Source organism: Mixophyes fleayi, chromosome 8 (assembly GCF_038048845.1).
Source record: "Mixophyes fleayi isolate aMixFle1 chromosome 8, aMixFle1.hap1, whole genome shotgun sequence".
Lineage (NCBI taxonomy): Eukaryota > Metazoa > Chordata > Amphibia > Anura > Limnodynastidae > Mixophyes > Mixophyes fleayi.
Genome location: NC_134409.1, coordinates 41,943,775 through 42,015,863, shown reverse-complemented (window position 1 = coordinate 42,015,863; position 72,089 = coordinate 41,943,775). Strand labels below are relative to the sequence as shown.

Here is a 72,089-nt window from a genome sequence, read left to right as displayed (position 1 = left end):
GATGTCAAACTGTTGTGGTCTGCCCCCTGCGTCATCCCTGCTTGTGTTTGGAAAGTGCATATTGGTGCCAGAACCTCACATGCCAGAACTGCTCCCACTGGTGCCACACTGCTGCAGGACTTACACAATCAACCGCATCCTCATCGTCGGATACCCAAATCTCCCCCACATCCTCTTCTAAAGACAAAGTGTCATCCTCACTTGGTGTATCACCGGCTACACTCGGGCTGTTCAGGCACACATCAGCAGAACTGCTGAAAGGGCCCTTCTTTATGGGTAGACTAACAGAATGGTCACGATTAGACATCCCACTGTTGGATGGACTCTCCACAGGGATTGTTGTCATTTGTGAATCAGAGCAAATATTCTCCTGTAATGCCTCACTGTTATCTTGCAGCTCGGCTTTGACGCGTAACAGTAGTTGTGCACCAATTGTAGGCTGGGTAACTTTTTGGGATCTGCCACTAATAGCCAAAGGTGAAGGCCTCATTCTCTCTTTGCCACTGCGTGTGTAGAATGGCATGCTTGCAATTTTTTTTTTATCGTCACTTAACTTTTGCTCAGTTACACTTCTTTTTCGCTTCAATACAGTAAAAATTTTTTGGGTTTTTGTTTTTTGCACTAATTTGAAAACACTCTGTTGTTTGACATCGCCTTGGCCAGATGACGTACTGGGAACACTAACATCAGGACTGGTGACAGAACCTGGTTGCTCATTTAGATCATATGTGGACTGCTTTGAATCCATTCTGAGCGCAAACCACTGAGGAGTGCTAAAAATTATTGAGTAGATACTGCTGACAGATATGACTTTTGACAGCCAGAAATATTAATGCACAATTAGGGAGGACACCCCAAAAACACTGAGGAGTGCTAAAAATTATTGAGTAGATACTGCTGACAGATATGACTTTTGACAGCCAGAAATATTAATGCACAATTAGGGAGGACACCCCAAAAACACTGAGGAGTGCTACAAATTATTGAGTAGATACTGCTGACAGATATGACTTTTGACAGCCAGAAATATTAATGCACAATTAGGGAGGACACCCCAAAAACACTGAGGAGTGCTAAAAATTATTGAGTAGATACTGCTGACAGATATGACTTTTGACAGCCAGAAATATTAATGCACAATTAGGGAGGACACCCCAAAAACACTGAGGAGTGCTAAAAATTATTGAGTAGATACTGCTGACAGATATGACTTTTGACAGCCAGAAATATTAATGCACAATTAGGGAGGACACCCCAAAAACACTGAGGAGTGCTAAAAATTATTGAGTAGATACTGCTGACAGATATGACTTTTGACAGCCAGAAATATTAATGCACAATTAGGGAGGACACCCCAAAAACACTGAGGAGTGCTAAAAATTATTGAGTAGATACTGCTGACAGATATGACTTTTGACAGCCAGAAATATTAATGCACAATTAGGGAGGACACCCCAAAAACACTGAGGTGTGCTACAAATTATTGAGTAGATACTGCTGACAGATATGACTTTTGACAGCCAGAAATATTAATGCACAATTAGGGAGGACACCCCAAAAACACTGAGGAGTGCTAAAAATTATTGAGTAGATACTGCTGACAGATATGACTTTTGACAGCCAGAAATATTAATGCACAATTAGGGAGGACACCCCAAAAACACTGAGGAGTGCTAAAAATTATTGAGTAGATACTGCTGACAGATATGACTTTTGACAGCCAGAAATATTAATGCACAATTAGGGAGGACACCCCAAAAACACTGAGGAGTGCTAAAAATTATTGAGTAGATACTGCTGACAGATATGACTTTTGACAGCCAGAAATATTAATGCACAATTAGGGAGGACACCCCAAAAACACTGAGGAGTGCTAAAAATTATTGAGTAGATACTGCTGACAGATATGACTTTTGACAGCCAGAAATATTAATGCACAATTAGGGAGGACACCCCAAAAACACTGAGGAGTGCTAAAAATTATTGAGTAGATACTGCTGACAGATATGACTTTTGACAGCCAGAAATATTAATGCACAATTAGGGAGGACACCCCAAAAACACTGAGGTGTGCTACAAATTATTGAGTAGATACTGCTGACAGATATGACTTTTGACAGCCAGAAATATTAATGCACAATTAGGGAGGACACCCCAAAAACACTGAGGAGTGCTAAAAATTATTGAGTAGATACTGCTGACAGATATGACTTTTGACAGCCAGAAATATTAATGCACAATTAGGGAGGACACCCCAAAAACACTGAGGAGTGCTAAAAATTATTGAGTAGATACTGCTGACAGATATGACTTTTGACAGCCAGAAATATTAATGCACAATTAGGGAGGACACCCCAAAAACACTGAGGAGTGCTAAAAATTATTGAGTAGATACTGCTGACAGATATGACTTTTGACAGCCAGAAATATTAATGCACAATTAGGGAGGACACCCCAAAAACACTGAGGTGTGCTACAAATTATTGAGTAGATACTGCTGACAGATATGACTTTTGACAGCCAGAAATATTAATGCACAATTAGGGAGGACACCCCAAAAACACTGAGGAGTGCTAAAAATTATTGAGTAGATACTGCTGACAGATATGACTTTTGACAGCCAGAAATATTAATGCACAATTAGGGAGGACACCCCAAAAACACTGAGGAGTGCTAAAAATTATTGAGTAGATACTGCTGACAGATATGACTTTTGACAGCCAGAAATATTAATGCACAATTAGGGAGGACACCCCAAAAACACTGAGGAGTGCTACAAATTATTGAGTAGATACTGCTGACAGATATGACTTTTGACAGCCAGAAATATTAATGCACAATTAGGGAGGACACCCCAAAAACACTGAGGAGTGCTAAAAATTATTGAGTAGATACTGCTGACAGATATGACTTTTGACAGCCAGAAATATTAATGCACAATTAGGGAGGACACCCCAAAAACACTGAGGTGTGCTACAAATTATTTAGTAGATACTGCTGACAGATATGACTTTTGACAGCCAGAAATATTAATGCACAATTATGGGGGACACCCCAAAAGCGCTGGGGAGTGCCAAATATGAAGAAAAAATAATAAACCTCTATCCTCCTCTCTGCACTAGCGATTTTGGTTAGAGCAATTGCAAGAACAATATGGTATTCTCTGTCCCTGCTCTAATTAGCCTATGACTACACCCTGCTCTCTCCCTCTGTCAAATGGCGATGGATTGCTGTGGAGGCGTGTATTTATAAAGTTGAAGTATCGCGAGAACCGAGTCCCGAGATCCGACGACGTCACAATGACGTTCGGCCTCGATTTGGATTCGGAATGGGCGGGAGAGTACCGAGCTGCTCAGCTCGGTACTCGGATACCCAAAGTTCGGGTGGGTTCGGTTCTCGGAGAACCGGACCCGCCCATCTCTAGTTAAGCTACAATATATGGACAAAGGTATTTGGCCACTCCTGTTAATTATTGAACTTAGGCGTTTCAATCAGACCCGTTGTCAGAGATATATAAAATCAAGCACCTAGTTATTCAGTCTCCATTTGCAAACATTTGTGATTCAAAATGGGTCATTCTGAAGAGGTCAGTGACTTCAAATGTAGTACTGTAATAGGATGCCACCTTTGCAATAAGACAGTTTGTGAAATTTCATCCCTGCTGGATTTTCCACAGTCAACTGTAAGTGATATTATTAGAAAGCAACTCAGCCACAAAGCGGAAGAACACGTAAAATCACAGAGCGGGGTCAACAACTGCTAAGGCGCAAGGTGCGTAAAAGTCTCCAACGTTCTGCTGAATCCATAGCTTAAGAGTTCCGAACTTCCACTTGAATTAATGTAAGCTCAAAAACTGTGCAGCAGCAGCTTAATGGAATGGGTTTCCATGGCCTCACATCACCAAAACCAAAGCCAAGCTTTGGATGGAGTGGTGTAAATCACACTGACGCTGGACTGTGGAGCAGAGAAAATGTGTTCTGCGGAGTGATGAGTCACGTTTCTCTGTTTGCCAGTCAGATTGGCGAATCTGGTTCTGGCGGATGCCGGGACAACGTTACCTGCATGACTGCATTATGCCAACTGTGAAGTTTGGTGGAGGAGGGATAATGGTATGGCGCTGTTTTTCATGGTTTGGGTTAGGCCCCTTATCTCCAGAGAAGGGCAATCTTAATCCTTCGGCATACTAAGTCATTTTGGACAATGCTATGCTTCCAACTTTGTGGCAACAGTTTGGGGAAGGCCCTTTTCTATTCCAACATGACTGTGCCCCAGTGCACAAAGCAAGGAATACAAAGACATGGTTTGATAAGTTCGGAATGGAAGACCTTGACTGGCCCGCACAGAGCCCTGACCTCAACCCCATCGAACACCTATGGGATGAACTGGAATGAAGAATGTGAGCCAGGCCTTCTCGTCCAACATCGGTGCCTGACCTCATAAATGCTCTACAGAATGAATGGGTACAAATTCCTATAGAAACATTCCAACATCTTGGGGAAAGCCTTCCAAGAAGAGTGGAAGTTATTATCGCTGCATAAGCGGAATCTACTCCATAGTAAAGTATATGAATTTGATACAATGTTATTACAGTACCTGTTGGTGTAATTGTCAAGCGATACTGTTGTCCATGTAGTGTAGGTAGAGTTTTAAAAAAGAAGGGGATTGGGTGCATGAAAAGAGGAATCAACTCCATGCATTTTATTACTCTCATCTGTTATTCCAACACAGAGTTATCCATTTAACACTGACAAAGTTTTACTCCTCCTAAATCTTCATGTATGCAGCAAGCACACTATTTAAGCATTACTTCATAGCAGGATTTGTCACTCACATCCACGTGGTTCTCTGCTTCCCACTGCTGCTGTGCACAAATAACCGACATTTCAGTTTCTGTTATACACATAACATGAACAGACCATTAAATGGAAGTCTTTCTCCACTGTGTCTGTCACTTTAAATTTTTCATGTACATGCAGATCTGCCTCCTGCAGGTTTCTCAAGGCTGCTGCTGCTGCTCTCAATGGGCCCGAGTCATTAAAGCACACATACTAGGTGTATCATGTGTCCAGGTGACTCCGCGCATAAATGTCTGCTGCGTACTCCTGAAGTCAACAAGACACGGATCGTTACATATGCTGCTAAATGACTTTGGTAGCAACAGCATTTACGATTAACATTACATGGGCAATGGCGTACCGTGCCACTCCGCCTGTATTAGTAAATAATTTGTCCGCTAGGTACTTCTTAGATCTATGTATGACAGTGAATTTGAATGGAAATAGGGAAAAGGAACATTGCTCTTAGCAGTTGTTTTTTTTACTGACTACCCTTGTTTGTTATTTACCACACAATACAGAGATATTATGTAAATGAGGGTTGTGTAGTGGTGTAATTTACATTAAAATATGTTTCCATGTTATTTTTTTTTTATGCTACTTTGGTGGCACGGGTAGTACAAGAAGCACCTGTATACTCATGGATGCCAGGGCATGCTGACACTTTGGGATTTACAAGTGCCAGCATGCTCTGATAGCCATAGGCCACTGGTGCCACTATCACAGACACTTACTAGCATCCTGGCCAACTGTGGACCTGGGTCAGAAATGTATTTATATACATGTAATTAAATCCCTGTTACTCCCCACACCCACCACTCAGGAGGGTGTGGGAAGAGTCCCATTGCTATCATCACAGAGCTGGGTACAGCTGGCTGAGGGTTAAGGGGTTAAGGCCCCAGAATTTTTCACCTCAAATACCTTAATATCTATTTTTTAAACATGAATCAAACACACAAACACACTTTTGGAACTAAATAAACTATTTTATTAACGTAATAAAACTTAATAACATTTTTGCAACAACTTTAATAAATAATGTAATTTTTTTCTTTTTTGCCATTTATGTTTTTTGTATATTTTTTCTTTTCTTTTAATTTGATCTAAAATCACTTGGATTTGAGGCCGTCTATAACTGCGGCTCTGGTGTGGTGACATCAATTCTTCGTCAATAGCAAAAGAGGAAAGAAAAAATGTTGAAAAAGCACTCTTACTAAGTCTTACTATATGGTGAAATGCTAACTATGGGTGTACTTCATGCATACATTTTGCAAGCCCGGTAGAGTTCACAAATGGTATGTTAAGTGAAAAATGGGCCAAAGATTTATGTTACGCTGAACACAGTAGTATTCAGAAGTACCGTATTTTTCGCTCCATAAGACGCACCTGACCATAAGACGCACCTAGATTTTAGAGGAGGAGAACAAGAACCGAAGATGGGCTCCTTCAAACGGCGGTGCACTGCCAGCTTCAGTGTGGAAACGATGGATGCATAAGGTTACAAGCTAGAATGAATACATCGCTCAGTGCAATGTGTCGTTATCACTGACACCACCAGTAGTGGTCCTCTTTTGTAAATTATATTCAGTTTTGGATACGCAGGAATACTGTCTAATACCACAGTACATTCAGACTTGTATAACTTGTATAACAGATCACTGAATTGCTGCTGTAATATCTATTAGAACACAGCTATGGGTCACTTATTTGTAACAATGTTATCTTCTCTTCTGCTGTATCAGCTAACAGCGACTGTCACCTCGGACGCCTTATGTCTTTTGTAGTTGGTGAGGTTCCAAAATCCACAATATTTGATCTTACCGTCTCTCCTGGAAGGCAGCACTCTGGGCTGAGCAATAGCGGGGCTGTTGTAGGATGAGGAGAACTCCCGGATCAGCTCCTTCAGGAAGCAGAAAGCCGTCGCGGAGGAATAACCGCTGGCACATACCGTCAGCGAGGAAATGTCACCTGACAAGCGGAAATGTATGTTGAGGTCTGAGGTCGCGGGCTCGGACGGTGCCTTTTGACAGCCGCTGGAACAGGTTCAGGGATAACCTCTTCACCCATCTCTTGCACTCCAGCAGCTTTTTGTTCAGGTGGAAATCTGTGGAGGCTGAGAGCGGGAGGCCGTCCTGTAGCCTCAGGTGATGTGCAATGTAGTATTCGCTCCATAAGACGCACACACTTTTTCCCCCACTTTTTTGGGGGGGAAAAGTGTGTCTTATGGAGCAAAAAATACGGTATATAGTTTATTTGAGGCATATGTAAAATTACATATGTGTATATATATGTATATAAACACATATATACACATATATACATATAAACACCCACATCAGGGGCGGGCTGGGCTGGAGGGCAGGGCATATGCCCCCCAGGCCGGTTGGTCTGGTACCTCCTTTGGGCCGCCTCTTAGTGAATGCGGTACAACTTGTACTACAAGTTGTAGTACAATATTTTATTAATGAATGACGTGGCCACATCGCATAACATGTGCAGTGGATAGTATTCTCTATATGTGGACGGCACCGCTCCGTGGACAGTGCTACAGCGCTCCTCCCATAGCCTAAGGGAGCCCTGTAGCAGCAAATTACTGAGGGCCAGGGTTTCAGATTAACACCCTGAGCCCTGCCACTGCTCCTTCCCCCCAGCACCAGACCTCTAGATATGATTGGGCAGCCCCAATCATAATCATATACATGGGAGCCTCAATCTCACTAGGAGGCTCCCATGAAGTAGGGAAATATTAATAAATATATAAATAAATATATACATATACATTTTTATACTGGTGGCTTGCCCACCAATACAGTGGGAGCTTCCAATACAGTAGGAGGCTCCTATTTAGGCAGTGCAGGACAAACACCCACCCCTGCAGCCAATACTGAAGACAAGAGTAAGGAAAGCACAGCAAGAAGGAAAAAAAGAAATTACAATCTCTTTTATTCAGGTAAGTGTATGTTAAGTTTTTTAATATAAACTTGTTCACTTTTATTGTTAAAAAATAGCTAATTTTTTTGTGTATGTGTGTGAATAGATAATCATACAAATAGTGTAGAGCTATTTGTATGATGATCTATTAATAGTGCTTGATAAATAGGTTATTATATAATCTATTGCTACACCTCCCTCCCACCTCCATGAACGAAAAGGCAAAACCTGGTAAAAATGCTAAACCCATTGAACAGCACCGCGCAGCAGCTGTATAGCCTATCACTGGTACTATATTAACTGAAAGTTAGCTAGGTGGCATTGAATTGTTTTTATCAGTTGAAGCAGCAAAAATGTTATTGAATCCGCTATTTTATATATTATATTAATCATTACTTAAGTACTGAAGCCTGCCTCTAAGCTATAATTAGATTTGACACACAACATAAATATATATTATATATATATATATATATAATTGGAGCTTTAATATAAGAGGCAGGCTTCAGTAATTATTTTCATTACTGATTAATAAAATAGAGGATCCTATAGCATATTTGCTGCATTCTATATACTGCATATATGTATGTAAGTATGTAATATAGTCAAACACTGGTATATAGTATCAATGTTTTTTGTTGTTTATTTTTTTTATTGATCATATTTTAAATGTGCATTATCATTTCTAGTTTTAATGTGCGGCATCAATGGTATTTTGCAAAACAATTTGACTAGACTAAAAAGTGTATGTTGAAGGCTTATTGTGGAACTTTTTTATTTTTGGCTTTGTTCTGAAGCCGTACCAATGACCTATACAGTGGTATTATTACTTCTTTCTTTCTGCTACGGATTCCTCTCTCTATGTAGCCAAGCATCTGACTTGCCTTCCTCATTGCTTTGTTACATTGCTTACCTGCCTTTAAGTCACGTGAAATAGTGACTCCTAGATCCCTTTCTCCCTAGTTTCCATTATAGTGCCATTAATACTATATTTATCCTTTGGGTTTTTGAGTCCCAAAACATTTACATTTTTTGCCATTAAACCGTAGTTGGCACTCTCTTGACCATTCCTCTAGTATACCTAGATCATCAATCATTTTACCCCTCCTGGTCTACCTTGTTGTATATCTGCAAAAAGGCATACTTTCCCTTCAATACCATTTGCAATGTCTCCAATAAAGATATTAAAAAGCACTGGTCCAAGTACAGATACTTGGGGTACTTCTCTGGTAACCTTTCCCTCCTGTGAATGTAGTGCATGTACTATTACTCTGTTTTATATCCTGCAACCAAGGTCTTATCTATTCCACCATCTTTGCATCCAATCCCAAGCTTTCAAGTTTATTTAACAGTCTGTGATGTGGGACAGTGTCAAAAGCCTTACTAAAATCTAGATAAGCTATATCTACAGCCCCTCCTTGATCTATTACTTTAGTCACCCAGTCAATAAAGTCAATAAGATTTGTTTTACATGATCTCCTCCCAGTAAAACCATGCTGTTTGTTATTGGATTTGAGATATTCTACAACTCTTTCTTTTAAGAGTGTTTCCATAAATTTTCCTACTACTGATGTAAGACTCACTGGTCTGTAGTTGCTCGCCTCTTCCTTGCTTCCACTTTGTGTAGTGGGACTACATTCGCTCTTTTCCAGTCCTCTGGAACTACTCCTGTAGCTAGTGACTGATTGAATAACTCTATTAATGGTGTTGCCAACACCCCTTTAAGCTCTTTTAGTATCCTTGGATGTATTCCCAGTTTTGAGAGCTCTGTTAGGACCTTCTCCTCTGTAAATGTACTTGTATCTACCTAATTTTTCTGAGTATACTTGCAACTCAGAGTGGGGAAGGGACCATTGTTTTCTGTAGTGAACACTGAGCAAAAATAATTATTAAGATGATCTGCTATTACCTTGTCTCCCTCAACAAGACTCTCACTCTCTGTCTTTAGTCTTATTATTCCTCCTTTTATATATATACATATGTAATATATATATATATATTTGAAATTTTCCCAATAGGATGCTAAGCTGAGTCTCACTCTCCAGGCTACAATTTTCCAGCCAGCAACTGCTGTACCAGCCAGCTCCACACAAGACAAGAAGTGGGGGGGGGGGGGACCAGGTTCCCCTTTGAGTGTACTTAGGATGCCCTCTGGAACCTGCAATTGTACACTGTGGAAAACTGTTACAGATGCCCACATCTTTCTGCTGTCAAAATCAATTTGTAAAAGTCTACTACATTAAAACAACCCTATACTTACGTTCTTCAACCAGCACCTGTGGATCCTCTGCCTCTTGCTGTTGATTGCTAAGTTGGACTGGTGATTTTGATAAACTTTGGCCCTCATCCTGGTAGTGGGGGGGGGGGGGGGGGGGAATTGGCGATCTGTTGGACATACACAGAAACATCCACATCATGTTAGCTTCTAATTTGAATTATCCTATACCACACATGGTCCATCATTGGCCAAATAAACACACCTGTACACCACCTTCATATGACTTGACCTGGCAGGTAACATAGTTAATGACATACATGACTAAGACCTAGCAATAGTGATCTTTGGAGCAATGAAGATTATTAGAAGCCATCTTGATTTTTGAATGGAACATATGGCCCTATGTGTGACACTTTACATAGCATTTAAGGAGAATGACTAATTTGATTTTCTTATATCTCCTTTAGATTTGTATTTTCAAAGTATATTTTTAAAACATCTTTCTATGCAAAGAATCAAATTGATTTTGTGGTATGAATAAGGAAACTGTGTGTTACACAGTACTTGGTTGTCCCCAGGTCTTATACTACTTGCAGTAGTTTATGAAATACAATACTGCCGATGGTGTGGACAGAGGTAGTTAAAAACGCGAGGATATCAGGACAGTCCAAAATACAAACTGAGGTCAGGGCTGGGAGAGGTTAATGCACAATCCATATAACAGGCCAAGGTCAAAGTTGGCAGAGGTTAATGCAACTCTAGGAATAAGTAGTGGTCAGGGGAAGGAAAAGACAGTGAAATCAAATAACAATACAAAAACACAAACCAGGTCAGGATCCAAACGCATACTAGCTCAAACAGAAACTACCACCAGCCCATGTGATCAACATGAAGGGTTTTTTAAGCACAGAGAGGCCAAAAAGAGGAGACCAGCATAATTAGCTGCACAAGTCCTGTCCTAAAGCAACACGACCTCTCCCTCCCGTTTTTTCTTGAAGTTGATGCATCTACGATGGGAGTTGGAGCCGTTCTTTCACAGAAGTCCATTCAAGGGAAACTCCATCTTTGTGTTTTCTTTTCCCGTAAATTTCTACCAGCAGAAAGGAACTATTCCATAGGCGATAAAGAGTTACTGGCCATTAAATTAGCATTGAGCGAATGGTGCTATTTGTTGGAAGGAGCCCGACATATTGTTACAGTATTTACAGACCACAATAATCTCCTTTATCTCCAATCTGCCCAATGCCTAAATCCTCTTCAAGCCCCTTGGTCGCTTTTCATCTCACGTTTTAACTTACATGTTACATTTAAACCTGGACTAAAGAATAAGAAAGCTGATGCATTGTCTCAAGCTTTTGACAATATTGAACCCAAGGATTTTCTGGATTGTTCCATTTTGGATCCAAAATGTATTAGTGCCATCAATCTTTCCAAAAATGGCAATGTTGGCCCCAACCCCGCAACAAAATGACGTTTTTGTCGAGGGGGTGGGGCCAAAATGACACGATTCACCACAAATCGCGTAATTTTGTGTGATGTGGGATGCTTGCCTGCTCTCCTGGGAGTCCGGGAGACCTACCCTAATTTCGGGAGTGGCAAGTATGGTTTAAATCAATGTGTTTTGTTTATGTTAAACTACCCAGAGGGGGCTGGTAGGTAATGGTAGCACCTTGTATCATTTATGGCAGGTCGCAAACGTGAAAGCCTTTGAAAATATCTCTTTCAAGACAATGAAATCTAACACATGTTTGGGAGGCCCCAGACATGTCGACTGCAGAGAGACAGGGTTATATGTTAATGACAAATTCAAGCTGAATAGGGTCACAGGAAAATATCATATAATTTTCTCCAATATCATAATTACCAGAGGAAGCTAGAGTGTGGCATAGACCAAGTGGTTGTTTTTTGGTTTACCCTGTGCCACACACGCGTCACGCAGGCTCAGGTGAGTGCTGTTCGTGACAAATTGGTGGCAAGCTTGTGGGATAATTTTTTTAGAACTTAAGTGAGTTAGGGTTGTGCGCTTCCTGAGAGAGGAAATACAGACTAATTCACCAGAGACTGAACTTAATGCTTAAAATATTATAAGACATACAGCAATTTTTTTCTTTCCCCTCCTTTCTTGTTTTTCTTATCTTTTTTTTATTTGGGTTTGGCATTATACTGTAAGGAGATGGCTACTGCATATAAACGTATGGCCAAGGATGCGCTCATTCCCCAATGTGAGGAAAATGGAATTCCCAGCCATGGCAAAAGCAAGGAGCAATTGATTGAAGCTCTCGTGCAGAGAGATCAGGAGCAAGTCATAGCTGTGTCCAGGAAGCGCACAGCCCGGTTTCAGAAGCGGACCTGACTGTGGATATTGCTTCAAACAGTGGACTGTTAATTTCGGATGATTCTAATAGTTCATGTGTGGACACTGCTATGGACGTTTATTTGCAAATTGCCCTAAAATATTTGGGCGCAGCGGACATTACAACTAAAATGCAACTTATACAGCAGTTCCAAGAGAAGGAAGCTGCTGACTGTCAGGCAGCAAAGAGGCATGCTGCTATTGAGGCAACAGAGAGGCGCGCTGCTATAGAGGCAGCGGAGCGCCAGGCAGAAAGAGAAGCTGCCGAGCGAGAGGCAGAGAGGAGATACGAGCTGGAGCTTGCCAAGCTCCAACGCCAGCCAGCAGCCAGAGAGGCTGGTATCAGCAAACCCCGTCCAGAGAATTTCCCTGTATTGGAAAAAGACGGGGATTTGGATGCTTTTTTTGCGAGGATTTGAAAAGACATGCCGACAGTATGGACTGCACAAAGATCAGTGGACGCAGTATTTAAACCCTGGTTTGCGAGGGATAGCATTAGAGGCCTTTGCAGATCTTCCACCTGAGATGGACGGAGATTATGAGGCAATCAAAAGTGCTCTGTTGCAGCGTTTTAATATCACGCCAGAGGCGCATAGGCAGAAATTCCGAGATTTAAAACCAGTGCCTCTGACACCTATTCAAGACTTGTGGCCCAACTCTCGACTTCTTTCAAACAGTGGATTGGAGGATTAAAGATCACCACGTTTGATGCTATGAAAGATTTAATGATCCTGGAGCAGTTTTTAAATTTGTGCCCAGCTGATGTGAAGGAATGGGTAGTGGATTGTAAACCTGAATCATCTGTGGAAGCAGCTAGACTGGCTGACACGTACACTGTCACCCGGGCACCTTCAGCTAAAAGAGGGACTTTTGTGCCAGAGAAGTCTGCCTGGAAAGGGGGACGACCAGGATGATCAACACCACCCCCCATAACACCATCACCCACTGTTTCTTCATCTTTTGGGAGGGTTGGGGCAAAGCCTGTTTTGGGAGACACCCGCTGGTGTTTTGTGTGCAACCAGGAGGGGCACATTAGTACCGCCTGTCCAGAAAAGAAGACCACTTCACCCTCCTTTGGGAGGGTACTTTCCCTGCAATCTTCACCAGCTGTCCTGTGTGTGGCTGGACCATAAGGGGGCTGGAAGGGCAACCTGAAAACAGTCACTGTTGGAGGTCGGCATGTCTGGAGGCCCCAGACATGCTGACTGCAGAGACAGGGTTATATGTTAATGACAAATTCAAGCTGAATAGGGTCACAGGAAAATATCATATCATTTTCTCCAATATCATACTTACCAGAGGCATGTGTGGTTGCAGATGAAGGGGAACTTATGACATATTTTGTGGAGGTAAAATCATGTTTGTAAGTCATACTGGTGAAAAGTTAGGACAGGGTAACAAAAACCTGATTCAAAGGTGTTTCTACAGCAGAGTCATAAAACCCTAATTTGCATTCACACAGACCATGTTGTTCTAACATCACAGTAAGGGGGCTGTGGGCCCTGCAGCGTGGAGTTAAACCTGCACTGTGACTGTTAGAACGTGTTCACTTTTAGGGAGTCAATCTGATTGAAGAGTGTCCCATTTTACCTGCTTCTCACAGCACCATAAACTTGATTATAAGTGAGTTATCAATTCTGTGTTTTATCCTTTTTATTTTATAAGAAACAATTGCATTATATTTGTATGCCTTTTATTACCTGTTTATCTTAAGCATTGTGGATGTATTTTCCATATTAAATTACACTTAATAAGTTCAAGTCTCTGTGTTCTAACGAATACACGCAACAGTTTGGTCAAGACGCTACATAACTGAAACGAGGAGAACATTTGTGGTTTATGTTAACTCTGATCAAAAAGTAAATTGTGCTAGATTAATTTTAGGGAGAACTGAAGTGTCAGCTCCTAATAAAAACAACCTTGATGGTGGCATAGTTAGTACCGCAAAGTGAGTGTGTGGCATAGATAGCGAAGGATTTAATCATTTTAGACAGACCAGGTGGTTGGTTTTTGGTTAACTCTGTGTCACAGGCGTCACGCAGGCTCAAGTGAGTGCTCTTCGTGACAGTAATGGTGACAAGTTTACCTCACCTGTGACAAGCACACTTGCCTCCATTGCATCTGTTACATTATCTGACACTATGATAGTAGCATGCATGGTACACTACAAGAAAAGTGCAGCCTAAGGGTGTATTCCCATCTTTCTGTTTTCACCGGGTGAAAAAGGCATGTAACAAATATTTTCCTATTGTGCTGTTCCACCTCCTGTGTATAGATGTGCACATGTTGCAGTTTTTGTAGAGATGTGGAGTTTCAACTATTTAATCTAAAAGCAATGCAAGGTACATCATTTAAAGCATACTAAATAAATGAAAACTGTTAAAAGATACATGGGGAAAAAAACCATTTTCTAACAGTTTATTTTAGATACATAATTTTATTACTATTATTGCAAATATCTTTTTCCATATTAAACTGCTATAATATTGTTTCATATATAATAATATCTCGCTCTCAATCTGTTCTTAACGCTGCTGCTAGACTTATTTTCCTTTTTCGCCGCTCCTCTTCTGTCTCCCCCCTCTACCTAGCCCTCCACTGGCTCCCATTCCCCTTCAGAATCCTCTTTAAACTCCTCACATATGTCTGTCTACCTAGTATGCCCTCGCCAACTCCACTGCGCCCTACATCTCCACCCTCCTCTCTACTCACACTCCATCCCGCCCTCTCCGTTCTGCCTCTGACCGTCGCCTCTCTTCCCCCCTTATTACCTCCTCCCACGCGCGTATCCAAGACTTTGCCCGCGCTGCCCTCCTCCACTGGAACAAGCTCCCTCCCTCCATCAGAACTTCCCCCAATCTGTCCAGTTTCAAACGGGCTTTAAAAACTCACCTTTTTCTTAAAGCCTTTCAGTCTCTCACTTAACTTCCTACCTTATCTTCTGCCTCCGTCCCCCTACTCTCCCTCTCTCCCCTGTGTCTCTCTGTCTGTCCACCCCTCCCCTTAGATTGTACGCTCCTCTGAGAAGGGCCATCTCTCCTCCTGTTTCCACCACTCCTAACTCTGCTCTCCAGCTACTTAGCCCTCCTCCTCGAGGACCCTTCACCGCCCCGTCCCCTCTGGGGGGTCTCCCTGTCTTCCTCGCCCTCCTTCTTGGGCCAGGGCCGTAACTAGGGCTGTGCGACAGGGGCGACCGCCCAGGGCGCAATGCTAAAGGGGGGTGCAATTTAGGAACATTTTAGGTTAATTTGGTTAAAATTGAGGGCTAGGGGGGCGGCATTTGTCTTTCTCGCCCCGGGCGCTAGAATTCTAAGTTACGGCTCTGTCTTGGGCTCCGTTGTTTGCGGATCCTCCCTCCCCCTTCCCCCGCCCTCTCTAGCTGTGCATTGAGCTTACTGAGTTACTGTGCTTACTGTTTACTGTACTGTGCTCTCTCACCTTGTACTGTAACTCGTTTGTCCCTGTACGGCGCTACGGACACCTTGTGGCGCCCTATAAATAAAAATTAATAATAATAAAAATAATAATAATAATATATATTTATAATATATATTTATATATCTTTATATAATTGTTTTTAACATTAAGTAGAAGTTTATCTTCATGCTCCTAACCCAAGATTTTGTTCAAATAAAGAAATGTCTATTAGCGCCCACTAAATCAGTGGTCCACAGATTAAACAACATTTCTCATAACAGTCTGCGACTGTCTTTCCTTAAAAAAATCCTTTAAAAGTCGTTTGCTGGATGTTCAAGCACAATTAATGTGTGTTCGTGATTACACAGGATTGGAATTTCCCAGCACTGAGTCATGTGCTAGTTTTCCTTTCAGTTTCCCTGAGAGCATGTCCATGTATTTAAAGTCTAGTTTTTTCCTGAACCATGTTGCCACATATACCTTGCATAATTATTTTGTTCTTAAGGTTTACTGGAAATGAAACACTTCTATAAAAAATTGTATCTTACTGAGATGTAATTGGATCATAACAGTAAATCTGTATTTGTGAAATATATTCAAGAATACCTAATAATTAGGCGAAGAAGAAAACAACATAATCATACATGGCAAAGTACACCACTTATTCTTCCATCACTGCAGCCTGTTTGCTTGTGCCCAATCAGTAACTACAAAGGTGTATCACAAACATGAGTTAAGTGGCCTTTTCTTTGGACTGTGTTAACGACTGTGCACTCCCTTCTCAATAAATCTCAGAATGATATTGCCCACACCCTTTGAATAAAGTGCAGTTATATTGAGCATGACTGCGGAACACTCCCGATTTCCTGTGGGCAACATGACTGTGGCTTACTGAACAGATGGCACGTCCATAGCTAATTGTGGGCATCACATATATAATTCGACAAATCCGGAGCATAGCCTATTTTGTCACAAATTTTAATAAAGGGCTCACGTGTATGTTTCGTAAACCTTACATCAACCTTATAATTCTAAAAACCCTCTGCATGCAAATAAAGACACGGAGACTTGAATAAGTTATAAAAAATTGCCAGAACTTTTATTATGATTTTAATTTAAACTAGACCTATGGTGGCGGAGAAAGGGCACTGCGAAACAACTCTCAAGCTGACAAACACTATCACGAGTGGACTGGCGCAAACCGCCGTACGTCCACCACCACAGGGAACAAATCCCAACATAAATTTTGCGCTGAGTTGGCGTCAGAGTGACTGCCCCTTTGAAAACTCACTCTGCCCTCCCTCACCGAGTCGAACAGGGACCCTCCTCACCGAAGGGCCAAAAAGGGAGTTACTGGTTCCTCAACGGGGGGCAGTGACCTACGACAACTACCAATGCGCCCACAAATCAGCCGCTGAACACAGTGCCTTCCTACCGCAACATCATCGAACATACCCTACCAAAGGAGTGGGTGGGTGGGATCTCGTGCTGTGGAATGAACCAGACAGGAAGTGCAGCCTCCTATAACAATCAAGGTCCCTCCCACTGGATTACACATTGGTCGGGCCAACCCATGTTAACACCTTCAGGTCAGTGTTCAGCTTACTACAAACCCTGTCGCCCTTTAAGTGCATTCGTCCTATTCAGCCTCATTTGTCATTGTGGAATTTTGGGAGGTATATATCTATCATTATATCGATGATCTAGATTGCAAGCTTTCACGGGCAGGGTCCTCTCTACCCTATGTCTCATGTCTGTCTACCTAGTATGACCTTGATGTCATGTCTTATGTTGAAACTTCTGTGTTTATGCAATCACGCACATGGAATTAGTAGTTGTATTCATTCTTGTTGTTGTTGCTAGCTCATTGCTATTCATGCAAGTGTTAATATGCTTAATTGTATTCATGCATTTGTTATCATGTTTTTTGTATTCATGATATCACATCTGTAAGATTACGGAATCTGAGTCATGTATAAATAAACAATGATGATGATAACATGTACTTTGTTTAACACAGGCTAAGAGACACTTTAGGTCACATACCAGTGATATCTGTTCTTAGGAAAGACTATGTGTATGCTTCGGTCACATGGCACTGCCTGAATGCAATTTTACACAGCCCCATGACTACACAGGGTACTATCCAGCCATCGGAGACAGAAAAACCTCTACCTTAAAAACACATACAAGTGTATTTGTACTTTTTGCCTTTGGGTTTCCTTCTCAGCATTTAAGCTAAGCTCTGAATACCCATTGACTTAAACAGCTGCTATATAAATGGTATTTCCCAGAAGTGATTTGTGAAGTCTAGGAACTTATTTGCATATTGTCCATATGGAGTAACCTAAAACTTTCCCTTTCTCTTTGCTTCTATGAGGCTGTCACTAAAGCACTTTACACACTGAGAAGAAACTTACCATCCTACACACACATGAGCTTAAATGAGGACAAACACTCTGTCATAAAGTGGGATTCTGCCTCAGCACTGCCAAACATCATGCTCTAAACATTTCAATGGGCATTGACTCAAAGGGCTGTCATGTACAAAGTGTTCACAGAAGCAATTTCGCCTATGGCTTGTTTGCAGAGGTAAATAAAATGTTACCCATGAATCTCAAAAACCCACCAGTGTCTCCAACATTTTACAGCTAAAAAAAGATACACACATACCATACTTGATAGCATGCACAGTTTGGAGCTCTTAGTGGCACTGATCCTATTTATAGCATGGGGATAGCCCACAGCTTGAACTCAGCACTTGAGTTCAAGCCGTGGGAAATCCTCCACTTTCAGGAGCTAGTTTTGCGGCCGTCTAGAAGGGTTTTTCATTTTGCAAGGAATCCATGGATGTATTACAGATGAAGACCATAGATGTATTTGTTTTTTTATTTTGCAAGCAAGGATCGTTGGATCTATTACAGATGAAGACCGTGAATGTAAATGAACACTAAACAGGGTGACTGAGGGATGTTTGGGGTGTTTTATTTTAATGAAAGTAATGTTTACAATGGTGTCTGTATTTTCTTTACATTTTTCTTTGGTGCACGACAGGTCCCAACGGGTCCTGGTGTCAGGACATGCTGGCACTTGTGGTTCCCCAACTGTTAGCATGCCCTGGCAGCCATCGGCATGCTGGTGTGCGTCTTACTACAAGTGCCAGCATGCCCAGAAACTAAATGGCAGCCTGGCCCAGCTGGTACCTGTAGTGCACTATGGACAATTTCTTTTTTTCCTTTAAATTCTTTCTTACTACCCTACACCTACAGCCCAGGGTGTGAGAAGAGCCCTAGTGCTTTCAGCACATGGCTGGGTACACCTGGGGGGGGGGGGGGGGGAAGTTTGATCACAAAGCTTAGTGCTGATAACAGCAAAACAAAAATGTAACATTTATTTCCTTTGCTTTTTGTTGTTTTTTTTACTATCTAATGCTTTATGTCGACATTGTAACTGTTGACTTTAAAATCTGCCAACATTCACAATGTTGACATTTTGACCCTGTCGGGCTACTGGAACTGTCTACATTCTGAATTTCGATCTTTTAACTGTGTCGATGTGTTCATTGACGACATTCCGTCTGCACCCTAATTATTACTCCCACAGTCTCCTTCCAACAAAGATATTTCTCTGCCTTACCTCTGTTTTCCTGCCGTTGCACTCGGCAGGATGCTTGGGCTGCACGTGTGAGGCAGTTGCAGAGCTCCAGCAATCACGTCAGGACTGTGCAGAGCGCAAGTATCCTAAGATTGCCTCTGACGTGAGTCAAAATAAAGGAGACAGAACCCATCAATCGTGCAACCAGCCAATACTTACAAAGGGTGTGTATTAGCAAAGTAAGTTGTGTAGGGATGGCTGGGTGTGAGTGTGGTCCGGTGAAGCTCCTGTAAAACAGTACAAGATGGCACATGAGGTCTTGGCAATGAAAACTGTACTGTACTGGTCAAAACAGTACAATTGGAGGGTATGTTACACCTATATTGGTTTAATCTTTAAATGAAGCATCTGTCATCAATAACAGTACTCTAGTTTTATTTGACAACAAAAGCCCCAACTTACTGAAGTTGTGATTTATTTGCAACGTTTCCACCATAAAAGCAAAAAAAAAATTATAGCTCACAATTGTATATGACACTTTCATATGCTGGTAAATATAATCTGTAAGGGAAAATATATATTTCTTATAACTAGGATTTGCATGGTATTATATTTTTGTAGAAATGTTCTGTAAAATAAATTAAGTCATAGGAGGATTTATATATATATATATATATATATATATATATATATATATATATATGGGTATATATTGACTATAACCTTTGTGGCACAATGGTTAGCTTTGCACTGCAGCACTAGGGACATGGGTTATATTCTGAAATGGTCTGTGTGGAGTTTGCATTTCCTCTGCATGTTTGAGTGGGTTTCCTCCCACATTCCGAATACATACTGGTAGTTTAAATTAGAATTTGTGTGTTGAATAATTCAGACTTTAAGCTCCACTGGGCAGGGAGAGATGTGAATGATTAAGTTCACTGCAAAATGCAGTATGATATGTTGGTGTTATTTAAATAAAGGTTAATACTAATACACACTTTATAAACAAAATCCTTGAAGTGGCTTCATGTCACATAAAATCCAAAACTGAGAAAATAGTTGTGTGAAATGTGAATTTTTGGCTCATTTCTGCAAACTACTACTCTCAAATGACAAAACTTTTTTTTTTCATAAGGGGGGGCAACAATATTTTTTGTCACATTTTTACACACCAATATTTTGTTGCCCTATAATAGATTCATTCAATAAAACAAAAATAATTTTAGGATTTTTTTTTATTTTTTGCTTCTATCTGGAAACGGGGCTGTAACAGGGTCTAACTGATCATTAATTCACTCCAACATGAGATAAACTTTTAACTAGATGCTATTTTTACAGGGGAGTTGCCCTCACCCCACTGACAGGATGAAGATACAGAAAGGGGGAGTGTACTTCAGGAATGCAGGCTGCTAGTTGTAACTTGTAGGCAGATATATAACCCTGTTAAGGACTGAGAGCTAGTCTGTGCTCTATACTGCAGCTTCAGAAGGAGCCTTGTTGAGGTAAGCGTCTTAAAGAATGAAGTGTTTCACCATAGTGCAAGATCACTGTGCTATTAATATTATTCGTTATCTGATCTCCTTAAAACTATTTTACTTTTAATGTGTACATTGTTTAATGACTATAATTACAGTTTTAACTCCTACAGACTTTTTGCCACAGTCTTTAGTAGCACATAGCAGCTACCTCCATATATTATATAGATGGCATATATATATTTTTAAAAATTCTGCATTATCATTATCATCCCCATGGAGTTTATAATTATTTTCTGCAGTTCTTTTCAATAGTTTTCTCTTATAAACAGTGATTTATTTGTGGATAAAAAACATAAGTGGAACTCAGATAAACAAGAAGTGCCACTGCAAAGTTTATGCCATATGCTGAGAGGACATTAAAAATATTCTTCATATATTACTTGGCTAGAAGAAGTGCTGAAAGTGTGTCCCTGTGTGTTTCAGCACAACTTAAGCCTGGTAGTTAATTATAGCTAACTGTAATAATTGTAATAATAATATTAATATAATTACACAAATAATTATCTTGCACATGGGCAGGTACAGTGGTGATTGAAATACTGAACAGGCTGTTTACAATAAAAAAAAATACTTACTCTGGCTCATTTTTAGCAATGTAAGGCTGGTGTTAAAGAGCTCATTCGCTCTAGTGCTAACATAGGAGAAGTGAAAAAGGAACACTCATCTCATCACAGAGGAACAATTACATTCCAAGAAGGTTCCATGTAACGGGATGATTCTTCCACCTTCACTTCAGTGTTTAAGCATGGGACCAATTGAGCCCAATGAACGCCAGTACTTTTCTAGCTGGAATAGCCCTGGGTTGAACTCACCTTTCCAAGGCAGGATTTGTAGTATGTACTCCATAATGTCTGTCTACAAGCTTTACATATATACATTGAAATTATAATATATTCACATACAGGTGACATAAACATATGCTGAAATGTAATGGTGACAGGTCCACCACCCATATGAAACCTGCACACTTACCCTTGTGGCATCTTTAGTTGTTATATTATTATATAAAAAGTATGACAGTATGATAGTTTGATGCATAGTACATTTCAATAAAAATTCAGGCTTTGGGTATATATATATATATATATATATATATATATATACACACACACACCGATCAGCCGCAGCATTAAAACCACCTGCCTATTATTGTGTAGGTTACCTTGTGCTGCCAAAACAGCTCTGACCCGTAGAGGCATGGACTCCACAAGGCCTCTGAAGGTGTCCTGTGGTATCTGGCACCAAGATAATAGCAGCAGATCCTGTAATTTGCGAGGTGGGGCCTCCATGGCTTGGACTTGTTTTTCCAGCACATTCCACATCTGCTCGATCAAATTGAGATCTGGGGAATTTGGAGGCCAAGTCAACACTTTGAACCATTTGTCATGTTCCACGAACCATTCCTGAACAATTTTTGGAGTGTGGCAGGGTGCATTATCATGTTGAAAAAGGCTCCTGCCATGAGGGAATACTGTTGCCATGAAGGGGTGTAATTGGTTTGCAACAATGTTTAGGTAGGTGCTACTTGTCAAAGTAACATCCACAAAAATGGCAGGACCCAAGGTTTCCCAGCAGAACGTTGCCCAGAAAATCACACTTCCTCCGCAGACTTGCCTTCTACCCATAGTGCATCCTGGTGCCATCTGTTCCCAAGTTAAATGATGCACATGTACCCAGCTGTCCACATGATGTAAAAAAAAATGCGATTCATGAGACCAGGCCACCTTTCCATTGCTCCATGGTTCATTTCTGGTGCTCATGTGCCCATTTTAGGTGCTTTCGGGGGTGGGCAGGGGTCACTCTGACCAGTCTGCAGCTATGCAGCCCAATATGCAGCACGCTGCGATGCACTGTGTGTTCTGACACCTTTCTAGCATTATCTGTTCCAGCAATTTGTGCTACAGTAGCTATTTTGTGGGATTGGACCAGAAGGGCTAGCCTTCGCTCCCCACTCACATCAATGAGCCGTAGGCACCCATGATCCTGTCGCCATTTCACCGGTTGTCCTTCGTTTTGGTAGGTACTAATCACTGCATACCTGGAACACCCCACAAGACCTGCAGTTTTGGAGATGCTGTGACCCAGTTGTCTAGCATCACAATTTGGCCCTTGTCAAAGTCGCTCAGATCCTTGCCCATTTTAACTGCTTCCAACACATCACCTTCATGACCTGACTATTCACTTGCTGCCTAATATATCCCACCCCTTGACATGTTCCATTGTTATAATATAATCAGTGTTATTTATTTCACTTGCCAGTGGTTTTAATGTTGTGGCTGATCGATGTATATACTTGTCTATTTTTCTCCTGATTTTCTGAAAAATGAATGTAACAAATGTTTTCATATGGTGCTGTTCCCCGTTTTGCGTGTAAATGTGCACGTTTTATTTCTGTAATATAGCATTAATTTCTAACATTCGTTTAATCTACCCAAGTTAGAAAATGCCATTAAAATGTTTGTTTTTACATGTTTTTTTGTGCAGTTTGTTTATTTAAAATGTTTTAAATTGCCTTACCTTTCGTACCATGTTTATGTTTTAGACACATATTTCATTTTACAAATGTTCCTAGCAAACAGTTGTTTTTTATTTTTTAAACAAGTGTGTTTTCAGTAATGTGAAACAAAAAGTACATCGTCTTCTAGATCCGCCCGCGATTTCAGGGAGGGATTGAGGCGGGGAAGGGGCATTTGACCGTAGTCAATGTACAGTAAGGGCGTGCCAAATTCAAGCGCACGATTTAAACTCTGGCCATCTCTGAGCTACTTGTTTTTCAAATGTATCCAGGGGTGCCGAGAGGGGGGTGGGGCAGGTACAAATTACTGGGGCCCGACCTGCCTCGAGGCCCCTGGCACCATAAAGTCTTGTAACCAATTTTTTTCAAAGTGATTTAAAAACAAAAAAATTTCACCAGCGATTTCTTTTTTTTTGGGGGGGGGGAGTGTTAAAAGGGGTGTTAAATATCTGAATTTACATCAAGACATATCCTCCAGGGGGTAAATGTATGAATCTCCGGATTCTTCATCTCCGGCGTGTTCAGCCTCTTCAGCACTTAAATTTAAAGCGGCGCTGCATTGTAAAGGGAAACTTCCCTTTACAATGCAGCGCCGCTTTAAATTTAAGCGCTGAAGAGGCTGAACACGCCAGAGATGAAGAATCCGGAGATTCGTACATTTACCCCCAGATCTATTATGCCTATAGCTATTTCTCAATATGTATTGCCTTAACACAGTGAGTAAGCAACATGAAATTATAACATGTAGTTATTTTGTCAATTTATCATGGCACAATATCTTTAACTGTATAATGAAGCAATCATGTTAAAAGATGTATTGTAAAAGCATGGTTAACAATTTCTGCAACATTTATGAAATCAATTTAGACTCTCACAATTCAAGACAGGAAACTACTTAAAATATTTAAAACAACCAAAGAACAACACCTACAGACAATGTCCACTCGGAAAGTTTCCAATTTTAAAAATTGTATTTGCCAATTGCAAATAAGATCATTTGCAAACTTTATTATTCATGTTTTTGCTTTCTTATGGTTTAGAAATTATATTTACACTTATCAGACTCTCTCAAGCAGTAAGAGGTCTATTTATATGCTAAACCCCTGTCTATAACTATATATATCTGTCTTTCTTTTATTTTAAACATCAGGTAACAGTTTACTTAAATAGTTTTAATATCAACAATAACTGATTCATAGTTATTGTTTGGTTGTGCAACCACATGCAATGTGTGTGGAGAAATTTGTACATAAAGCAATTGTGAAACTGTTGACCAATCACAGGCTAAGGGCAAAGAAAACTACTAAAGATAACATTGTATGTGCACTTCAACAGGGGTTGACTGTACAGAAACTTGTATAAAGAAGAACAGCCACAAAAGCTGACGGACCTGGAGAGACTACAATGAAGATTGTTGGGATATTTGTTCTCATTTCTATATTTCAAGTTACACATTCAGCTAGAGACTCCTTGGTGAAGCTGAAAGATAATGGATATGAAGACATTGTTATTTCAATAAGCCCAAAGATTCCTGAAAATGCAAAGTTAATTGGAAACATAAAAGTAAGTACATTATTGTCATTATAACATATATCATATGAATAGACATCTTATATATGTTGCCATAGGAATGTTAAAAAATAACATAATTTTTAAATGTAAGTATATAAGTATATAATTGTTTATATATTTAAATGGTGAATTTTGTTTGAAATGGTGTTATGAGTATGCATACAGGTATGCATATGTGTTTTAAATATGTATGTGTTTATCTGTTAAATACATATTTGTTTACATGTTGAGGGTATTACTTCTTAATATATTATTGTTTATATTTTATAAGTGCTAATTAGTGTATGTGTCTGTGGTCAGAGGCTACAATATTTTATTATATCTGACTGATCTGTCAGTCCATATATACTCACTGATTAAATTCCTTCCATTTGTGTTACATCATTTATCCTGTAATATTTTCAATAACAGGGTATAGAATCAGCTATAACAATACTATTTTGTTTTCTAAATGTATTTACAGAAAATGGTGATTGATGCTTCTGTCTACATGTTGCAAGCTACAGAAAACAGACTTTTTATTAGAAGTGCAAAAATTCTAATTCCCAACACCTGGTCAAGTAACAGCACATTCGGTAGGCCAAAAAAAGAATCATATGACAAGGTAAGTTATATATACTTAATTATATAGCACAGCACAAGTAACACTGAAAGAAGAGATTCACAAACTAAGTCCATAAAATTAAAGTAATCAGTTTCTTGGTAAGAATCCATTTGGTCCAAATGGACAGTAAATAATAGGTACTAAATAAAATTTTTACATAATTGATATACCGTTCTTGATGGTGGATTGCCACTGTGACAGAACTGGGAGACAACCTCACAGCCTGGACAAGAATGGGAGACAGACTAATACTACTCACCCTCTTTCTCCTTTGGACAAACAGCTACATATCCCCTCCTTTCTTATACCCCATTCATACTGCACCAAAAACCTAGGTTTTTGCAGAGGCACGCTGAAAAACCCGGGTCTTGGTGCAGTATGAATAGTCCAACCACAAAATCCCGGGTCTAAAATCCCGGGACTTAGACCTGGGATTTTGCGAGGGGTAATTCCTGGGTTGGACCCCGCTCGCCTGCATTATGAATGGTGCAACCCGTGTAATTCCCGGGTCTCACCATTCATACTGTAAAAAAAAAAAATGGGGAAGTAAAAAAAAAAGATTTTAATTAATAAAAAATACATAACAAATGTTTACTTAACTTATTTTCAGCCAGCGGTGTCTCCGGTGCGTTGCCGGCTGTCAGGGGGACCTCTGGGTTCTACAATGACGTCATTGTAGAACCCAGAGGTCCCCCTGACAGCCGGCAACGCACCGGAGACACCGCTGGCTGAAAATAAGTAAAGTAAACATTTGTTATATATTTTTTTTTAATTAAAATCTTTTTTTACACTTTTTTTTTTTTTTAAAACCCGGGTCGGGCAGGTGCAGTATGAACCCGCCCGACCCGGGAATCTTCTTATCTATACTGCCCTGTGCCCCGGCAATATCCCGGGTTAACAACCGGGATATTGCCGGGGCGGCAGTATGAAAGTGGTATTAGCTGTATGCTGGACATCTCCTGATCACATAGGAGAGACTTGATAATCTCTCCCTTTCTACACACAGGAAAATGCAGTGCCCAGGGAAATTTCTTTCATATAGCATATAGCACCTCTCTCTTCACTCTTCACTTGCAGTACCCCTTTGTGTACAAGTTTGAGGCGGCTCCTTGGCAACTAAAACCCACTTAGTGCGCACCTGAAAACCAACTGTTCTCCTACATGTAGCCTACAGAAGCAGAGCAAAAAGGCAGATTATGTAATATCTGCCATGCCTCTCTCTTTTCTTATGGTCAACACAGCCCTATCTGCGATAGCTCCTCACATGAATATGAAACTGCACTTCATATACATGGATGTCCATTGCTTATTACCTACATCACTTTTGCTCCTATTTGTGTAACTAATTTTTTGTGGACAGGTGAGACTGTTATAGCAATGCAACATTCAAGTGCACTGCAAGGCAAATGCATTGTTGTATACATGGCCCACCTCTACTTTGGCCGCCTGTTTATGAAGACACACACCAGTCAGTCACAACATTAAAACCACCAGCCTAATATTGTCTAGGTCCCCCTTGTGCCACCAAAACAGCTCTGACCCATCAAGGTATGGACTCCACAAGACCTTGAGGTGTTCTGTGGTATCTGGCATCAAGATGTTAGCAGCAGATCCTTTAAATCCTGTAAATTGAGAGGTGGGGCCTCCATGGCTCGGACTTGTTTTTTCAGCAAATCCCACAGATGCATGATTGATGTTGAGATCTGGGGAATTTGAAGGCCAAGTCATCCTCTTGAACTCTTTGAGATGTTCCTCAAACCATTCCTGAACAATTTTTGCAGTGTGTCAGGCAGGGTGCATTATCCTGCTGACTGAAGCCCTTGCCATCAAGGAATACCATTGTAATGAACAGATGTACTTGGTCTGCAATAATGTTTAGGTAGGTGGTCAGTGTCAAAGTAACAACCACATGAATGGCAGGACCCAAGGTTTCCCAGCAGAACAGTGCCAGAACATTACTCTGCCTCCGCCGGCTTGCCTTCTCCCCATAATGTATCCTGGTGCCATCTCTTCCCCAGGTATATGATGCACATGCACTCGGCAGGCCACATGATGTAAAAGAAAACATGATCCATCAGACCTGGCCACCTTCTCCATTGCTCCATGATCCAGTTCTGGCACTCACCGATTGTAGGCACTTTCAGTGGTGGGCATGGGTCAGCATGAGCACTTTGACCAGTCCGCAGCTACGCAGCCCCATGCGCAGCAAGCTGCGACGCTCTGTGTGTTCCGACACCTTTCTATCATAGCCAGCATTAACTTTTTCAGGTATTAGTGCTACAGTAGCTCTTCTGTGGAATTGGACCAGTCGGGCTAGACTTCACTCCCCATGCCCATCATTGAGCCTTGGGCGCCAAAGCTACTGTCGGTTGTCCTCCCTTGGACCTCTTTTGGTAGGTACTAACCACTGCATATCAGGAACACCCCACAAGACCTGGGGGTATATTTACTAAACACTAAACTGTGGGTTTGAAAAAGTGGAGATGTTGCTTTGATTTTGTTTTGTTAGTAGCCAATCAAATTCTAGCTGTCATTTTGTAGAATGTAAATAAATGATAGCTAGAATCTGATTGGTTGCTGTAGGCAACATCTCCACTTTTTCAAACCCGCAGTTTTAGTAAATATACCCCCTGCTTATTTGGAGATGCCATCACAATTTGTCCCTTTTCAAAGTCTCTCAGATCCTTACTCTTGCCCATTTTTCCTGACTGTTCACTTGCTGCCTAATCAATGTTATTCACTTGTCAGTAATTTTAATGTTATGGCTGATCGGTGTAAGATTCACAGTTATACTAAGTCATTCTTGCCTACTCTCCCGAAATGTCAGGGAGACTCCCTAATTTCAAGCAGTTCTCCTGGACTCCCGGAAGAGTAGGCCAAACTCCCAGATCCCACCCAATTCTTGTAGTCTTGCAAAGTTGGCGCACTTGTTCCTTGGAACTCCCCTTCGGTGTCTCCCAGAGGAAAGGTATAAAATGGTGGCAAATATGTACTAATTCTATGTCCAGAATACAAGTTCTCTGTCCATAATAATCTATGTTTTTATTTACAATGATTTGTTGTTCAATATGTGTTTTTAATAATGGCTTGACATTTCATAAATTATTTAGAAGTATTGTATTCATGGATAAAAAAAATACCATAAGTAGTTTAAATGTAATATATGTAATGGATAACATGTAAAAATTACTTTGCTAGCTGTCAAAACACTTAGGCCCCTTCAGGCTCCTGCTGAAATGTACACTGGAATTTGCAGTCTAGGAAAAATAACATGCTGGTTTGCTTATACTTCTTATTTTTTTTCCTTAGGCTGATGTTATCATAGCTGATCCTTTAATTGACAGAGATTTCCCATACACTTTGCAATATGGCGGCTGTGGGGAACAAGGAAAATATATACATCTCACACCAAATTTCATATTAAATGATAAAGTACTGCGGATATTTGGACCCAGAGGTAAAGTAATTTATATATATGCATATTTCAACAATGTAACTAAACATTCTTGACATTTAAAGGTACATGTTTGTGTTTAACTGTATTTAATCACCCGGCACATAAAGCAACATCTGAAACTCAATAACTGACAAACAAATATACTCTCAACTCATACTGGACACTGCATAATGTAATTCTGCAGCTATACAAATAAGTTGGCCACAGAGCTAGTGATTGTGTTGGCCAATTTGGATGACTTAGACCAAACTGGCTCAAAATTGTCTGTTATGGAGCCACCATAATCATACACATGTGGCAAAGTTGGACACACTGTCTTCACATGGCGATCAATCTGAATGTCTACAACAGGTCTGTCCAACCTGCGACCCTCCAGATGTTGTGAAACTACAAGTTCCAGCATGCCCTTCCAGCTATCAACAGGTTGTTTACTGGCAAAGCATGCTGGGGCTTGTAGTTTCACAACATCTGGAGGGCCGCAGGTTGGACAGGCCTGGTCTACAACATAAATGGGAGCTCCACCTTCAGTTACATAAATTGTCTAGGCAGATCTGTATATTTTCATTGCCCTTAGATACGATCAGATCTGTGCTATAATTAAATTCAATGCACAGACTTCAACTCAATAATAACTGAAACTGCCTTGGCAACACAATTCTCTGAAGGTTGAGATCCCTTTTAACTTGTGTTGCTATCTTTACAGCCACTTTCCCTTTGTCTTTTCTCCGACCTACTGTCTGTCTTCAGCAGACAGAGTGGAGAACCACTTATCTGTTTATCCTACTCATCTGTATATCTATCCTTCTGCCAGCACCCCCATAAAAGAAAAGAACAATAAATAAACATTAACAAAATGGAATAGCAGGCATTTGCCTGGCCTGTATTAGTTTTAATCAGGATGTAAATAAAATACAAGTGACCTTTTCACCCGCACTCTATTTGTGATGAGCAGAAAGACATTTGCAGTGCATGCGTGTTGTAGGATCATTACACTTTATTTGTACTTTTATAATATAAACAGATTCAATCTGATCCTTTTGGATGACAATTTCCAGCTAACCTAATTGGATTATCAACTACTATCTATATTTTATTGTATTTAATCCGTAACCTCCCAGGTGTCGATTCTTTAACAATTCAAATACAAAAATGTATATGCAAACCAAATAGATCTACTTGGTGCACCGTATTTACTGTCTAAAATGAAAATAGCTGATATTTAAAGAAGTAATACTGTTATTGGTATACCTAAATACTACATTAAATAACCAGTTCCTTGATCAGTAACGCCGCTGTCCAGGGCTGTGTAACCCTACTTTGCAACAGCAAACAAGTATGAGAAGTGAATGTATTCCATTGAATAGGATGTTATTAAAAGATTATGTATACTAGTGTTTACATCTAAATATAATTATAATGGGGGAGGATATAGTGTTACGAGCCGCCGCTGTAGTTGCACTGATAGCCAGGATGTCACTTCCGTCCTCCTCGTCCCAGCCGTCACCAGGGCAACAGCTGTTGTCCCGAACTTGTGATACTCAAATTTTGTCTATATTCTGACTGATATCTGTTGTGACCCTTGGCTTGTTGTTTGACCCTGCTTGAAATCTGATTGCCCCTGACTTTTGGCTTAGTTATTCAGTTTCTTCTTGTTTGCTTCCAGCCCTAACCTTTGGCCTGTCCCTGATCAACCTGCTTGCTACGGACCCCTGACCCTTGGACTGTTGCAGGCCTCATTCCCGGTTTCCGGCTACTGCCTCCTATCTCTGCACTTCGGTACTGCATATAAACTTCTACGAGTTAAGACCTGGGGGCATCCAAGTACCTGTGAGCACAACTAGCTCTACGGGAAAGGCGGCTGCTATAAGCGAAGACCACTTATCATCTGTTCTTGAAGTTTATGTCAGTAACCGTTAGCAGTAACATATAGCAGTTATCGTCTCTCTAGAAATTAATGTGTTCTAATTTACTTTAGCGTAGTGTTGTCTGTATCCTTAGCAACCTGAGCAAGATTTAATCTGGTCACACAAGGACATGTCTGGTCATGGAGGCCCCATGCAGTGCACACTTTGATTGCAGGATACTATCTTAAATTGCAGTTTATGTAATAGGGTCCCTTTGAGAATAAAAGTAAAACTAATGGGCTTATTTAGTAACACGATCCAATGTGCACAAATGGATGTAACCCACAGCATCCAATCAGATAGTAGCTTTTATTTTGTAAACTGTGCTAAAAAAATATAGTGAATTTCTGATTGACAACTATGGAATATGCACATTTCTGTACATTTCACCATTTTATTAAATAAACCTGCATTTTAACATCATAATATAACATCTTAAAAAATAAAACTATCAAGGTTTGTCCAATAGTTAAAAATTAATAGTATGTTTAGGCAAACCTCCCGAATGTGTTGCTTTTTCCTGTAGGGTATAGCCTGTCATTCACTTGATATTGTGCTGAATGACAGGATACGTTGGCAGTTTTCTAGCCACTGTTTGAAGTTATATGACTTTCTATATTCTTATTATCTGTCTTTTGTTCTATTTTGAGTCTCATAACAGTTATAGCAATATAACCCTTTCTTGGATTCCAAAGGTGTTTTCCTGTCTCTTAAATTTCTATCTGTAACTGAGGGGTCTTTTTATCATGAGCACCCTGATCACAACAGTAAGTAGGTTTTTCAACATGCATACACAGATTTGGGCTTTCAGTTCCACTTAGTAAAAAAAAAAAAAGAATGTTTTAGAATAGGTAAAATGTATTTCAAAATATAAAAATATTTAAAACATTTATTCATTAAAAAATGCTTTATTTAATAAATAGGCTTCCCCTATGTAAAAACAATGCTATTGCCGGCTATAAACTCTTTCCTGTATTGTATTATAAAACAAAGCAATGCCATACAGACTGATAAAGGGGACACAATTGTAGATATTCTCATTTGACAATACCTTGATATGCATCCTACAGTCTGATGCAGTCACAGAATGTTCTCCTGCCATTACACAGAATTTTCATTCGTTCATTAACACATATAAATATATTTATACTTGCCCAAAAGCAGTTTAGCTTCATGCAAGGATGAAAGCATGCAAGACTGGATGTAGAATAAACTATTTACCTGTAATACACAGTAAATGTTACATGCTGCCTACATGTTGGTGACAGCTATGCTAAGAATTGTATACAGATTGTGTGCTGTTCTGTATAACCTAATATTACCATGAGCCATAAGTGCGGTGAATGGCAAAATTCCGAATACATTCAGAATTAAATTTATGGAAACACTCATAAAATGCATACGTGGGACATGAAATAACTGGTGGCCTAGTGGTTAGCACCTCTGCCTCACAGCACTGGGGTCATGAGTTCAATTCCCAACCATGGCCTTATCTGTGTGGAGTTTGTATGTTCTCCCTGTGTTTGCGTGGGTTTCCTCCAGGTGCTCTGGTTTCCTCCCACACTCCAAAAACATACTGGTAGGTTAATTGGCTGCTATTAAAATTAACTGCCTGCTATCAAAAATTTACCCTAGTCTCTGTCTGTCTGTCCCCCTCTCTGTCTGTGTGAGTGTGTGTCTATATTAGGGAATTTAGACTGTAAGCTCCAATGGGGCAGGGACTGATGTGAATGAGTTCTCTGTACAGCGCTGCGGAATTAGTGGTGCTATATAAATAAATGATGATGATGATGATGATGAACTGTGTATATGAATGTATGTGTTGTTTTATATTCACAGGAAGGGTGTTTGTCCATGAATGGGCTCACTTGAGATGGGGAGTTTTTGATGAATACAACAATGATATTCCATTCTACCTCAGTAATCAAGGCAAAGTAGAGGCAACGAGGTAAATTCAAGATGTGTGAAACGTACATTCAATGTTCTCTGTATCATGTGTGGCTAGGAAATAATAGAAAACTAATATGACTCCATTCTGATGCACTGTATTTTGAATCTGTTGTTCAGTGTAACCCTGTACAATCATTCTTTCTCAACAAAGTTAGTTTTTTTCAGACAATATTATTTCCAGGAAGCACAGCTTATGAAGCTGTTATTGTGCATGTAAATAATTGTATAGTCTATGGTCTAACATACCATCATTAATTAGATATTGACTTACATATCTAACAATACAGAATAAAAAGCAGGACAAAATAACCTTACCAATGTTCAAGATTGACATAACATTTCAATAGGCAATGCCCTTTTGCCTGTGGGAAAATTGGGACTATCCCATTAAAAATATCTGGACTGTTGGGGAGTATATAATCAGACAGCTGTGTCATAATCACTGCAGTATTCATGTTCCAACATATGTACTATAAGAAACAACATATCCTTATTGCAGTGTAATATCCTATAGAATACAATACATGGTACACATAATACATTAGTTATATATGTGTATGCAGGGCCCACCAGTAAATCAGGTTATAAGGTCCCACTCTAGGATGAATATAATATATTTTATATTAGATATGCAATTTAGTACTCTAAATATATTTAAAAAATGTATCTTTATTTTAGGATTTAAGAGGGCAATAAAGTCTCTTTACTCCATGTATAAACCCCATATTTTTTGCATTTAACATGATATTGGTGCCCATTTATGTGTAGATATGACTGTTTGAGAGAATGTTGGCTTAAGGCTTGTGCATTTACATGGTCATAGCAGTCTGCGTTTTTATATTCACTATATGGGCCTGAGTCATTAAGAATCTTAACTTAAGAAACTTCTTATTTTAGTCTCCTGGACAAAACCATGTCACAATGCAAGGGGTGCAAATTAGTATTCTGTTTTGCACATAAGTTAAATACTGACTGTTTTTTCATGTAGCACACAAATATCAAATTTCAGTGTACAAATAAGCTATCAAGTATTTGTGTGCTACATGAAAAAACAGTCAGTATTTAACTTATGTGCAAAACAGAATACTAATTTGCACCCCTTGCATTGTGACATGGTTTTGTCTGGGAGACTAAAATAAGAAGTTTCTTAAGTTAAGATCCTTAATGAATCAGGCCCTATGTTTGGATCTCAGCGTTCTTTCTATAGACAGGTTTCCAGTCAAAGTATAGGTTTCTTCCAGGTTTTAAGTATTATGAGGCACAAATAAGTCCTGCAGCACCACCTGCTGGGTAATGGCTGGAAAATCTGAAAAAAACTGCAATATTTACAAAGCATAGTCCATGCTAGGATCAGAGCATGGACTATGTCAGAGCACATCCAGGTGCATAAGTACGCCCCACTTTCTAGAGACGCCTCCACAATCTAGAAGTGTGCATTGGAGTGTGGTGAGGAGCACTGTACAAAAGTAAAATTAAAATACTCAGCAGACAAAATAGGGCTTATTTTAATATTTTTGCTATCAGACACACAAGTGCGCATACTTGCACCAATATACAAAATGTGATATTTTTTTTAGGATAAGATTATTTAAATGAGATAAGTGATGGAGAGGGTTTATTACAAGGTATTCCCAGCTTCTTTTTTTCCCCTACTGTTAATGGGATACATTTTGGCACCTTATACAAGACAGTGCATTCCTAGGCACACTACAAAACATCTCTTCTCTTAGTTCAAGTATAAACTATATTTTAAACTATAACTATATATATTTTAAAGCACCCCACCCCCCAACAAGGTGGACATAACCTCTATATATCCCAGCTTTTTACAACCTATTACACTGTAAAACTATTTAATAGAAATAACTGTAAACACGTAGTAGGGCGATTAATTAAAAGAAAAACCTCATCACCGTACAAAAGTGTTTCTGCTGTATCATGGATCATATTGTAAAGTAGAATATACAAATTATACTACATAACATTCTGTTTCTCTTTTGGTTTCAGGTGTCCTCTGAGCATGGGTGGTTTAAATAAGATTGATGTTTGCATTGGATCAAAATGTGAAAAAGCAGATTGTGATGTAGATTCTGATACTGGCCTCTATGAGGAGGGCTGTGAATTTTATCCAAATTTGGACCCAAACGTGCACGAATCTGTTATGTATGGCCAGGCACTGACACCTGTAAGTATCAAAATTAAGGTGCTTTGCTTTGTCTGTAATCCTGATAAACCTTCCTTTTATACAAGGAAGCAATACTTTTATAATAATGTCTGTTAAGCGCAACAGAATTTATTTCTGTTCCGCTTAACAATCCATCCTGCTTCTTCTTTACTTACCCTTTCCCTTTCAAAAAAAGAAAAATAGGGTGGCAAATTTATCAAGCTGTGGGTTTGAAAAAGTTAAGATGTTGCCTATAGCAAACAATCAGATTCTAGTTATCATTTATTTATACATTCCACAAAATGACAGCTAGAATCTGATTGGTTGGTATAGGCAGCATCTCCACTTTTTCAAACCCACAGCTTGATAAATTTACCCCTTAGTGAGAAGTAGACTTATTAAGCAACATTTTTCTTATGTACTTTTGTGAGCGTAAAAAAAAAACTTTTTAATAACTTGTAATAACATTTTCTTGCTGCATACGGTTAGTTTGAGGTAGAAGTTGTGGCACGGAGTGGAGGTGGCAAAAGTGGCATAGGATGCCACAAAATTTAAATATGGTAATGATCCTCAGGAGGGGGAGGCGTAGGAGTGAGTGAATGACTATCAAACACTAGACAGACTTCTGTTTCACACGTGCACACTCCCGCTGATATTACCTTGTTTCTTTGGGAAAGGTTGGAGGAAGCATGTGATAGAAGATTATAAGACCTGGTTTCATAATCCTCTCACAATTGTATACTGGAGTGATATAAAAGAAATAACTAATATGATCATTTTTTAAGGTAAATGCATTCTGCAAAGGGAACACCCATAACAAAGAAGCTCCAAACCAACAAAACAGATTATGCAATCAACAGAGCACATGGGAAGTCATTATGAAATCTGCCGACATATCACAGAATGCTCCTCTACCTGACACCAATATTCCTCCACCTAATTTCGTCCTGCTGCAGTATAAAGACAGAGTGGTCACCTTGGTTCTTGATGTCTCAGGAAGCATGGGTGGGGTAAGTTCTATATACATTTATAACTTTTCTTTTACCAAACACATGTGCATATTTACAGTCATACGTGATGAACAATGGGCATAGCTATTTTCAATTTTAAAAATTACATATATAGTTTTATATTATAAACTGGTGCAAGTAGCACTAATGTGCTGTAAACCATAACAACAGGTATTGGTGCTCATTTACTAACACTGCATGTAGGGTCAAAATTTACACTGAATTACAAGAACCAATCAAAAGGCATTTTGTGGTAAATGTATTAAACCATCTAAAACGAAAAGGTGGATGTCAGGCGCCGTCCCCGCCGTTCTTCCACTCGGCGGGGAAGGACGCCTGTCTCCACCGCTCAGCCCGGACGGTTGCCAGGCAACAGGAGAGCCGCGCCCCCCAGTCCTGTCGGGCGCATGCGCACAGGTCCGTCCCATTGCTAGGCAACAGGACGCTTTCATCGGCACTCGGTGTGCCTGATTCTGCCTCCTCCAATCCCTGCCTACCTGTCTCTATTTAAACCTGGCTCTGGCGCTATTAGGGTGCCAGAGTAACAGGTTTCTGCTTCTAGCTTCCAAGTGTTTGCTCCTTTGTTGTGACCCGGCTTCCTCGACCATTCTTCAGTTTCTGCCTTCCTGTTGTGACCTGGCTTGCTGACCATCCTCCTTTCTGTGTGCCCCACTGTGTTCCTGTGACCTTGGCTTGTTTGACGATTCTCCTGGATTCTCCCTTTGTACCACGCATACCGATTGGCTTGACACGGACCGTCTGGCCCTTCCTTCACTACACTGGCAACTGACTAATAGGACCGCGGTTACGTTACGTTAGACTTCGCACCTATTTGCTCAGTAGCGCTAATACCGGTTAGTGTTCCTCTCTATTCGGGCCTGACAGTGGAGTTGTTGCCCATAGTAACCATTTAGATTCAAGCAACATTTATCTAGTACATTTCAAATAATGATAGTTAGAATCTGATTGGTTGCTATGGGCAACAACACCTTTTCGTTTTTAGAAGATTTGATGCATTTAACCCTTGGTGTAAGTGTCTTTTACTAATCAGATAAAAGTTCATTTCAGGTTGCTCTGATTCACTTCAAATGTTGCACCTAAATGAAACATTAGTTAAAGAACACTTGTATCTTGTTTTAGTCTATTCAGCACTCAATATGATTGGTTGCTGGGGATTATAGCACATACTACTTTTAAAAGTTTTTAAATTACAACACAATTGCATATTTATAGATATAAGATTTTGTTGTTTTCATAAAAAGTCTGAAGAGGCGAAAATAATTGTTTTCTTTTAGTATAATAAATGTGATATATTGCTTATATGTTTCTCTGAAGCAAATAATAATTTCCATATGACATGCAATACAAAATATGAATGTAATCCCAAAGGTCAAAATAGGTTCTGCCCTCAACAGCTCACAAAGGACAATTATATATCATACTTACCAACATTTTTCCATTGCCTTCCGGGAGCTGCCATGGGGGAGGTGGGCATGCGGGGGGCGGGGCTCCAAAATCGCGTCATTTTGGACCCGTCCCTCGTGACGTAATGACGCATTCATGTCATTTTACAGTGGGGGGCGGGGCCAAATGCCGCGATTCTCCGGGAAAACTGGATTTTGGCCCTAATTCTACAGATGCGTGATTTTGCCATACTCTCCCGGGAGTCCGAGAGACTCACCCAAAATGCATGAGTCTCCCGGACATCCGGGAGAGTTGGCAATTATGTTATATATATTATGTGAGTGGTGTGATAATTGTATAAACAGTTGTAGAAGATATCATTATATTTACCTACCTCTACCATCACTGGTCGGAGATAACAATAACAATATCTTTCACTACTGTGGTCACATTAGAACATTCCGCATACATGCCAGGCAGTGACTAAGATAATATACTACATTTATTCATACACTGTCTTTAAATTTACATCAATCAGATACTGAGGACAAATACTGTGAAAATATAAGGATATCTCACAGCACCAGGCCACTAATAAAGACAATCTGGTGACAGAAAATAAAATTACCTTTACTTAAGTTTAAAAAAAAAAAGGTATCTAAGCAAATTCTCTTACTGCACCATACCCACGGGTGATAAAAACATGATTTTGGTAGCATTTCTTTTAACCAACGCTTGTTCTTTGAGCCAATGTGGAGGGTCAGTCCATTTGTGACTACCCTAACCACAAGAGCAAGCGCTCGTTACCGTTATTGCATATGACTTGTGGTGTAACTGATGTTTTTCTAACGCCATTGTGTAACCAGACTAAGAAAGTTGAATTCTTAAATATTACACAAATCCAAGAACTTTATAAATATATTTTTATATATATATAGCAGCTGAAGTCAAGATATTTTATGTTTGCTTTTAATAAGTGTAAAGTAGGAAATTGTAAAACCTTGAGCTGAACCAAAGCTTGAAATGTAATTCATGTTCCCTATTTCATCTGCTTCAAATATTTTTTATAAAACGTTACTTCACTTTTTTGAATGCTGTTCACTTAGTACAAGGCAAGTATAAGGTATATTGGCAGGCTAAAATACAATGTAAAGTTTGTATTTTTTTTGTAAAATAACATTAAAATCTTTTCCCTGTGCCCTGCAGTTTGATCGCATCTCCCGCATGTACCAAGCCTCAGAAGTTTATATAATGCAAATCGTTGAATCTGGGTCCTATGTTGGAATTGTCACTTTCTCCAGTGATGCAACAGTTATGACCAATCTAGTTAAGATTGTTGACACCTTTCAGCGTGAGAAGCTCAAAACGTTTCTTCCAACGGTAGCTAGTGGTGGCACAAACATATGTGCTGGAGTTCGGAAAGGATTTGAGGTATTTTCTTTGTCAATAGACCTTTTAGAGGAAAATATTTTCATGACATCTCTTGGTGCCAATGCCTGCAGTCTTTCTTCTAACACTTGCCTAAAAGGTCCACTGTACAGATAAAATGGTAATGCAGTGGTTATTCCCGGTGTGGAATTTATAGGAATGCTAGTGTATTTTTATTTGAAGGCTTTCTGCGTCTGCCCTATGTTAGATCTTTAGCTGTGTGCTTTCCCTGGGACATAAACATAGTGCAAACATAACGCAGATATGCAAAAAACAAACAAAGTGTACTGTGTGCTATTGGTACACTATACAATGCAATAAGAATAGAATTTCATTAATTATACTTTAGCCTACAGCACCTGGTATTCCCAGGTGGTCTCCCATTCAAGTACTAACCCGGTCCGACCCTGTTAGCTTTCAAGATCAGACAAGATTGGGCTTGTTCAGGGTGGTGTGGCTGCATGCATATATCAACACAATGTCCTTTTAAAGTGATGTGTGCTTTCTTCTTAATAGAGGTGTGTCACTTCCTCCTTTTACCTCCAGTGTTTGCTATAAAGAAACAAACAAAAAAAAGATCATAATGCAAACTGTGCTAACTCTTAAACCTAAACAACTGCAATCTTTCTTCTGATTTAAGCTTCACAGTAGATGTAATCCAATTATATTTCAAACTCAAATGTTCTCATCCACACATGTAATATCAATCTCCTTTTCTTTCAATCTTAGAGAGGTCTGACTTTATAGGAGTAATTTACTTTTTACAGATGAACCAAACATTTCTGTTTTTCATTTCACTTATGACTCCACATATTGGGGTTATAAACAAATAAAGCAACAATTGTGCGATTTGCTTAAATTACTACACAAATATTCTTTATTTCCCCGATATATAAAATAATGTTCAGGGTCCTTTGAAAAAATGTTATGGATAAAATCATACTTAGTTTAAATTGAAGTAAACTTCTCCACATCAAGCAAGCAGCTCATCAGATCCAGCCACTGGGTGCAGCTCATTAAGTGAGAAGTGAGCATGAGTCATTGCTCCATAAAGATAACTGAGTCCATGTAACATTTAACACAGATAAGAGATATTGGGTTAAAGTAAAGTAATCTGATAGAGTATTTCCATCCATACATGGCTGCAAAGAACAATCCATGATATTGACATAGTGTTAGACCTTTGTTGCACAACAATGCGGCCCACAAGGCTGTTTTTTCAGACTCCGGAAGCAGAACAGATACAGGGAAACTGGGACACCAAGACAGAAATATTACTGCAATATTTCTGTCCCGAATCTCCCGGTATCAGTCCAGCTTTGCACCAATTCTCACACTCTCACTGTATCTGTGGGGACCATCCCCGTGGCCGCAGTACGCATCTGTCATTGAGATCAGTCTGGCAGTGGAACAGAATGAATAAGTCGCACTCTGATTCACTGTCAGACTGTGCCTCTACAACTCTGGAGAAAGAGAGACTATGGAGGACAGGTAAGAATTGTCCTGGGGAATGGGGTGGGAAATGTGTTAATGTGCTGCTACAGGTAGAGGATGTGCTGCTACACAGGTGAGAGGGGAGGATATGCTGCTAGAGGTTTAGAGTGGTGGATGTGCTGCTACATGGTAGTAGAGAGGATGTGCTGCTGCAGAGGTGAGGGGGATATGTTGCTTCAGAGTTGAAAGGGGGTAGAAAATGTGTTGCTTATCTTCCTCTCTTGTCCTTCTTCATCAGTCTCCCCTATTTTCCAGTTGCTACACTGGCTCCCTATCCCCTAGAGAAGTCCTCTCCCACTCTTCTCCCTATATATCCAATCTTATCTCCCTTCACTCTCCCTTCCTCCCTCTTTGCCAACAATCGCCTCTTCACCTCCCCACTGATTACCTTCTCTCAATCCTGCCTACAAGACTTCTCCCATGCTGTTCCACCTTTGGAACTCACTCTCTCACACAATAAGTCTATCCACTAATCTTCAAGGATTCAACCATGCCCTGAAAAATTCATCTCAGTCTCCCTGTGAAGCCATGCCTTGCACCTTCCAACTTGTCTTCTAGTCGTCACATGCAACGTCTCCAGTTCAGCGTCCTCTTCCTTTTGGTCACTGTCCTGCTTCACACTGGAACGCTTCCTCTCTGCCTACTTCTTTCCTTGGTACTCCCACCGACTGTACTATGAAATTTACTGGTAGTTGATTTTCCCTACTGTTCTACTGTCATATGTTTTGCACCATGTATGTCCTATGTATGCTGTTTGTGGTTTGTGTTACTTGATGTTGTTTTGCTCTCCCCCATTGGACAGCACTAAAGACCCTTTGTGGCGCCATATAAATAGATGACAACAATAATAACCCCCAAGCCAGATGTATATTTTTTATAGCAAGGCCTAAAAGCTAAAATCATTAAATCCTTGTAAAAAATATTTGATAATATATGTTGGTATTTTGATGTTTGTGCAGGTTAACATCGGTCTTGATGGAAACACACAAGGCACAGAAATTGTATTGTTAACTGATGGAGAGGATGGTGGTATTAGCAGTTGTTTCGGTGAAGTAGCAGCCAGTGGTGTGATTATTCACACTCTCGCTCTAGGAACCAGTGCAGATAAAGGACTAGAACAGTTATCTACCATGACAGGTGGGTTATATTTTAAAATGTTGGATTAGCTACATCTTTATTAGTTCCGTCAGCTGACAGAAGCAATGTGAATAAATTACTTTATATTGTATATTTTTATATTTGATGCACTGTTAGCCCATAATAACCATAAAATTGCCGCATAGTAGAACTGTGGTTAGCATAGCTGCCTCACAGGACTGGGGTCATGGGTTTGACTTCAACCAGGGCCCTAACTGTGTGGAGTTTGTATGTTCTTCCCATGTGTGTATGAGTTTCCTCTGGATGCTCCAGTTTCCTCCCACACTCCAATATACTGGCAGGTTAATGGACTACTCATGAAATTAACCTTAAGCTAGGTACACACTGGAGAATTTTTTTGACCAATCTGTTATCTACAACGATTGTTCCTACGACTGAAGGTCCGACCGGTTGGGCGATTCATGCATACACACTACACACAATTTATCTTGAGATCTGTGCTTTTCATCTGGTACTCTAGTCGTTTAGAGCATGAGAGCACAATAGTCACTCATTCATTCATTCCTGTCACACTGATTAAAAACGCCTTATTATAGCTATCCACATGTCCTTACCATTTAGTTGGCTTCTGTGACTCTGAAATGAATTATTCAGTCTCAGAACGAAAGAACAAACTATTCTACGTACAGCACTCTCTACTTTTAGTCACTGGGACATGTTCATTGCCAGCATCGGCTGAAAAGACCATGACTCTGTAAACTCTATGGAGTTTACAGTGTCATGATGAGTGCATACACACTACATGAACGGAAGGTGATTGGAACGAGATTATTAAACAGCACGACCAACCAAATAAAACAACAATTGGCACCTTAAAACGATTGTCGTTCATCGTGTGATTATACACACTAACGCGATATGTGGCTGAGCTGTCGTTTATCGGGTGATTGGTCCGATAATCGGCTGAAATCCTCCAGTGAGGATGACTGAGTGCCTTACTCTGTGTGGTTCGTACTCTTACTCCAAAGTGCCTTACTCTGTGTGGTTGTGTGTGGTAGGGAATATAGATTGTAAGGTCAAATGGGGCAGAGACTGATGTGAATGACTGGATATTCTCTGTAAAATGCTGTGTTATTGAAATTACTGTTAATAATTTAAATTACAAGGGAAATAGGCATAAATAAAATGATAACAATGTGCTTTAGATACAAATGAGATTCACTAACACTGAGGAGACAAAATTATGTGTGTTATAAATACTTTCATTAATAGGAGGGGAGTAGATTGCCCTGTAGCTTGATTAATATATATGATTGTACAATATATAAGGGTTGTGGGTTTTGAAGTTGTTAAGAATATATGAATATATAATTATACACAAATGTGGCTAGAGGCAGCAATTGAAAGGGCACCCTTCTGATCCTTTATACAAGCTGCCACAAACATTTGTTTAAAGCAGCACAACTACCTACACAAAAGATTTTATGAATGTGCCCCTCCCCTTAGCTGGAGCCTCAGGGGCTGCTATATTCATCCGTTTTTCCGGGGGCTCTACTGCTTCTATAATGAACCAACATATCAGTTTAGTTCAGCATTTTTAAATGGAGCCAGATTGGGCATGTGAGTGGGAGAACCAATCACTAGGTACAATCTGCGATTTAATGTGTTGTTCATTACACATTTATTCATTATACTGTCCTAGTGAAAGAACACTTGCACTTTGTGGACTGCTTAGAATTATTTTTGTCATTTTTTTTTACTATGATTTTTAATGGAGTGAATAATTATTTTTGCCCACAGGTGGTTTACAACTTTTTGCATCAGATAAAGTAGATGCAAATGGTTTAATTGACTCCTTCAGCGGGATCAAATCGAGCAGTGGAGATGATATACAACAATCCATTCAGGTATTTTATACTATGTTTACATATAAAACATAAAGATGATACCGTATAATCTTGATCCCTATAAACACTCCTCATTCATATGTGTATACATAGTGGTTTAAGTGGATTTGTATATGGTGGTATACCATGCCGTCACTTCTCCTACTGCTTTGAATGTAAAACTATCAATTTCCATTTGCGTACATATTCCATACTGTCACTTTTAAATTTACACTCAGACGACTGTGTATACTTGCCTGCTATAGATGTGATTGTTTCCTACTAGAGTTGTACATAGGTGAAAATTTTTAATAAAAAAGCATCTGTCGTCTTACAGTAATGCATAGCTTAGTACAGGAACCAACAGTAAACTGGAAACATTTAAATGCTGAAAGAACTGCCAATTGGCACATAGTCACCAGCCGAAAACCCATGGTGGAAAATATTCAAGAGTTAAAGAGTTATAGTATTGACCTTCTGCACTTTGATAGTCTTTATATGACTGAGCAGGTATTTTACATTTATTGCTAAACTTTTCCTTCTTCCTTCGACAGATTGAAAGTACTGCAACTACAATTAAACCAAATCAATGTCTGGCTGGTAAAGTGACCATTGACAAAACTGTGGGCAATGACACTTTCTTTTTAGTGACATGGAGCAGTTCCATTCCAGATATCAAACTAACAGATCCAAATGGCAAAGTCTATACAAAAGACCAATTTGTGAGTGACCCAATCTCAAAGTCCACTCGTCTAATGATCCCAGGCACCGCAGAGGTACAGTACCAAGTGAAAATATGAAAATAAGTGATAATATACAGAAATTGTAAATGACCTTTTTCTTCTTTCACATTAACAGTAAAACACATAAACATGGTTCATTCTGTGCAGGGATCATGTGTGGGAAGCAGGGTGTGTACTTTACTTTTACTGATTATCAATCTTTACCTTAATATTTTATATGCAGTGCCTCCACCTTAGTCAGGATTCAATAGTATCTTCGTTAAATAATGTTGAGTGAATCTGCAACACCAGAGGAAGGATCCCTCCGCCCACCTACTTACGACTTCAGACACACAAATTAAATCTCAATACTCCAAACTATTCTTTAGAAGCCACACCAGCTTGTTTATTTGCAGAGGCATGAGCCACTAAAGCGTTTTTTATTTTTTTTGTCTAAAATACAATTCAAAGTAGAAATTTACAGGTAGATATATAACAATAGACACAATTAAACTTCAGACAAGGAATTACAGAGCTGTAGTTGAAGATAGCAACAAAATGTATTTAAATACTTAAACAAAATTTGCATGTTTTCCCCCTTCTATACTCTATCACACTACCCCATTCATACTGCACCAAAATCCCGGGTTTTTGCCGGGACGAGCTCAAACGACCCAGGTCTTGGTGCAGTATGAATGGTACAAGTCAAAAATCCCGGGTCTAAAAACTTCAACCCGGGATTTATCGAGGGGTAATTCCCGGGTCGGACCCGGGTTGCCTACACTATGAATGTTGCTGACAGTTACTACTATTTCATGTCTTCGTGATCATCATTTGCAAATTACTCAAGTCTTCATTGAACTCTTGTATTAATGTTTTATAATAAAATGGTAATCTTCGTTACCACCATTTGATGTCCGAATTGGATCATTCTTCTGCTATGTAACTTGTTCTCTAGCTGTCACATTGGGAGCTTTCCTGGAGGGCCTCGACCTGCAAGGTGGGAGCCGCAGAAACCCATATTCCCTTGCAGGAATCCCTGGTGAACAACTCCCATTTCGTGGAAGTTTAGTCAATACTCATTGAGACAGCAGGATCTCACTCAATTATTCATGAGCTAACCTGACAGTATGTTCTCCCCGTGTCTGTGTGAGTTTCCTCCAGGAGCTCTAGTATCCTCCCACACTCCAAAAACATACTAGTAGGTTAATTAGCTGCTGACAAAATTGACCCTAGAGACAAATATTCTCTGTACAACACTGCAGAATTGATGGCGTTATATAAATAAATAAATGATGATGATGATATAGGTCTCCCTATCAATTCCTTGTCTAACTTAAAACAACAAAAGACTCAGGGCTAGATTTACTAAGCTGCGGGTTTGAAAAAGTGGAGATGTTGCCTATAGCAACCAATCAGATTCTAGCTGTCATTTTGTAGAAGGTATTAAAGAAATGAAAGCTAGAATCTGATTGGTTGCCATAGGCAACATCCCCACTTTTTCAAACCCGCAGCTTAGTAAATCTAGCCCTCAGTCCTTTCAAGTATAAAACATAGAAATTGGTTGCTACTTATCCCAATGGTGTCCAGCTTCCACTGGCAGCAAGGTATGGAGTCTGGCAGCTGCATCCACTCCTCTCCAAAAGGTCTCTTTGACCCCTACCTTCACCTCTTCTTCCACTCCTCTGCTCCCTCTCCCTGGTGCTTCAGTCACCAACTCCATTTCTCTGCTCTGGCAGACTTCTCCTCCTCTCTCCGTCTCCTGTCTCTCTTCCCAGCTCACACTTGCTCCTCTGTCTGGTTGCAAGTTCTGCCTTTGTTTTTCCCAGCATCCCTTGTCCACTTTCCCACTCAGCACCAAGTCTGCATGACTCTGAATATCAGATCTCATCCCCAGGCATGCTGGGAGATGTAGTTGTGTGACAGTCGGGACCCAGTTAGTTGAGCATGCAATGCCATCTCAGATTCACGTGCTACATTTTCTTTACCTGTGTATAATCTCTGCAGATAGTGACTGTATTGATGTCAAACACATGATCCAAATCTAAAACTGTAAAAGTCAGCATCTTGGAAATGTAATTGTTAAGCAAAAAGAGCCATCGATGACTGACTGACTTTTTACTGACTTCACTTTCTTTTTTACGTTTTATTACACAAATATATTCAGTCTACTTTGTATTTGCTCAAAAATTAAACCGCAAATTGTAACATTAATATAAATATATAAAGTTAAATGTATACTTAAATATTTTGCAATACTCCAGTGTAAGGCGACTTAATAAAATGGAAAGATGGATCTAGTAAAAATAATACAAAACTAATATATACTATTTTAAATGCTGCTAATCAAATTTAAATCATATATATTGTCTGACAAGCAGGCAGCTCACAATTATTGTTTAAAATGATTACAGCAAAGTTCAAAATCTGTAGAATTTGTGGAAACAGCATTGGGTGACATTGGGTGTTATTTTCTCCAGTATAAAACAACATAATATATTTTAAATCTAATAGTTACACTTTTTAATGTTATAGCAACTTAAACAATAACCAAATTGTGTACATTTCTTTGTAGAGAGGAGATTGGGAATACAACTTATGTAACACTCAACCAGGAGATCAAGTTCTTGGTATAACAGTGAATTCTAGAGCAGCCAATTCAGATGTGTCCCCAATTGTGGCTGAAGCATACATGAATGCTGACTCAAGCAGTTACCCCTCCCCAATGATTGTGTATGCGACGGTAACACAAGGGCTTGCTCCAGTTGTAGGTGTAAGAGTCACTGCTTTCATTGAACCACAAAATGGAAAAGTTATAACACTGCAGCTTTTGGACAATGGTGCAGGTGAGGTTCTTGATGCTACAGTATTTTTGTTTTTTGTTTGTTTTTTTGTTTGGGGGGCTACTAAAGAGACGTTAAAACTATTTTAAAAAGGTATTATTTCATCTAAAGCTGTGTTTTTAAATGTAAGATTATGTTTTCAAAACATATATTGTAGCCTACAAGTACATTTAGCCATACATTATGTATCGTTTTATATATTCACACTATCTTTCATACCATAGCATTTCTATAACATAGAATTGGCAAAACCTTCAAGTTGTGATCAGGAAGACTAATATGATTGGTCCTCCCACTCACACCCCAATTGGCAATGTCTCATCATCTTTATAATTTGGAATAGAGGTTTGCAAACTATGGGTTGGAACACCAGAATCTGTGTTTGGGGTCCCCTCAGGGACAGATTTGCAATTCATCCTATTTGGAAACAACTATTTTGAGTTCATGGAACAGGGGCACTTGGGGCCCAAGAACAACGGCACACTGAAACTTGAGTCCCAGGTACAAAGTTCAGCACCATTGATCTAGAACACACTCCTAATGCTCTATAGAATAGAAAAGTCTATTTGCATTTTACTAAATCTATCAGCATCTAATGTCATTATTTTCAGATATATTTATTATATCCATATATCAGTGTGAGATACCTTTTATACACCATGCATTGTTAATTTTGAAATAAGGGTAAAATATAACTTTCTGAGAATTGACGCAAAGGATACACTCCCTTCCTCAAGTAGTAGACTTATAGGGACCTATGCCCGGGAACTCCGCTATTTAGGATATATTCACCATCCTCTCTCCCCGTTGTGCTTCAGTCTAAGTGACATTCAATGCAGGGTATACATTGTAGCTGCTTGGACTGCAAAAACATACTAGTAGGTTAATTGGCTGCTATCAAATTGACCTTACTCTGTGTGTGTTTGGAAATTTAGACTGTAAGCTCCAATAGGGCAGGGACTGATGTGGGTTACAAATATCTTCTGTACTGCGCTGCGGAATTGGTTAAGCTATATAAATAAATGATGATGATGATGACAACAACAGTAACTAACTTGGGAGACTGGGTTCTCTATAGGAAAGTTATTCTGGGTGAAGATCTTCCTTAAGATATCAAATCATGAAATCATTGGTTTTGCAATTTATTAAACATTGTTATTGTTAGGGGCAGTGTAACAGTGTATGTAGTTGCTTTACATTTTGCTTTTCTTTAAGGTGCTGACATTATCAAGAATGACGGGATCTATTCCAGATTCTACACTGACTTCAATGGAAATGGCAGATACAACTTGAAAGTGCGTGTTGAGAACCAGGACAAAGATGTCCAAGCTGCCATCCCAAAAAGCCCAGCACTATACCTGCCTGGTTATGTTGAGAATGGTAATAATATTTTACAACAATTAATTAAATACCAATATTTAGAACATTTTATTTGGCTTATTTATTTTTCCAGTGGATACCATAGTATAATACTGCTTGCTTGTCTATTATCTAATTATAGATGTCACATATGTAACCCCCTGTCACTGTGTATAGTGTTGAGGTGCACAGGTTAGGCAGTGCACCTCCTTCACAGCCCTGGCTAGCTCCTGGCGTGGATGTAGATGACCAGAGGGTCCCCACAGATGTAGGTTATGTTTACAGAGTCTCTTTGAAGATGTTAGGACACAGGTGATGTACCTTTGTGGTGCAGTTCAATCAGATATCTCAATAATTTGGCCGCCAGTCCATCTCTATATTGCAAAATAAACTCTTTATTTACACTCCTTCTTCACTCCAACACATTCTTAAATGGTTGCAGTGATAAAATAAATATGTACAGTACCTATCTACATCTCCTGTCTCCTGCTGCACAGTTCTTAACGGCTACATGCACAGAATATTAATGGGACAGTCACATTTAAAATTAGTTCACATTTCTTTCTCACAGCAGTGTTCACTCACCCCTCCTCTGCAGGAGTAATATCTCTCACCCTTCCTCTGCGGGGGTATTATCTCTCACCCCTCCTCTGTGGGGGTATTATCTCTCACCCCTCCTCTGCGGGGGTATTATCTCTCACCCCTCCTCTGTGGGGGTATTATCTCTCACCCCTTCTCTGCGGGGGTATTATCACTCACCCCTCCTCTGCAGTGTAATATCTCTCACCCTTCCTCTGCAGAAGTAATATCTCTCACCCTTCCTCTGCAGGAGTAATATCTCTCACCCTTCCTCTGCAGGAGTAATATCTCTCACCCTTCCTCTGCAGGAGTAATATCTCTCACCCTTCCTCTGCAGGAGTAATATCTCTCACCCCTCCTCTGCGGGGGTATTTTCTCTCACCCTTCCTCTGCGGGGGTATTATCTTCCACCCTTCCCCTGCGGGGGTAATATCTCTCTCCCCTCATCTGCATGAGTAATATCTCTCACCCTTCCTCTGCGGGGGTATTATCTCTCACCCTTCCCCTGCGGGGGTAATATCTCTCTCCCCTCGTCTGCAGGAGTAATATCTCTCACCCTTCCTCTGTGGGGGTATTATCTTCCACCCTTCCCCTGCGGGGGTAATATCTCTCTCCCCTCGTCTGCAGGAGTAATATCTCTCACCCTTCCTCTGCGGGGGTATTATCTCTCACCCCTCCTCTGCGGGGGTAATATCTCTCACCCCTCCTCTGCGGGGGTATTATCTCTTACCCTTCCTCTGTGGGGGTATTATCTCTCACCCTTCCTCTGCTGGGGTATTATCTCTCACTCAATTATCCCTGAAATCTGCCCCATATCACTAGTATTATGTCAGTGATATTGTACTTTGGCCCGTAGTGGCAGCAGGCGATGGACCAGCTCCTCAGATTACAAGGGGGATCACAGGATCTCCTTTCCTCTGTCCTGGGTCACTGGCTGTCCCTTTCCACACAAGTTCTCATCCCCTCATACCAGTCTGATGTTGCTAAGCAACATTCCTGTGTCTTCTCTGTGTCCTAGTGCCAGTCTACACATTCAGTCACTTGGAGGTGTGAACAACAACAACACCAGATGGCGTGTTACACATGATCGGTGTAGTCAGAGCTGCCAAGACGAAGTGCAGTGACTTCTTAGGCCCTGGCAAAAGTAGTTAGGGGTGTGTAACCTCACTTACCAATAGGAAGCTATTTTTCCACTCAAGTCTTTGGCCTTCAAACTTCCCCTGTGCCTTTAGGCCAACTCTGCAAGTATCTAGGCTGGATGGGGTCAGAACTGTGGCCCCCCTGGGACCCCAGGTTATCGTCCCATACATCCTAATATAACCCACAACTGCTGGGTTCCCAAGGCCTGCATGGGTTCAGGAATGTTGTATTTGTTCTCACTTTGACACCCTTGGTAGTATTACAGTATATTTAAATAACATAATAGTTTAGTAGATTTATAAAATATGTCAATACACAGCAATGTTTCCTGGTGTAAGAGTAATGAAATTTATTAGTTTGGGGGTGTTTTGTTTTTATGGACAGCCTATGTCATACTTTCCAACATTTTCATTGTTCCTGGGGCCGTGTGGGGTGGGTGTGGTGCTAGAATCACGTCATTAAGCCCCCACCTGGGAAATGGGCAGGATCATGAAATAACATAAAAAATAAATACAAAATAAACTACATTTATTAGGATATTATAAATGTTTACTCTACATAAAATACATTTTTACAATAGATCCTGATTGCAAACACACGGCACGTATCTGCATTTACGTTCATTTAGCGTGCCTTAATGTATCAGGCCCTTACTCTCGTAAATATGATATAGCCTAGTTAATGAATCTACTGTAATCTGTCAATCAGTGGCCATATGTATTAAGTGATAAAAAAACATATTGCAACGTTTACAATTGTATAGTATATGAAAAATTTCTATATCATGAAATAAGTTGAAATAATATGTCTGACACTGCATTTAGAATTGTTATACAGATTGAGGGAGGCTGACTATTATGTACTTTTATAGTATTTAAATCAGTAGGTCAAGTATATAAGTTTTAACATTCTATAAGATACCTTATGTTTGAAACTATTAAATTGTTAAAATAATTAAAATACAGACAGGCGACTGTGCAAGATCAACAACTTTGTTTCCCAGCAAGCAAAAAGTTCTTGAATGGCACACCAATATTGTGTGGCATGTCAAGAATGTGTTATTCAAAATCCATAGTCAAGTGACATTTCCATTTAAAGTATGTTTTACTAGTATACTAATTATCATATAGCAACCTTCATCATTTACATATAACATTGATATATTCTAGGGATGATGAAAGAAGAAAACACTGTATTATAGGAAAGCAGAAACACCTAGCTTTCCAATCGGCCTTTGGGTCCCTTTTAATAACAAATTAAAATTCAGGGACAGAACAATTTAATTTTTAAGTGCTTTTACTAACCTTAAGACATACAGTGTATATATTCTATCACCCTTCGTAATCTAAAGTAGGAAAACTCACGATTCACTATTCTCTTTTAATAGGAACTATAATCAGCAACCCACCAAGACCAAAAGTTACCTCGGATAATCAGAATTTGGGAAATTTCAGCCGTACATCCTCAGGAGGTGCTTTTGTAGTTTCAAATGTACCAGAAACTTTGACAGACATCTATAAGCCCAGTAAAATCACTGACTTGAGTGCAGTCATTGAAAACCAACAAGTTATATTGTCTTGGACAGCAACTGGTGACGACCTGGATAAGGGAAATGGTATGTGCTAAATGTAAATTTACCATGTAAACCTATGTTCTGCTTTGCTGTTGTGTGAAATGTGCAAGTCCCCGTTAAGGAGTTTGTAGCCAATAATAAAACATCTAGCTAGAGATACTGGGGGTCATTCAGCATTGGGCACATTTGCAGTTTTTCAGTGTAAATTCGGCTTGGCCACTCTACGTACATGTCTATTTAGAAGTCAAGACAGCTACAGATATGCTTGTCAGGAGGTGTATCTGTTGCAGGTGCTTACCCCAAGATCCATGCTGATGATGATTGTTGGCATGGACCTTTAAATAAATACATTTGCAAAAATCTATATTTGATAATCACGAACGGTATCCCCCACCAAAAGTGGCACCATCACTCATAGCCTGGACTAGTAGCTACAATAATTTTGAGGGGGGAAGTTGGTCTGACAAACTGCAGTTCACACGAAAAAGGATTTACCAACAATAGACTATTATAGGATGGCCTGTAGTCAATATAACAGAGCATGGGATCCTCCTTTTATTATATAAACCAGCCCTAGCCTGTTCAGTACGGGGCTGAATGCAGGCCCACTCAACTAGGAATAAGCAGCCTTATAGTGAAAGCACTAGGTCCCCTCCTAACAACCACGCTCTGTGGTGTAATGAATAGTTAATATAGAAATATCAGCAGTCCTGGCAGCCATAAACTATGCTGCTGCTTGTTGAACTTCAAGTGCCAGCATACCCATTCCTGCCAAGGTATGCTGATATTTGTAGAACTATAAGCACCAGCTTGTCCAGGTGTCCAGGGGCCCACTGGATGCTAATAAAAACACCAATACCATCATGCATTCTTTTAATTATAAAAGCACTACCCCAGAAACTCTCTTTTACCCATTTATTAGCCCCCTAGGTCCTCTTCTCTCTTACAAATTTTAGTCAATTGGGAATTATATTAAAAAATACCCTATAGACGAGTACTTACTCCTTGCAGAGTCACAGCTCGGATATCAGGTCATACAGTATATCAGATCCTAAGCAATACAAAGCGGCTTCACTCTCATTAGTGGGAGCATGGGACAGACACTCTGTACTGGCCAGTAGTTACAATGCATGTAGGGTATAACCTGAATGAACTCCATTGATACAACTCTGAGGGGCAGAAAGGAAAGCTGGAACAACCAACATTCTGCTTGATTAAAATCAGAACCCTATAATTTATTTAAAAATCTCAGGCTGTTAAATTAACACAGTTATAACAAAATGGCACTAACACTGGAATCAGGAGGTATCCTGTTCCATGGTGCCCTTGGTACCTTAATAGGTGGGCAAAAAAACATTTGAGAGTGTTGCATACCCACAGAGTGAAATGTCAAGGTAGGTAAACAATAGTTATGAGCATAGATTTAGACTCCTAATCAATTTGTGTTCAGCAGCCAAATTAACACTGAAAAAACAGGATAGCTGTCTTTGTGGAATTATTCATAATCTGGCTCAAATGAATGTACCACGCTGGCCATCTATAGCTGCCAATATCAGAGAGTGTAGTACCAATACAAGCACAACATCTGATAATTGCATTTGAACTGATCCAATTATCTGGCATTTTAAATAATGCTTTTGGAAGATAACCGCTACTGGTCTGTGCTTACAGTAATCCTCTAACTACACTACTAGTCCAGAAATGATCCAGCCACTTGGCCTTGGTGATGGATCTTATTTGTTTTTTGGTCAACAGTGTGTGGAGATTAAATGTGGGAATGAAAATAGATTTGAATGAAATATAGATATTTTGGTAAATGATATGCCCATTTATGTTTTATCATTTTTACTTCTCAGCTTCCAGATACGATTTACGAATGAGTCTCAACAGCCAGATGTTATTAGAAAACTTTGAAAATGGCACTGCTATCAATATCTCCAGTCTTACGCCTCTGCCAGCCGGCTCTAGAGAACAATTCAGCTTCACTCCCCAAAATATTGCTATTAAAAATGGGACAGTCATTTATTTTACCTTGGTTGCTATAGATGAAGTTAATCAAAAGTCAGAGCCCTCTAATTTGGCAAGGGCAGCCCTGTTCATACCACTACCCCGTCCCACAATGCGTCCCACAATACGTCCCACACAAAAACCAGGTAATTCATGCAACAGTGTATTTGGAACATTGTATGCCTTTCTTTTGACTATTGTAGCAATATTAACTGCTTACTAACACTGTCGGAAAAACAGGAAACAAGGTTTTGGAAAACAACAAGAAAATGCTACTTTTTTTGCATACTGTGAATACTAAAGGACAAATGTATATATTATACTCTGATCCCTTCCTGGATGATAAAGCAGCCAGCCATTGTTATAGAACAATATGTGATGGCAATTTCCAAATGTGCTTGTGAGAGATGTATATATTAGCTCTGGAAGGGTTTGAAAAACAACAAAAAACTCTAGGAAAAGTACAAATGAGTCATCTCACAACATTTAGGTTTAGGTATTAAAGTATGTAATTAAAAGGGAGGAGCTGCTGTCGTGGAAGGAGGACTTGCTGGATAAGTGGGATGGTTTGACATTAATGCTACGGCATACAGCTGCTGTTTATTATTATGGAAATAAGCTTTAAACAACTAAACTGCTTCATAGGCAGTAATGGAGCTTAACACAGACTTACAACTTTGTGATGATTTACTATTAATTAAATTACACATTGTGAATGAAAAGTTGCTGATTATGAACAAGACTCTATTTACACCCCTTATACCACAGTGCTGGCTACTGCTATGTTCTGTGGCTCTCTTCTCCACCGAGAGTGTCAATAGAATCCACAATATTATATATTTTGTAATGCAATGCATTATCCTACTGTGTAAATAAAACATATGTTGGACCCTAATTATAGTAAAGTTGGGCTGCATCCTTTTTGTTGCTCAGCTACAAGTGCCATTATTGCCAGCTAGTTCGTGACCAATTGCTAATTGGGCATCATGGGAAACATGTGTCTAATCTATACATACATTTAGATAGAAATCCATTATTCACATTCCTCATTGACCATATAATGTTAAATAATTGATTAAGCTCCTTGATCGATATGATTTTATGACAAATGTTTACATTTTTATTTTGTCTTCTGTGACAATCCACCATAGTAATACACTGGACAGTTAGTTGAAGCTATTTAAATATACATATGCAGCTATTGAGTATAAATGTTATTTGTATATACTGATTTGTGACACTTAACAGGGAACACTGGAACTTGCTACCCATGTCCCAAACAAAATTGAAAATGAAGGTTTTGTAACAAAAAATGTGGTTAAATATTATATGTGGATTGTTTTCTCTAAAATTACAACTAAGTTAGTGTAGCATTGATTAGATGAGACCAGTTCATTGGACAAGCACAACATTTTAGCAACATAAAAATGTGCTGTGTCAGGTGATCTAGACAAACAAGTTACTACTGATACTTTAATCTGTCAATATCATCATCAACATGGCTTAATAAAAACACTGATGTCATTGTGGCAGAAAGCAAAATTCTTGCAATAATTTGTGAGTAAAGCAATGCACGAAATAAGCAATATGTTTTCTCTTCTTAAAGTACAATTTCAGATTTTTCCACTTCCAGAGAATTTATTTGTAAATTTACCTAAAGAGGTGGGTTTGCAGAGAAAGCTTGAAGGTTTATAGACCAGAGGAAAGTCTTATTGTGTGTATAGCTACACACAGTTTTATTTTAAAACACGGGAAGCAAATACAGAGACTGTTAATATGGAATTCATTGCTAATGATTCCAAAAGCAATTGCAACAAATCATATACTTCTTGTTCATTTACCATTTGCACACTAATCTGTGACAAGTGGATGGGGCTGTGTTCAATACTGTAAATCACAAATGTGATATTAGACGTTGTCATTAAAATCCATACATATGCTTTCACCAAAGAACGATTAAACTCATGTTAGTAAATTAATGTATTATACAGAAAATAGTGGTATGGAAGGCAAAAAAAATATGTCTATTTTTGTATATGATGACCATTTTGTTTTTTGGTGTTTTGCTAAGTGTTTGTTATAAAGTGAAATGTAATACCTCATACAAATCTTATTAAAAAAAAAAAGGAAAGCTTTGTATGATTCTTTAATGTCCGTAACTTTTGGGAGTGACAGCAGTCACTAGCGCGTTATCAGAGATTATGCCTGCTGTATTTAATATTTACTAGGCTAGCCTTGTAAATAAAAATAAAATTCAAATGAAATTCAAACTGGAATTTTATTAAAGACAATACCCGATGGGCTTTGTTTTTGATAAAAGTGTCATTTTAAAAAATGCTTCAAATTGCCAAGAATCGGCGGCTCTATGAAACCACAGCATAGTAGATATACCCCTTAATGTTGTTTGAGAGACTACACTGGAGGGACAGCAGATGATTATAGAAATATACTCTGTTGTACAGGAATGTTTTAGTAATGTTATTGTTCAAGTAAGAACCTGTCATGTCTGTATGCTGATAACTAAACAGTTTATTATAAATAGTTATACCACAAAGAGCTTCCCAGTGTGCGCCTATTTACAGAGTATGAGTGAAGCGCTGATCTGCTAACATGTTTTACCAGTAAAGACTAAAAAAAGATCAAATGAGTGTGGAAATTAGCAATTAAATGATGTTGCTATAAATAAGACAATTAGCTATTACAACCTACTGTAAAAGATTAAATTCCCTGAATTTTTCAGCCTAAGGTGAAAACATATCAAGCTACGGGTTTTCTATGATTATTTTTTTTTTTTTTTTTTTTGCTGGATTGAAAATAGCTGCAGTATTAAATGACAGACCTCTTTAAAAAGAGCTGTTTTCAAAAGCGCCACATTACAAGACACCATCCCAACTTTTAGCTAGAGATGCTTGGGCTCGCAAACCAAGCCCACCCAAACATCGCAGATCCAAGTACCAAGCCGGCTCGGAACTAAAAACGAAGCAAATCGTCATTTTTGCATGGCTGGAACTTGCGAGTTTTGGATTCTATAAGTACCACCCTCCATAGAGATCCGGCGCCATTTCACAGACAGACACAGAAGCAGTTGCTGGCACCAGTCATGATGATACTAATTTGAGTTAGTTTTCTAACTTAAGTTTTCTGGAAAAAAACATGTTGCAATGCAAGGGGTGTAAATTAATTTATTATTTTCACACACGTTTAATACTACCATTTTTTTCATGGAGCAAACAAATATCAACTTTAAATTTCAGTATACAAATAAGCTATCAAGTACTTGTGTGCTACATGAAAAAAACAGCCAGCTTTTTACTTATGTGCAAAATAATAAACTAATTTACACCCTTTGCATTGCAATATGGTTTTGTCCAGTCAACTTAAGTAAGAAAACTTACTCAAATTCTTGTCTGTTGCTTAATGAATCAGGCCCATAGTTCTTAAACCTATGATCATGCACAGTTGCCAACATGTAGTGATCTGATTTCAGGATGTTGATAACTCTTGGATCCTGGCCAAGCGAAGAAAGTACTTGATCTACAAGTCCTACATAGTTAGCAGAATTGCTTTGTTTCATCTCCTCCTTCAATTTCTATAGCTGCTTTTCCAAAAGTCTAATTAGGGGAATCACTTGACTCAAGCTAACCGTGTCTGAACTCACTTCACAGGTGAGTACTTCAAGTGGTTTCAACACCTTGCACAACACGGAAAGTATTCTCCACTCCGCTAGACTAAAGTGCATTCCCCCTCCTTTCCCAATGTCTTGGCTTGTGGAGTAAGTGTGGATGGTGTTTTGCTGTTCCTCCATCCTCACAAGCATATAAGGTGTAGAATTCCACCTTGTTACCACCTCTTGCTTTAGTTGGTGGCAGGGCAAAATAAATTGTTCTTGCAGCTGCTGCAATTTCCTACATGCTGGTTCATGTTCTTGTTAAGGGCTCTTAACAAACTGTTGTGCACATATATCTGCTTCCCCAAGAGACACAGTAGCATTAGCTGGAAATAGCCATTTACAGGACTACCTAATGTCTTGGGGACCATAAACTGCACACATATTGCACAAAGACCACCTCGCTCAGGACAGAGACCTATCTCAACCACCACAATTTACACTCTCTCAATGTGTTGGTGGTCTGTGATGCAAACATAAGAATCATGATTGAAGAGGCAGGCTATCCTGGTTCATGTCATGAAGCTTATATCCTGCATCAGTCAGCTCTCTATGAAAGGTTTCAGAGTGGTTAATGCTGGAAGAATGGCTTCTGGGTATGTAAATTAAAACAAATGCACTGCCATAATTACTCCTATTCTAACGGTCTTGTACATCGGCACCCCATTATCCGCACATTGTACCTTGGTGGTGTAGTGAGCGTTGCTGGTTTGCTTGGTTGGCTACTATCCGTACATGTAGATGAGCCAGGTAAGTGTGATATCATTGCATACTGTCACTTGTTAGCCCTGCTGATCCGACGGGCTCCCCACTGTCACTTCTTTCTCGGCAGCCACATTCCTCCGGACGGACGCCGTGGCTCTCCTGACTTGACGCCATCTTGCCAGGTCGTCTGTGCATGCGCGAACCCAGCATTTTCGTCCATTCATTCTGATTTGCCAATCAGCTGGCCGGTTCTTCTATTTAAGGCACCTCCTCAGTTGAAAGATACCAGATGTTCGAGTCTGATCTCACGATCACATGTTCTCTACCCTGGCTCTGTTCCTGCTGTTTTAGCTCTGTTCCATCAGACCTGCTTTCTGACATCTGTTTGTACACTCTTCCATCCAACCCTGTGCCAAACTCCATTGTTCAGTGGCAAAGTACTTCTATATGTGTTACAACAATCCCAAGCTGCATATCATCGCAACCTCCAGTGATCCTGTTACTAGGGTCCTCCTAGCTCCCCAGGACCTCTGTAAGCTGCAAATCATTGCATCTTTTTGTGATCTTGGGCCTGATTCATTAAAGTTCTTAAATGGAGAGGATCCTTATTTCAGTCTCCTGGACAAAACCATGTGACAATGAAAGGGGTGAAAATGAGTGTTCTGTTTTGCACATAAGTTAAATACTGACTGTTTTTTCATGTAACACACAAATACTTGATAGCTTTTTTGTACACTGAAATTTAAAGTTGATATGTGTGTGTTACATGAAAAAACAGTCAGTATTTAACTTATGTGCAAAACAGAACACTCATTTGCACCCCTTTCATTGCAACATGGTTTTGTCCAGGAGACTGAAATAAGGATCCTCTTCATTTAAGATCTTTAATGAATCAGGCCCCTTGTTACTAGGGGCTTCCTAGCTTCCCAGGACCTTCATATCTATCTCAAGCTGCAGATCATAGCATCCTCCTGAGATCCTGATAATGCAGGCTCCCTAGCTCCCCAGGACCATCATAAGCTGCAGATCATCGCATCCTTTTGTGATCCTGTTACTTGGGGCTTCCTAGCTCCCCAGGACCTTCACATCTATCTCAAGCTGCAGATCATAGCATCCTCCTGAGATCCTGATAATGCAGGCTCCCTAGCTCCCCAGGACTTTCATAAGCTGCAGATCATTGCATCCTTTTGTGATCCTGTTACTTTGGGCTTCCTAGCTCCCCAGGACCTTCACATCTATCTCAAGCTGCAGATCATCGCATCCTCCTGAGATCCTGATAATAGGGGCTCCCAAGCTACCCAGGACCTCTATAAGCTGCAGATCCTTCCACCCTTTTTTGATCCTGTTACCAGGTCTGGCACTACCATTAGACAGTGTTAGGCAGCTGCCTAGGGCGCCGGGCTCTAGGGGCGCGCTAATGAAATTGTGCACTTTGTGTAATGCTGTGCGGCGGCCATGGAGGGAGTGGGGTGATTTATCGCCGACACCCCGCCCCCACTAACAATGTGATAACTGTGCCTCCTGCCCCTTTCCCCTCTCTTCCCTTTCTGACTGTCAGGAGTGACATCATTATCACGTCTGGACAGTGAGGAGCCCAACAGAGAGGAGCAGCATCAGCAGCATGAAGAGAAGTAAGTAAAGTAAAGAATTGTGTACAAGAGGAAGGGGGGTGCTCGATGTGCTGTGGGGGGACATTGTGAAGCAAGGGGGCAGTGTGCTGCAGGAAGGGACATTGTCAAGCAGGGGGGTGGTGTGCTGCAGGGGGGACATTGTCAAGCAGGGGGGCAGTGTACTGCAGGGGGACATTGTCAAGCATGGAGGGTAGTGTGCTGCTGGGGGAGACCTTGTCAAGCAGGGGAGGGGGTGTGCAGTGGGGGGACATTGTTAAGCAGGGTGGGTAGTGTGCTGTAGGGGGGGTGTGCTGTGGAGGGGACATTGTAAAGCGGGGGTGGTGTGCTGCAGGGAGGGACATTGTCAAGCAGGAGATGGGGCGGTGTGCTGCGGGGTTAACATTGTTAAGCAGGGTGGGCAGTGTGCTGCAGGGGGTGTGTGCTGCAGAGGGGACATCGTAAAGCAGAGAGGGCAGCGTGCTGCAGGGGGGGTGGTATGCTGCAGGTCGAACAGTGTTAAGCAGGTGGGGTGGTGTGCTGCGGGGGGGACATTGTCAAGTGGGGGGGCAGTGTGCTGCAAGGGGGGACATTGTCAAACGGGGGGATATTGTCAAGCTGGTGGAACGGTGTGCTGCTCAGGGTAATATTGTTAAGTGGGTGGGTGCTGCGGAGGGGGTGTGCTCCAGCAGATTATCGCATCCTCCTGTGATCCTGATAATAGAGGCTCAATAGCTTCCCAGGACCTCCACAAGCAGCAGATCATCGCATCCTTTTGTAATCCTGTTACTAGGATCTCCCCAGGATGTTCACAGCTGCAAATCATCGCATCCACTTTTGATCCTTTAAAAGAAGCTTCCTAGCTCTCCAGGACCTCCAGTCATCCTTGTCCAGCTTACCTGTAATGTCTCATTTCTGTTTACCTAGTTATCATCTCAGTCTCGATCGTCACATCCTAAGAGAACCGCATACTGCGGTTAGAGAGCAGCGAAGTCCAAACCTCCTTGCGAAGGTCCTGAGCGAAAACCTCCATCTACCGTTAGACTCCGCGCCTTTAGGGGGGGTAGCACCAACTCAATCAGACTGTACAGGCATTCTCCGGACCCTTTGAGCGCGACACATACAGGATTTGGCCAGATGCAATATTTGAGTTTATTTCTTTGACTGCACCGGTTAATGAATTAATTGCTGTTGTCATCTAGGCTAAGCTTCTATAAATGCGTTAGAGGCTGTTGTAAACCTATTTTGTATTTTCTCATTAGAAGATATCTGTTTTAGACCCTTTGTCATATGTTGACTGATGATGCGCATGTGGGTATTTTGTGTGTCCATGAATTTTTTTTGCACTGAAAAGCTTATAATGCTAAGATCTTTTGTGTAGCAGAAGCAGCTTGTGCAGACATAGTGTCTGTAACGACATCGGGTGACTACTTACTTTTTATCCACATACCCCCCTAGGGTCTCTGCCCCAGCACACATTATGACTGTCTACATTCAGTATGTGTGTTTTCATTCCCTATAGCATGTCTCTGCTCACCCCCATACTACATTTGGATATCAGCCATAAGATTGGTAATATATGAGATTGTGTTATATTTTCTATTACACTGTAGATGAGGTATTCATGTTAGTTCCAGCGCTTCCTATTGTTTACTTATGCCAAAGGAGTGGGTCTATGTGTATTCTAGATCAGTAGAAACAAAACATTAATAATCACATTATCAGGTAGATCAGACTACTGTTTAACAGAAACTACCTTTGTTTACCTAAACCACTAGAGATCTAGCTAGGGGTATTGTCCTGCCGCCTTCCCCCTTCCCCTGTTCCAAATCCAATCAGGCAAGTGTTATGTGTAAAGCACAATAGAGTGAATAGCCACCATTACATTATGCTGTAACCATTTATATAGATTGTAAATATATAGATTGTAAATATTCTGCCCTACTTACATTGCTGTTTAACCACACAGGCTGACAGTGAGAAACTGTAAGATTTAATCACCTTAATTAGGAAATGTGTACTGTATTCCTATTAGAGATAGGCGGGGTTCGGTTCCCCGAGAACCGAGCCCACCCGAACTTTCGGAATCCGAGTACCAAGCCGAGTCGGGTCACTACTCTCGCGCCTATTTGGATTCCAAAACAAGGCAAAACGTCATTGTGACGTCGTCGGATCTCGCGAGTTTTAGAATGAATAAATAGCTGCCTCCACAGCGATCTAGCGCCATTTGAGAGAGGGACAGAGAAGGGTTAGGTGGCAGCAATAGAGCAGCAATAGAGCAGGAAGAGAGGAGTATAGAGGAGGCATTTTTCCTAATTTACACTACAAAGTGTTTGGGGTGTCATGTTTTCCCCTTGTACAAAAAATATTTTCTGACTGCTGAAATTCTAATATACCAGCACTATATATTTCTGAATTTGCACTAATAAGTGTACGGTATAATATACACCCAAAGATAAAAGGTGCTTTGGGCATTTTGATTTATCGCACAGTCTTTGCTGGCTGCATTTTTGTAACTTTCACTATAAGTGTAGGGTGTAATATACACCCAAGTGGCTTTTTACTTTGGATTTCAATAGCTCTTTTTAGTGTGTTGTCTGGCACGCTGGATTGGTGTGTGTCTGATAAAAGTACACATCCCGGGGAGGTCAGCGCTCGTTAACATTTATTAGCTGTAGAATTACCTCACTTATCCAAAAAACAGGTGGAGCACTCGTTGCCATATAATAGCTGTAGAATTATCTCACTTCATCATCATCATCATCATCATCACCATTTATTTATAGAGCGCCACTAATTCCGCAGCGCTGTACAGAGAACTTACTCACATCAGTCCCTGCTCCATTGGGGCTTATAGTCTAAATTCCCTAACACACACACACACACAGACTAAGGTCAATTTGTTAGCAGCCAATTAACCTACCAGTATGTTTTTGGAGTGTGGGGAAAAAACGGAGCACTCGGAGGAAACCCACAGGTGGAGCGATCGATCGTTGCCATGTATTACCTGTAGAATTACCTCACTCCAAGAAACAGGTTGAGCGCTCATTGCAGTGTTTCCAAGATGTGGTAGGAACTGCCCTGTGTTTGAGTCATTACTCTGTCGTTTATCATCCATCCAGATCGCTGCAGTATTTGGCTGCAAGTGTATGAAAAGCATATTGTGACACATGAGATGGTAAAAATTGAATGGAAATCACTGGAATTTAGTGTTAGTGAGGTTAATAATAATGTAGGTACAAACTAATACCTAAATTATGTGACTTTAGCCCAAAACATTAAATTTTGTAAAAAATGGCTAAAAAAAACCAAAACCAAAACACGCAAGGGCGGTTTTGGCAAAACCAAAACTAAAACCCGAAGGTAATCCATATGCAAAACCAAAACACGGGGGTCAGTGAACATCTCTAGTTGACAGTAAAGCAGGACCGCTGTCTTGCTGGCAGTCACTTAGGCTTTGCAATCCTGCAACTTGTGCTAAGGAGCATAAAAGGAGCTGGTAACAAAGCGTAAGCCTATAGTTAGATTTCCCAAGGTGGCAATAATAGGACTGGTATCGTATTGTATGTACTACCCTTGTGCATACCTGTAATTATTACTCTAGTACATATGTTGGTTTTGTGTCTGCTGTTGTTGTTCGTTTAATAAAAGCTACCATTGGTTAAGCTGGATATCTGCTGTCGAAGTCGTATAATTGGATGAACGAAAGTATATTGGCTAATATTGTTTTATTGGCCGATTTCACTCAGTATGCCACGCTACACGTGGCATACGGCGATCGCACGGTAAAATACTCACGTACACACTCGCATTACAACATTTAGTTATTTATATAATTCATGTTCATATTGGTTCCGTTACACAGTAATTTATGAGCAGATAGTATTTAGTTTATTATTAGCTTATATATTATGATTATATGTACACCTCAGTGTTATTTAAGGTTTAGGTTATAGGAAATGTTTGATATCATATTAATCCCCTTTACATCATCAGCTATCCGGAACATTCGGCGAAGAGATCGCACATTGCATACTCTAGTTATTGATGTTAGGGAATAAACCTTTAATATGATGCTGACTATAAAATGCTAATAGACTAGTTGTAACTGGAGTCTTGGCTGGAACAAAGGAGCACATCCCCTGGAGAGATGACCCCCACCTTTGGATTCTTTAGTTTAAACTAGCCTATGACCTGTTTTCCCTGGACCCACCCGAAGTTTGGACCTATAGAAGCAAGCCACGTCATCTGCATTGTTCACTCTGTAACACTGAATGTATATATCATAGCTGCGCTCCCAGTAGCTTCAGTCATTCTCTGACCACAGTATTCAAGGGTGAACTACTGTTCACTGGTGCCTGTGGTAGCGCAGCGTACCGCAGCGGTATGTATGTATTTTTGGTATTGGCTGTACTGTACTGTATTATATTATAATCATGTACTGAACTGTTAACTTTTTACATCTGCTAAAATAAATCACTTTGTGCGTTAGAAACACAATACAATCGCTTGGGCAATGCTTATTTGAAAAACGATAGAATTACTTTAATACTGCCTGGGTGTAAGTATTTACCCATGTACAGGGCAACTCAGTAGGCTATTCAGACTTGGTAGACACCATTTCCTCACAGTGGGTTTAGATGCAGGCTGTTGATCTTCTTAAATTTTCTCTTATGCAGGTGGTACAGGATTATCCCCAACAAAATTCAGGATTATCTCTTTGTCTGCCTGTGTGTTGGCTGCTATTTTCTGATAGTCAAAATCATGCTGGGGTTGCCACTTGTTAAAAATGTTTATGGTGTACAATAAAAACATGTCTTACACATGGCATATTCAAATACTTACATGTATCAGCAAGTTTACATATGCTTTTAAAACATGTATTATACTTTAGTATTGTTAAACATTGCAAATCTTTATATACAGGCTTTTAGGGGTAAAAATCTGATATACTCACCAGACTGATGCTGGGAGAGATGCCTCACCGTTTCCTGGACGTTAATCCCTTCTCTTATCTGTCTCCTTCTTATCTTCTGCCAATTTCTCTTTCACTCTCCTTTCAATATTAGAATTTCTTTGCGGTTGTCCACTGTCCTTTTAACCCACCAAATTAACAGATGCACATACCCCTGCCCACAGTTGGCATAATATTAAATTGGAGATCAGGACACAATTCCCTTATGGCTAAACCTGACATTGCTCGCTGACTTGATTTTTCCTACTTTCATCTATCCTGTATCTTCTTCTTCACCTTCCTTTGCTGTTTCCTGGCCTAACAGTATATCTTCATCCTCCCCTCTTTCCCTTGCCTTATTCCCTCTCCTAACACTAGCCATCACCTCCAAAACAATAGGACATACAGCACTAACAGTCACACCTGCTCTAGCTGCTGATGAGTCTAATGGCCACGGTGGTGGTGTTTGATTGTCATAGTTAGAGTGCTGACTCCTCAGGTTACGGAACATGTCTCAGTAAGTTGGTCAAGAGTTTGCGTAAGCTATGAATGCCGCTGATGTGCGGTGGTCCTCTCTGTCGGCTCGAGAAGGCAACCATATCATTGGAAGGGAGATGATGCGTTGCGTAAGTACTGTCATTTTTAGTGGGATTCGTGTGTCTGTGTGGGGCAAGACTTATAAGGGAAGATACATCAATATGTTCTCCATTACAGAGAGGACCAAGATGGTGGTGTCCAGGGTGCTTGCTAGAGTGGGCGCTGGTGAAGCCAGTTATAAGTCTTATCATAACTGCTTTTGTGGCATGCTAGTTTGAGACCCATCCCCGTGCATACATGGACATGTTCAAATACATATGCCTGATCCACGACATGTATATGACGTCCAAACCTGGGACGTGGCTGAATTATGACGAGGGATTCTGGGCCAAGTATGATTGGCACCCGAGTCTTATACTTGGTTTCAAGGATGAAGAGGTCTTGCTTAAAGTTTCGCAGGAAGGCTGGGTCAGGATCATGGCCATCACTAATCATTTGGCACCATGGTTTGGGAGGCCTGGCATGCATTTTCCTATAGGCAGCAAGTGCTACTCCTTCAATAACGCCCGCTGTCCACAGTGCCCGGCGTGCAAGTCCATGAGAGGGGGTAGGGATAAGAATTTTGGCTGGGTCCCCTGTTAACTTTGTCAGTCTGTGCCGTGGATTTGCTCGCTACCCCCACAAGCTGAATTTCTGCATTCTGGCTTTCTCCACGGTTTTCACCTGCCAATCACAGGGTCCGTTTGGATCTTGTCTGTTAAAAATTTGAAGTGTGCATCTTTTGTTCCCTTCTGTTCTGGCAGAAAAGCTTAACAAGAAGGTGGCATTGAGCCGCATGTATGGCCCTTTTCAGGAGACCCTTGTGGTTTCCGCCGTGGGGATGGTCACCAAGATGGTGGCAGGGAAGTTCAGGTTGATACAGCACCTGATATTTACACCAGATGCGTCTGTTAATGACATTATTCCCATGCAGTATTATATTGTGTCTTATAAATCGTTTGAGTGTGTGTTAGATGCGGTTCAGGCTTTTGGAAAAGGGGCATTATTGGTGAAGGTGGATATCGAATCTGCTTTGCGTCCCCTTTTGCTGTATCCTGACTTATTCCAGTCCAAAGGGTATAAGTTAAAAATGTTTTTTATGTGGATAAGTGATTCCCCATGGGGTGTGGTGTTTCCTATATGTTTTTTGAATGCTTCAGTTCCTTTTTGCATTGATGTGTTAAAGCCGGTACGGGTTACCACGGAAATGCTCATTACTTGGGCGATTTCCTGTTGTTGGGGCCGGTGCAGTCCACAGTCTGTTCGAACACTTTGATTTCTATGATAGCACTTTTCTATTCGCTTGTGGTGCCATTTGCTCATGATAAGACTGAGGGTAAATTGCATGTGATGATCACTGAAGTGTGATGGTCTCCGCGGGTGCTGCGGATTATCCCTATGGGTAGAATTTTTTGTTGTAAGTCAGAGCTGGAGACCACGGGTTTCACCCAACATTCACTGCCATATGCCCTTGTCCATTGAGATCAGGGAGGATTTGGCAGTCTGGGGCATTTTTTCTTTGTAATTTTAATGGGTTAAGCTTATGGCTCAATCTCCTAATGTCCAGTATGGAGTTGCAACTGTTCACAGATCCTGCGTGTGTGGTCAGTTTTGGTGCCTATTTCGACGATGATTGGTGCGCGGCAGCTTGGCGCGTTGATTGGGTCTGTGCCGGCTAGATGTCAATCTTTGTCCTGCTGGAGCGTTTCCTTATTGTAGTGGGGGCTGAATTGTGGGTGTCCAGGTTTTGTGGCAAGCAAATTATCTTCTGGTGTGAAATTTCACCTGAAAGTATATCTACTGACCGGTTGCAGTGCTAGGTTCTTATGTGGATGCTCAGAGAAGTAATACGCTAGCACTCGGTATATCCCATACTATATATGCTACCAGCTACATGGCAATATAAATGCCCATATAGGTATACAAAGCAAAAAGACAGTTGTTGTCAGCGCTTGTCCTTAACACTGCATATATGTGTGTATCTAGCAAAATGAAAACATGAAGTATTAGTTCTTATTTTGATCAAATCATTTAAGTATGCATCCCAGCATGAAGGGCACATCATTGTATGCAGGTCCTACACTGACCTACATTATATGCTGTAGACACCATTAAAATGCAGTAAAAATCATATGCACTCACTTCCCATGCACAGGAGCTTGTATCTAGCTATGGCTGGCTTGTGAGCCACAGCCAAAAAAAACCTTAAATAAGCCTGACAGACAGATGCTAAGACAACATAAGACAATATTTGAAACAAACCACTACCTATATATATATATATATATATATATATATATATAGTGATAGAAGCAGCGGGAAATTGGCAGGTATATGTGTCCCAGGCTGTCTGTCTTATATGTTTTTAAACTACAGGGTGATTGCTAGTGTTTGGGAAAAGCTTCCCAAATAGTATGTTCAGCTTTAGGAAAAACTGGTAAGTGTTCTTGGAATGGAGAGGGAAGAGTGGGCTCCATTTGCAAGGCCCAGCCCAGGTCTTCTGTTCTGCCAGTCTGACAGCAGACTGATTAAGGATTGCACCTGAAAGGTGTGTTTAAAAGTTGTCAGGTCAGTCTCAGGCTCTCTCAGACCTGCTGAGGAGGATGGATGCCTCCTGAGAGAGTCTGCAATGGTGACCAATTACTGCTATATATTTTGTATGTGTGTGGGACACAAGATCCTTCACAAGAGAGAGGATATTCCTGTGTGTTTAGTTAAATTTTTCTTTGTTTTTTCTCTTAATAAAACTGACTGAGGCCAGTTGTATCATAAACTTGGACTTGTGTGACTTCTCTGCTGCTGTACACAGAGCCGTAACTAGGGTGGTGCGGGCAGTGCCGTTGCCCCGGGCGCAAGCCCGAGGGGGTGCAGCAGCCGCCCGCTACCTTCCCCTCTGTGTTACATAGTAAAAAAAAAAAAACTAAAAAAAATGTGTGGGCCCTCCCCTGACTCGTGGGGCGGGGGGGGGGTGCCGTGAGAGGGGGAGGGGCTAGTGTGGTGGCTGGTCCATGAAAGGACTATGAAAAAAAACGCCAGCTCCCTGACACTGCAGCATCACTGATGATGCCACCATGTTGTCAGTGCAGAAGAGCCAACACTGCGGGGAGCTGAGAACAGACCTTAAGTAAGTGAGGGGGAGGGGGATCTGTCAGCTCCATTAGATGTTCTCTCCCTAAGCACTAGTCTGTTATATCACATGCTGTGTGTTAGCAGCTCTCTGCTTCTGTGTTAGCAGCTCTCTGCTTCCAGGACTGCTCCTCCCAGCATCCCCAGCTCTTCCTGACAGCCCTGCGTTCCACCAACACTCTCACCTCTGCTCCTGATAACTATGACTCCAGTGCCCCTCCCAACTCTCGGTACAGTACAGAGCCCCCATCATTGACCTTTCCTTGCCCTGCATATCAGTTCCCTCTGTTTCTATCCAGATATGTTTCCCTTCCTTCTGATCCCTGACACCTGTCAATTCTGACTCCTGGACCCCCGAAATACAGCTGTAACCTCTGCACCCTCTCCATCACAGGAATGCTCTCTGTATAGTATGGAGGTCACAGGAATGCTGTCTGTATAGTATGGAGGTCACAGGAATGCTCTCTGTATGGTATGGCGGTCACAGGAATGCTCTCTGTATAGTATGGAGGTCACAGGAATGCTCTCTGTATGGTATGGCGGTCACATGAATGCTCTCTGTATGGTATGGAGGTCACAGGAATGCTCTCTGTATGGTATGGAGGTCACAGGAATGCTCTCTGTATAGTATGGAGGTCACAGGAATGCTCTCTGTATAGCATGGAGGTCACAGGAATGCTCTCTGTATAGCATGAAGGTCACAGGAATGCTCTCTGTATAGCATGGAGGTCACAGGAATGCTCTCTGTATAGTATGGAGGTCACAGGAATGCTCTCTGTATAGTATGGAGGTCACAGGAATGCTCTCCGTATAGTATGGCGGTCACTGGAATGCTCTCTGTATAGTATGGAGGTCACAGGAATGCTCTCTGTATAGTAAGGCAGACACTAGGAGGCTCTTTATATTGTATGTGTGTGTGTGTATGTGTATATATATATATATATATATATATATATATATATAAAATAATAATTTCATGTGATGGTGATAAGTGGGCACAATGTGATAAAGATGGCTCCATGGCACGGTGTGATAAAGGAGAAACTGTGATGGAGGGCACAGTGGGATGAAGTAGTAGTGTGATACAGATGGTACCGTTACAATTATGTTTTCATTTGTTTCAGTGAGTTTTATTTAAAAAAACAATTCATTTTTTATACAGCTAGCATGTGACAGCTGCATTTAAAGTACTTTGATTCTATGGCGGCTTATTACATAAAGATCCTTACAAAGCCAGACCGTGAAGAATGGGGAGGGAGGGGTTTCAGTGCGGTTTAGAACTTGTAAAGCGCTAGCCACGCCCCCACAGTAGGTTGACCACACCCACTCGACTATTGACACTCCCACTTAAATGGGGGCGCCAGTGCCCTGTCTCGCCCAGGGCACTAAAATGTCTAGTTACGGCACTGGCTGTACACTAGCATCTACCCAAGCAGATAACACCTGTACCCCTAACCCAGTTACAATATGGTGGCGAATGTGAGTCTGAGATCTGCGCATACTAAGAGCAGCAGCAGCAGCCTTGAAAAACCTGCAGAAAGCAGATCTGCGTGTGCAAGAAATTTTTAAAGCGAGAGACACATTGGAGAACGACTTGCACTTAAAGGTCTGTGCATTTTATGTATTTAACAGCAACAAAAATTGGCTTGTTTATGTACATCAGCAGTGGGAAGCGAAGAACCACGTGGATGTGAGTGACAAATTATGCTATGAAGTAATGTTTAAACAGCGTGCTTGCTGCATAAATGAAGATTTAAGAGGAGTTAAACTTTATCAGTGTAAAGTAGATAATTCTGCGTGGAATTAACAGAAGAGAGTAAATGTGTTTGCAAAACCATTCAGTGGCAGATAAAAGAAAAAATCTACTCTATTAATAAATTAATATTTTCATGGACTGAGTATAGTTAATTGCTATAAATCAGATGTGTTCAATATGACTGGAAAATAAGGGGTTAAGAAAGAAAACCCAAACATATTTTTGCTGAAGAAAGAAAGTTTGTGAACCTGCAACACAAATTGGGTGTGGCCTGGACCTGCAGAGTTAAAGAGCAAGGCAGCTCAATTTTTTAAAGAAAAGTGCCATACTTCCTAAGTCAATTGAAATGGCTTTTCTATAGGGAAAGGAAAGTGCTTCATCTCTATGAAAATAAGATTGGCTGCTTTTTAAACTTCATTGGGCAGGAAAAAAGCAGAAGATTATTGTGTTCTAACCAGAAAGATTGAATACAGGTGTATCAAAGTCTCAATATAGTGAGAGACAAAAACCAGGACTTGGAGCCAGGGCCGCCGAGAGGGGGGGGATCGGGTACTAATTACCCGGGCATGTCATGGGGCCCGGCCCGGGCCCTTGCACTGCTGCTTTATTTTAAAAAAAAAAACACGTTTTTTTTCTTTCTTTCTTTTCTTTCTTTTTTTTTGCAAGGGGGGGATGGGGGGGCTCAGCTATGAGGGGGGGCCCCATGAATTTGTTGTACCGGGGCCCTGAATTCCTCTTGGCAGCCCTGCTTGGAGCACATTTGTGCTGTGATGGAGTATGACCCTTTACATTATGCTGAGTTGAAAGATCATGTTTCTGAGAGAGTCAGATACACATTTATTTGGATTTGGAAAAAAGACTGTTATAGTGCCCTAACATGGAGGATATAATTAAATAATTGCTACAGCGTACTTTGTAAGTAGAGTTAAACCTAATCAAGCAGCCAACAGGGTGCAGCAGTTAGCCCTTGAGGAGTCCCGGAGGCAACAGTACCAAGACCATGAAGCTTTCAGTAAAATAGTGAGCTCTCAATGTCTTTATCAGTGAGGAAGGAAAGTGTCACGAGCAAGTCATAGAAATTCCTAGATATGTGAGGCGAGTAAAGCTAGTTACTGAAACAAGATTGAAAGCTACACAAGTGGAATGTTTAAGATACGAGCAGCATATAGAGCACATAGGGAGAGAAATAAACAAGCTACAAAATAGTTTGAAAAAGTTCAGGTAACCACAAAAACAAAACAATGGCCCAACATAAAGAGAAACTGGATCATGACCTACAGTAACGTGAAGCTAAGATATAGAAACTTGAAGCAAATCTATTGACATTGCAAGAAGCTAACTTTGTGGGATAAAAGTGGGTTGTTGCAGGCGGAAAATAAGTTGCTTGAGGAAGATGTAAGACATTGGAGGGCCCAAACACACCAGATCACTGAAGAGATTGAAAAGTTGAAAACTAATATTGCAAGGGTAAATGCAGCCCAGAATAGTCAAAGTCAATGTCAGAGTGAAAAAGAAGCAGCAGCAAAACTGAAAAATGAAATTTACAGAAAGAAGTTGATGCCAAAGTCACAGATATACAAATGAAAATTAAGACCATAATCCAGGTTAAAAATATTGGAAGGCGATACAATACTCAGTATGAAGAGTTGAAGATTCAGCATGATAAGCTCGGTGCTGAGACCTTCTCAGTCCAGGCAGCACAGTCAGAAAAGTGAGCTTCTTAAAAAGAAGTTCAACAGTTAAGAGATTCTTGTGCCCTGACTGAAACAAAGATATCAGCACTGCGTAGCAAACAGAAGTCTGTAGATTAAAAAGAAAATGAAGTTAAATCTCAACAGGAACAAGCTTTACAATTTTAGTCAGAGTTGTCCAAAGGTCAAAAAGACCTTCAGTACAAGACTAAGGGCTAGATTTACTAAGCTGCGGGTTTGAAAAAGTGAGGATGTTGCCTATAGCAACCAATCAGATTCTAGCTTTCATTTATTTAGTACCTTCTACAAAATGACAGCTAGAATCTGATTGGTTGCTATAGGCAACATCCCCTCTTTTTCAAACCCCCAGCTTAGTAAATCTAGCCCTAAATCTGTTCACGACAATGTGGAG

At 40.4% G+C, this 72,089-nt stretch overlaps 1 protein-coding gene and 1 pseudogene across 1 annotated transcript; one reads left to right on the top strand and one right to left on the bottom strand.

Annotated features, from left to right (window-relative positions):
- The first annotated feature begins 20,751 nt into the window (after positions 1-20,751).
- On the top strand, positions 20,752-54,490 carry LOC142099210 (calcium-activated chloride channel regulator 1-like). The gene is made up of 15 exons (XM_075182431.1): positions 20,752-20,850; positions 24,737-24,964; positions 25,437-25,577; positions 28,887-29,034; positions 32,778-32,886; positions 34,896-35,073; positions 35,838-36,062; positions 38,673-38,897; positions 41,348-41,525; positions 43,287-43,393; positions 43,927-44,148; positions 46,670-46,940; positions 48,153-48,317; positions 51,403-51,630; positions 53,445-54,490. Exons 2-15 carry the CDS (start codon positions 24,806-24,808, stop codon positions 53,816-53,818), a joined length of 2,730 nt encoding a protein of 909 aa, XP_075038532.1. The 5' UTR covers positions 20,752-20,850; positions 24,737-24,805; the 3' UTR covers positions 53,819-54,490.
- On the bottom strand, positions 39,242-39,359 carry LOC142100374 (5S ribosomal RNA; annotated as a pseudogene).
- Positions 54,491-72,089: the final 17,599 nt, after the last annotated feature.

Excerpts from the sequence above, each read along its gene's own strand:
- LOC142099210 (XM_075182431.1), top strand. The coding sequence starts at position 24,806 with ATGAAGATTGTTGGGATATTTGTTCTCATTTCTATATTTCAAGTTACA. Across the intron at positions 36,063-38,672 it reads TCTCAGGAAGCATGGGTGGG|TTTGATCGCATCTCCCGCAT; the intron begins GTAAGTTCTATA and ends TGTGCCCTGCAG. Across the intron at positions 38,898-41,347 it reads GAGTTCGGAAAGGATTTGAG|GTTAACATCGGTCTTGATGG; the intron begins GTATTTTCTTTG and ends ATGTTTGTGCAG.